General features: G+C 42.1%; 2 protein-coding genes across 3 annotated transcripts; one reads left to right on the plus strand and one right to left on the minus strand.

Moving 5' to 3' along the window:
• Positions 1–3,366: 3,366 nt before the first annotated feature.
• LOC134204639 (ER membrane protein complex subunit 1) lies at positions 3,367–28,335 on the minus strand. Of its 2 annotated transcripts, XM_062679429.1 has the most exons (7): positions 28,120–28,335; positions 26,928–28,042; positions 26,807–26,824; positions 25,660–26,469; positions 4,516–4,668; positions 4,270–4,440; positions 3,367–4,211 (listed from the first exon to the last, which is right to left on the minus strand). In XM_062679429.1, exons 1-7 carry the CDS (start codon positions 28,233–28,235, stop codon positions 3,817–3,819), a joined length of 2,778 nt encoding a protein of 925 aa, XP_062535413.1. In that variant the 5' UTR covers positions 28,236–28,335; the 3' UTR covers positions 3,367–3,816. The 2 variants fall into 2 exon arrangements, with proteins under 2 accessions (XP_062535413.1, XP_062535416.1); XM_062679432.1 differs by lacking the exon at positions 26,807–26,824 and having other exon boundaries at positions 28,120–28,334.
• Positions 28,336–46,904: 18,569 nt separating this feature from the next.
• Positions 46,905–50,212, plus strand: LOC134205149 (zinc finger protein 37-like). Its single transcript, XM_062680117.1, has 5 exons — positions 46,905–48,225; positions 48,292–48,342; positions 48,988–49,125; positions 49,180–49,383; positions 49,451–50,212. Exons 1-5 carry the CDS (start codon positions 47,036–47,038, stop codon positions 50,184–50,186), a joined length of 2,319 nt encoding a protein of 772 aa, XP_062536101.1. The 5' UTR covers positions 46,905–47,035; the 3' UTR covers positions 50,187–50,212.
• The last annotated feature ends 2,500 nt before the right edge of the window (positions 50,213–52,712 follow it).

Here is a 52,712-nt window from a genome sequence, read left to right on the forward strand (position 1 = left end):
AAGACAAATACTCGGAGGACATAATTGGGTTGATACCGTGGCTGGGGAATTCATGGAAGCCTCGGTTGATTCGGCAGACCTTTTGAGTTCAATCAAAGGTACATAATTGCCTATTTCCGGGGATTAAACCACCCGACTTGGACGTTAATTTACAATGATATGAAAACTCATATATGAATATGTACGTTATGTGGAAGATATTGATTTGGAAAATGTATTGGAGGTAACCACTTTCCCTTCGATGGGACTCGAAAAAATATTGTTAGAAAAGCTTACAAAATTGTTAGATTCTTATACAATACTTGTATAAGAATCTAACATTTTCGCATATGCCCAGTTCTTATACAGGTTTTGGTAGATTCTTATACAGAATTGTTAGAAAATCTAACATCCGCCTGTTGGGTGTATCGAAGAACAAATAGTAACGAAATGTGCGTAATACTTTAGTGTTCTAATCAACATAAATAATCTATTACTTGACAGTGACAAAACAATTGTTTTTGAATTTTGCTTCAAATATATAAGTACTCATATGATACGAGTAGGTATCGATACTTTTATTTCGATTTTTAGTGGTATCGATACTTTCATACGATACTACTTTAAAGTAAAAGTATCGATACCTCAGTGGTATCGTTTCATTCCTATCTATGATGCAATTTTCCGGTATAGAAAATTCATACAAGCATACTTTGGCTCTTCATGCATCAGTCCATGAGGTTTCAGGACAATATTTCTTGACCAGGGTTTCGACTTTTCGTTTCAATGAGACCAAAGCAAGCGTTTTTCGGGCCAAGGGAAAATCTTGTTTCGTTGTTTATGTTGAAGATCATCTTTCACCCATCAATCTTTTCTCTAGAATTAGCATTGGAAGATGAACGAAAATCTTGCCTATTAGATGAAAATCCTTTTTTGTTTCATTACTTTTACCTCTCACTCAATTTTCGCGAGAATTATCGCAGAACAATTACAAAATTGTATGGCCGCGCCGGGATTTGAACCCAGAATAGTAACAATAATAGCTGTGAGGATGCGCTTACTTTAGCCACACCACCACGCTATCTGTATGAAAGCGTTAAGTTATTTGTTCCACATAAGCTACTACCATTTGCATTGATGATGCCACGAAAAGACTCGAATATGAAAGAAAAAGAGCAAACCAACGTTTAGCGGCAATCGAAGTGAGCGAAAAATGATCACTCTCCAGGCTATTTTTCCTTCCCGAAAAGCGATTTCTCCCCGAAAACTTCCGTGAGGGAAAATCATGTGCTCCTGAGATTGAGTGAGCATTACGAACCCTGTTCTTGACAGATTTTGATTTATGATAGAAACGCGAACAGTCCATCTTCCAGCCCAACCAGCTGGAACAATTTTAGATTATGTTACAACATAATTGAAAATGTTTAACAACATTCATTTTGATATTTGTGTATGAAATTCATGTTTAGGGGTCACTCATAAGCGATGATTGAACTAAATTTTATATACACTCAACCCTCTTTTTACGGCAGTTTTTTTTACGTCACTTTATTTCACGGCACCCTTTTTACGTGACGTAAAAAGAATTTGAAACATTATTGACATCCAAAAGTAAGCCTATAAGAAGGCACTCTTAGAAACCCAAAGAACAAAGTAGATGCTTTGTATACACATCATTTGCCTTCAACAATTGTTCCGTTCCAGGTCATCCAAGAATTTCCTGGAGTCTACACGCGTAACCGAGGACCTAAGGTCTACAAGCGTAGCGAAAGAGCTGTTATCTCTTGTAAAAAATGGTTTATGCCCAATTTGATATATTGAACCAAATTCCGTTCCAGGTCATACAAGAATTACCTGGAGTATAGGTCTTGAGGTGTACCCTCGTAACCGAAGGGCTGTTATCTCTTTTATTAAATGGTTCATGCTCTATATGATCTATTAAACCAAACTCAATATGCCTTAAGCAGCCGTTCCTTTCCTGGTCATCCAAGAATTCCCTAGACTCCTCAGCCACGGATTCATCCCAAATATGTCCTCCGAGTATTTGTCTTTAACTTGCATCTCAAATGTAGGCATATGAGTTATTCTAAGATCTCCAAATTGCCCTTGAGTTTGAATCAAATGGTCTGCCAAATCAACCGAGGCTTTCATGATGTCCCAAGCCGCGGTATCAACCCAATTATGTCCTCCGAGTATTTGTCTTTCACTTGGGTCTCAAATCCAGACATATGAGATATAGTAAGATCTCCAAATCCTCCTGGAGTTTGAATCAAATGGTCTGAAGAATCAACCAAGGCTTCCATGATGTCCATAGCTGCGGTAATGACCCAATTATGTCCTCCGAGTATTTACTTTCACTTGCGTCTCAAATCCTATATATGAGATGTAGTAAGATCTCCAAATCGTCCTGGAGTTTGGATCAAATGGTCTGCCGAATCAACCGAGGCTTCCATGATGTCCTCTGCCGCGGTATCAACCCAATTATGTCCTCCGAGTATTTGTCTTTCACTTGGGTCTCAAATCCAGACATATAAGATGTAGTAAGATCTCCAAATCGTCCTGGAGTTTGAATCAAAAGGTCTTACAATGTTATGAAAACTCATATGTGAATATGTACGTTATGTGGAAGATATTGATTTGGAAAATGTATTGGAGGTAACCACTTTCCCTTCGATGGGACTCGAACCCATGACCCTACAGTACGCTAGACTGGTGCTTTAACCAACTAAGCTACGAAGGACCTCCGTCGGCCTTCGCAACCTAGCGGCTACTGAACGAGCTCGAGATTCCCATATTGTCAACAATATGGGAATCTCGAGCTCGTTCAGTAGCCGCTTGTCAACAATATCGTGGATCAACAATATCGTGGAGGACCAACGCGCACTGGGAGTTTTCGAAAGGAAAGTGCTGCGTACCATCTATGGTGGAGTGCAGATGGCAGACGGTACATGGAGGAGGCGAATAAACCACGAGTTGCATCAGCTGTTGGGAGAAACATCGTTCACACCGCGAAAATCGGAAGACTGCTGTGGGCCGGGTACGTAGAAAATGGTTCTCGACAACGATCCGACGGCAACAAGAAGGCGAGGTGCACAGCGGGCAAGGTAGATCGATCAGGTGGAGAACGATTTGCGGACCCTCCACAGATTGCGTGGTTGGCGAAGTGCAGCCATGGACCGAGCTAAATGGAGAAGACTTTTATGTATTGCACAGGCCACTCCGGCCTTAGTCTGGTAATAAATAAACTTCTCATTTACATTTCGATTTAAATTTTCTAGAGACTGTTACATATAACAAAGTGCTTAAGTGTACGGATTTCGATGCCCTACGGTACAATCTTTTCAGCAGATCACATTAGGAACTTTCGGATTACACTGAAACGATGCATTCTATTTTACCCGAATGTATATTTTTGGTCAAATTACAAATTTACAGCCGTCTCTGAATTGAACCTTCCAGTGAACTATCAGTGGCGCCATCTGAATTTGTTTGGGTACAAATCGTTGCTCTTGGCTTTGTACGCATGGAATTCAGATAAAAGATCATGAAATGGATAAAATCGCAAACTAATAGTAGATGGATTCGTAATATACGATAAGGGTGGGACGAGAGATTATTCTACACATCTTTCTTGAGTTACTGAAACACATTATTCCCTACTCATCCAATCGCGAGTGCTCTCAACAACCAAAAACTTAAATAGTCCAGTACAACGCAAACAGAAAAAAAAAATGCTTCTACCTCAATAGGTGTTGTAATAGTTAGAACGTTTAGAAATGCAAGAATTCGTCACTGTCGAAGCAGACAGTCTACTTGCAGCCTACTTACGGGCCGCACCTACTTCCACGCTTGCTTGATGGCTTTCTTGGAGGCAAAGACTTTCACCACGTAGGATGTGGTGGTCAGCAGGATCAACACCACCGAGATCAGGAAGTAATCAAAGTCCTCCTTGAGTAGATCGAACGTTTTCGAGGGTGCCACACGGGTGACGAAGATGTCCAAGCCGTGCACAAATACCAGACAGGTGCTCTCCAGACCGGACGGGGCCGTGACGATGCCCTTGATGTTCGCGATCGTCTGATTGTAGTTGATGATGATTTCGTGCGGCATCGGTAGCTCGGGCATGTAAGGGATGATGCCTTCCTCGCGGGCTTTCTCCGGCGAAGTTACCGGGCGTCGTGGATCCAACAAGGCCCAGGACATTTCCACCACGGCACCGGATGTGAGTCCGACTGTGGATTAGGCAGAATTTTGTACAAGTGTTGAGCTGTTAGAGTGAAATATACTCACAAAGAATGTGTTTGTTGGTTATTCCCTTTTCGGTGAGTGTTTCCTGCATGGTGGCCACCGCCACCGGCAAAACGTACGATTGACGTTCAACCAGTGGCATTGTTGGAGCGTCAAGGGAGCTCCATACGGTGCTATTGGTTTGTGTTTTACCCTCGTAGAGCTCAACCGAAGCTAGAAAAGGTCATCAAAAGTTAATGTATGTTGGACAACTCGTTTTCATTTTCAAATAAAAGGTACTCTACTTACTGACTTCAGTTCGTCGCACTTTATCGTTGTAGTACGAATAGACAAGCCAATTCTCCGAATGGACCATCTGCAACGGCGGCCGGATTCTCTTGTGTGACATGGAAAATACGATTGAGCCGGACACGACATCCAGGAGATGCACGTTTAGAATATCTGTGGAATGAACGAAGTTAAAAGTGAAGTATGTAGATACCATGAAGTCGCGTTTCTACTTGATATAGGCATTAGAAAGACAGTAATAAGGAAATAGCATTGAATCCAAAATAATTAACCGCTCAGCACGACGCGCACGGTCCTGGAAGGCTCATGCAGGCTCGTGCTGTACACCGTGAGCGATGTGTTTTGTTAGTGTTGTACAAAATAGAATGGCTCGAGTGTTAATTTTGTATTCTCTGTGTAGGTGTTCAAACCATAATTTTTGAACTCGCGATCGATTTTTCTTCATTAGTCGCAAGATTAGGGGAACCCGGGGCAAAAAGGACACCGGGGAAAGATGGGCATCCTTTGATTTCTCGAAAAAATATAATAGTATAAGATCATCGATGACTTCCGAACCTTCACAGTTATGCGGCCAACAAAAAAAAATACACGTGGATGGCTGACAGGGTACCCGTGTTCCCATAAATTGATATTCTCATAACTACAACAATTTTCAACCAATTTGGATAATTTTGACAGTTTTGGAAACAGAAACTCATATACTTTTTGCCAATTGTCAAGGTTTACAGCTTATGCCCATGGTTATACAAGAAATCTTTGAAGTAAGGCTTAAGAGTCTACACGCGTAACCAAAGGCCATTCAACCAGTTTCAAATATGCTACAAGCTCTTTGCGCTTCTTGGAATTGAAGGTGTTCACAGTATATGCTTCGGGTAATGCAAAAATCCCTGAAATGAGGTCTTAGTCATCCGAGAAATCTCTGGAATAATGCCTAAAGATTTACTCGCGTAACCAAAGGCCTATTATTCAAATTCAAATACGGTACATACTCTTTTTTTGGTACTTGGCATAGAATGCGTTCACAGTATATGTTCCGAGTCATCCAAGAAATCTCTGGAGTAAGGACTTAAGGTCTACACTCGTAACCATGGGTCTATGGACTTGTCTCAAAAATGGTACATGCTCTTTGCGTATCTTGAAGTCAAATGTGATCACTACATATGTTCTGGGGATTCTATAACATTCCCCAGAAAACCATACCCCAGAAAACCATTCCCCAGAAAACCGTTCCCCAGAAAACCACTCCCCAGAATGCACCATTCCCCAGAAAACCATTTCCCAGAATGAAACTTTCCCCCGAAAACCATTCCCCAGAATGCACCATATCCCAGAATTTTTTTCATACCTTCAAAAAGACTCCTGCAATGAAAAAAAAAAAGATTTTCTAACAGGTGCCAACTAAAAAACCGGAATAAAAGAATGGCTCGGGAAAAAAACACTCATTTGGCTTTTCCGAGCAAATGCGTATTTTAAAAGAAGGAATCATCCATTCTTCTTCTTCTTCTTCTTCTTCTTATTGGCATTACATCCCCACACTGGCACTTCCACAGTTATTAACTGCGAGATTTCTAAGCCAGGTTACCATTTTTGCATTCGTATATCATGAGGCTAGCACGGTGATACTTTTATGCCCAGGGAAGTCGAGACAATTTCCAATCCGAAAATTGCCTAGCCGGCACCGGGAATCGAACCCAGCTACCCTCAACATGGTCTTGCATTGTAGCCGCACGTCTTACCGCACGGCTAAGGGGGCCCCTATTCGTTAACCTTATTTCGGGCAAAGTCGTGCTTTTCAAGAAGGAATTATTTACTCATTTTTCTATTCGTGTGCCTTATTTTGGACAAACGCGTGTGTGGCACAAAAAATAGACTTATTTGCCCTATTCAGGAAAAATGCACGCTTTAAAAGAAGGAATCATCGACTTAATTGCCTTATTCCGGGCAAATGCGTGGATCCCTATTGGTTTCCTCAATCAAGGCGTGTTTTTTGTTTGTGGTGAAGCCAGAATAGATCGGACCACGTGATACGACGTGACACGACAGTGCAGTTTGACATTTGGATAAATATGTTATTCTTTTGCGTGAGCCGCGTCACGTCGCATCGCACGTCGCGTTTACTCTGGCGGACACCTTCTGGTCATTATGCCAAAAGACACATGTATTTGAAACTAATAGCTTCCAACAATTACCACAGTGGTCCTTACACATCCAACTCATCACAATAAATAATTTTTGTATGGTCTTGCGATGATGTTTGTAAGAAAACAAGAAAATTAAATCATTTTCATCTATGTATTCTGTTTTCTGGGGAACGGTACATTCTGGGGAACGGTTTTCTGGGGAACGGTACATTCTGGGGATTGGTTTTCTGGGGAATGGTACATTCTGGCGATTGGTTTTCTGGGGAATGGTACATTCTGGGGAATGGAATTCTGGGGTATGGTTTTCTGGGGAACGGTTTTCTGGGGAATAGTATAGAACCGTTCTGGGCTATCGAAGAAATCTCTCGGATAAGTCCTCTGGCGCCTTCATTGCATATGTCATCCAAGAAAAACATGAAAAAACCTTCAGATCTACACGTGTAACCAGAGATCTTTTAGATTGTTTCAAAACTGGTACATGCCCTTTGTGGTACATAGAATAGAACGCCTTTATTGCATATGTTCATGGTCATCCAAGAAAACCCTGGAAAAGGCCTTTAGATCTACATGCGTAACCAAAGATATTTCAGATTTTTTCAATGCCAATAAAACATTCCATTATACAAAAATGTGAAAGACCTTGTGGACAACAGTTTAGCGTAGTTATTAGCAACCAGAATTTTACCATAAGTATTGTACACAGCAAATGTCAAAACTGAATTACCATAGTTGATTTATGGCTAGCGTAAAAAGCTGGACCAGATTTCTTAACATCGCTGCCGGGAGTAATTGGAAAGTTTGGCATGTATCGGTACGCGCTTACCGGTGACATCAGGGAAATGTTCCATCGATTTTGAATCCGCAACGAAGATCGCCAGTTCAAGAAATTTTTATTCCGGGACCATGCACATCAAAATCCAGTAATTTTGGCAATCTTTGGAGCTTCCTGTTTAGCCAGCAGCGCTCAATTCATTGAGAATCTAAACGCCGAAGACTTCGAAGTGAAATATCCTCGAGTAGCAGCTGACATTGTCCATCGTCACTACGTGGACGATTATCTAGACAGCTTCGGAACGGTAGCTGAGGCAGTGAAGATTGGTAAGGAGGTGAAAGAAATTCACGCAGCTGGTGGATTCGAAATCACCATCATGATTGCAGCACAAGTGGGTGAAGAATCATCAGAAACAATGAAGACTATTTGTGTGGAGAAGAATGAACGGATTGAATCTGTATTGGGAATGAAATGGTCACCTGTTAGCGACATTTTCACATTCAACGTTTCTCTAAGGGACAACATGTTACGCGTTCTCGACAAGGCATACATTCCCACAAAACGAGAGGTCTTGCGCTTTGTTATGTCCTTCTTCGACCTGATGGGATTGTTTGCTTTCTTCCTCATCTGGTCAACTGGAATTGGTTGGGATGACCCTATCAGCGAAACAATCTGGGCGCAATGGATAAAATGGATCGATTTGATACCAGAGCTGAGTACTCTGAGTATTCTACTTTGTTATTTCTATGGCGTTGTAGCGAGCATGAATTCCCAGCTGCAGGTCTACGTGTTTGTCGATGCAAGTCAGAATGCCTACGCATGCGCAGCATACTTCAGAGTTGAAACACCTAGAGGACCATCGGTAAGGCTTGTAGCAGCGAAATCAAAAGTTACATCGCTGAAGATGCTGACGATACCATGGCTTGAAGTACAAGCAGCAGTTTTGGGATCCCGTATCAATACTATGATTCTCATGCATGCAATCCCAGTAACCAAGCGTGTATTATGGTCCGATTCAAATACTGTTCTCGCCTGGATTCGTTCCGACCAGCGACGGTATCATCAATACGTCGTGTTCCGGATCGGTGAAATTCTTTCGATGACGGATATCACAGAATGAAGGAAGGTTCCTGGAGAGTAGTTCCTGGAGGTTCCTGCACAGATAGAAAAATCCACTGGAATTTACGCTAAAAATCATGCACATAAATGGAACATCATTGTTAGCGTAATTGCACATGGGATATAGCCTGAATATTTACAATATTTGAAGTAAATCGTCTATATTGCATGCAAGTTGTAAGCAATCTTGTTAGGAATATGACCATTTCAGCGAAGAATAGCGTACATTTTCGCATGGCAAGTTTTACGCGCTGTTTACTTTTCATTATTTTTTTCTGTGTGGAGATGATGCGACCAAGTGGGGAAAGGGTCCACATATCAGTTTCGACAGTCGGTGGTTTCGTGGACCGGATTTCCTCAGAGAAGCAGAAGAGTTCTGGTCTGGATGGTACGATCGTATTGATCCGACGGATGAGGAGCTGATATCTTGTAATATTCATACGACTGTCCAAACCCAGCTGATAGATGTTGGCAGATTCGGTAAATGGGAGAAAATGCATCGTAGTATGGCGTACGTGTATCGATTCATCTATAATACTAAACGGTCTAGGCAAAAGGAAATGCTAGTTTCGGGGCGTTTAACACAAGAGGAGCTGCTGAACTCCGAAAGAATGATTTGCATGCAAGCGCAGGTTGATTGTTTTTCACCTGAAATTGAAAAACTGGAGCAGTCGAAGGGAATGCCAGAAGACGTCCATGGTATTCTACCAAAGTCAAGCTCACTGTACAAATTGTGGCCGTTTATGGACGAGGCTGTCGGGATGCGAAAAAGAAGTCGACTTGCGACCGCTGACTGGCTGCCATTTCATACTAAGTATTCGGTCATTCTACCTCGACGTGGACTTCTTCCACCGTCGGTTTTGTCACCAAAATCGTGAAACAATTGTTAATGAGATGCGGCAGTTCTACGAGATCCCGAGGCTTCGTTCGGTTGTGTGCAAGGTAATAGAAAATTGTATGGCTTGTCGAATCCGTCGGGCCATTCCCATCGCACCTCCAACGGCACCGTTGCCAAAGGTTCGTGTAACTCCATATGTGCGACCATTCACATTTGTCGGAGTTGACTACTTCGGCCCGGTACTGGTGAAAATAGGAAGAAGCAACGCTGAACGGTGGATAGCTTTATTCACCTGCTTAACAGTTCGAGCCATGTATTTGGAGATCGTATACAGTTTGTCCAAAGAATTATGCGTTATGGCTGTAAGGAGGTTTGTATCTCGGCGAGGAGCACCAGCTGAAATATTTAGCGATAATGGCACTAATTTTGTCGGTGCCAACAATCAGTTGAAACAAGAGATTGGAGAATTGCATCAACACCTGGCCTCAACTTTTACAAACACCAGAACCCGTTGGCCCCGGTGCTCCTCATATGGGCGGTGCATGGGAAAGGATGGTTCGTTCGGTGAAGGTAGTAATCGGTGGAATACTGGAAGCGCAGCAACGTCCGGATGATGAGGTTTTGGAGACAGTTGTGATAGAGGCGGAGGCAATGATCAACTCGCGTCCGCTGACTTACATACCGTTAGAATCAGCGGATCAGGAGTCTCTAACACCAAAACATTTCATACTAGGCACAGCTCAAATGGAGTGAAGCAGATGCCAGTATTATTGACAGATTATCAATCGTCGTTGAGAAACGGATGGAAACTTGCACAGCACTTATCGGATAGTGTATGGAGAAGATGGATCAAGGAATATTTGCCGGTGATATCCAGAAGGTCAAAATGGTTCGAGGAAGTGGCTGAAGGGGATTTAGTGTTGATCGTTGACGGTTCGATACGTAACCAGTGGATAAGATGAAAGGTAGAGAAGGTGGTACAAGGAAAGGATGGAAGAGTACGACAAGCCTGGGTACGGACGGCGAGCGGAATTCTGAGGAGACCAGCGGTGAAGTTGGCGTTACTCGACGTCGTAAAAGGAGAGAAACCAGAAGTTGGCCACGATGGTTTACGGGTGGGGGGATGTGACGGCGATTATCACCATACCCATCTCGGTATAAGAAAAGAACCATAGGGCATATACGAATAGCTACCGGCAGGCCGAGAAATGAAAGGGGCCCTCCTTAGCCGTGCGGTAAGATGCGCGGCTACAAAGCAAGACAATGCTGAGGGTGGCTGGGTTCGATTCCCGGAGCCGGTCTAAGCAATTTTCGGATTGGAAATTGTCTCGACTTCCCTGGGCATAAAAGTATAATCGTGTTAGCCTCATGATATACGAATGCAAAAATGGTAACCTGGCTTAGAAACCTCGCAGTTAATAACTGTGGAAGTGCTTAATGAACACTAGTGTGGGGATGTAATGCCAATAAGAAGAAGAAGAAGAAGGCCGAGAAATGTCATGGGAAGTTCATGTCACTGTAATGTCATGTATCGATGTCATCGAAAGTGCAAGTAATGCGGTAGCTCAATCAGTAAAAGCTAATTATCTACAATTAATCCTAAATCTAAAACTATATTGAATAAGTAAGAGAATTTGTGGAATAAAAAAAAAGCTTATAGTAAGTAGAATATTATGAACTAAAAAGATGTTGCTAATTAATGTATTTACATCTAGTTATCTACCTACTTAATCTCGAGCTTAATCTAAAGTTGATAAAACTAAGGGAAATTAGAAAGGAGAAGACTGATAAAATTGTTAGTACACTATGCGAATTGCAAAACTAAAATAACAAACGAATTGAAGTTATAATAAATTTGCAGCTAAAGCTGTTCCTATCTAACCTCGAGTTTCATGCGACGCTAAAAAAAATCATCTTCATAACACTGCCTTATAGACACGACGGGCAATTTGCTAGAGAGGATCATCCTCAACAGGCTGAACCCGTACTCAGAGGGTACGAACGGCCTGTCTAACAACCAGTTCGGTTTTCGCAAGGGTAAGTCCACGTTGAACGCTATTAACTCGGTGGTAAAGACCGCCGAGATAGCGATCCAACAGATCCAACAGGCAAGGTATTCGATACTGTGCGTTCAACAACATTCAACAGCGCAAGTTGGGATGCCATCGCGCTCTCGTTACACCGGCTTAGCCTGCCAGTGGGCCTGTACCGGATTTTGGAAAGCTATTTCCAGAACCGTAGACTATTATACGAGACCGATGCCGGTCAGACAAGCGTACCCAGCGCCGTAGCGTGTGGTTGGCCAGGTTGGCCCCCGCCAAGGGCGCCAGGTCCTAAGAGGGCGCAAAAATCAAGGATTTCGCGATTAGAGGATTTCTTCGGTAATCAACGATTCACTATCGTTTGATTGGTAACCATCGCCTTCACTGTCTTTTTTTATCATCTATTTAACAGATAAATAAGTAAGAACAACTTAAACTGGCTACACAGTCTTTAAATATTGAAACAAGATTTTCATTTGTCCAAAGAAGGAGTCTTGTATGGCTGCCATTATGCTTGGTTTGGTTTTGTTTGGTTTATTGGACTATAGGCTGTAAGCCCGTTACCCTGCCTAAATATTATACACAAAATTAACGTTACACATACAGTTGTCCTCTTAAATATAATCTTAACTTATTACGAATTACTTCTGTTGTCATAGTTGTGGAAATAACATCCTGTAGTCTGTTGAAATCATTCATGAACCTACTAGTTGGCTCATGCTGCGTGTAGTTCCTCGATCTGAATGGAGGATCAAAGACTCTCCGGCGACGAACAGTAACCAGACTAGTGTTGAAGTGAAGCCGGTTGTAAAGATACGGACTGCTGATCCGCCCTCTCAAGATGTTGCAGAAAAACACTATGTCAGCGATCTTGTGCCTGCTATTGGTGGTGTCGAAATCAACCAATGAGCAGAGATCTTCATACTCCGGTAACTGTTCTCTCCATCCAAGATTTCTCACAGCAAAATCAAAAACTTCCGCTGTACTGCTTCCAGTCGTTGAATGTGTACGTTGTATTGGGGCCGCCAAACCACACTCGCGAAGTCCAGTTTAGTCCTAACGAGGCCGGTATATATTGTTAGGATTGCGTGAGGATCGGTAAGATCACGGCCAAACCGTCGGATAAGCGCAAAAAGTTGCAGTGACTCTTTAATGACTCCTTTGATATGGTCGTTGAATGTCAGTGACTGATCCATTATTACGCCCAAATCCCGAACGTTATCTACTCATTGAAGAATTGCATGTCCCAAACTGTACGTAAATGATATCGGCTCTCCTGGTGTAAGTAATCACCGAGCATTTGCTTTCATTAACGCTTAGTCCATTTTCGCTTACAAATCTTTCGAAGTTGTGAAGATCCTTTTGCAGCAAAATGCAGTCATTAAGGACTTTCACTGGCATGAACAGTTTTACGTCGTCAGCATAGATAAGCACAATCGCGTTAGTCATGAAAGAAGGCAACTGATCCATGACCATGACGAAAAGTAGTGGGCCCAAATGACTAACCTCCTGAATTAACTTCGAAGGAAGCCGATGAATTGTTGAAAACTTTCACATACTGAATTCTGCTTAACAGATATGTTTTAATCCATTCGAACAGCATTCCTCTGATACCAAAGTCTGCTACTGCGCGCATTATGCTATCCACCCCAACAACATCGAATGCCTTGCTCATATCCGTATAGACACAATCAACTTGATAGCCTTTCGACATGTAGTCTGTAACCATGGAGCTGAACTCACACAGGTTCGTCACAACAGACTTACTTTTCAGGAAACCATGTTGTGATGTCGAGACCTGTTCGATGATGCGCTCATAGAGATGTGAGTAAACTAGTCGTTCGAATAATTTTGGCATCGCGGATTGGATTGCTACACCACGGTAGTTTTCAGCATTAGAGCGGGATCCTTTCTTGTGGATTGGAGTGACGTGCGAAATTTTCCATAGTTGCGGAAAGTAGCCAGATGACAGCGATGAATTGAAGAGAAAAGACAATGGTCCTGCAAGTTCATCCTTAAAATCCTTTAGGAGCTTAGCTGGAATTCTGTCGGGCCCCGCCGACTTGCTTACGTCTAGCTCCATCAATCCTTGCTCTACTTCATCTCGTGACAAATTCATAGAGTCCGTGGCAGCAACGTCTGGAGAATTGATTTCATTTACGGGAACACTTCGGTAAACACTCTTGAAGTAGTCAGCGAAAAGTTCTGCAGTGTCCTGGCCATTGATGGAAGATTTGTTTCCATACTTCATCTCCTCCGGAATGCCGACATTCTTCCGTCTGCTGTTTACAAATTTCCAGAAAGATTTAGGATTCTCTTTCATTTCATTTTGAACCCGTGCGATGTACACCTGATACGCTTCTCGGTGCAATACTTTGAAAGTTGCTAGAAGCTGCTTGTAGGAGGCAATATTCTCCGGAGTTGGGTTTCTCCGCTTTTTCTTCCATGCTTTCCGTTTATCCTTGAGAACTTGAATAACAGTCGGAGAGAACCATTCTGGGTACGAGTTCTTCCGAATCGGGCAATCATTTTTTACTTAAACTAAACTAAGCTTAAAAGTGATGTAGAGAATAAGAATACTAGGTAACAAATAAAATATATTTGTGATGTTTTGTTAGATGTGTACAATACTCGAATATGATCGAATTGCTTAGAACGTGTATGGATTTGCAAAATGTCAAAATGATTGTTTTCGTTTAGGCAGTCTTATAATGGATTCGTAAAAAAGTGGTGGGCAATTAATTGCGCTCGGTTCAAATGAATTCGGCTTGGACATTGTCCAAGCTGAATTCACGACAGTTACCAATAACGGTTGAGGAATTGGAGGAGTATACTGCTAAGGACAAAAACGTGAAACAGTTGATCCAAGGTCTGAGGTCAGGGCGGCCTGTTGAAGGGTCGTTTAGGTTCGGAGTTGACCAAAACCAGTTTACGATGCAAGGTTCTTGCTTGATGAGGGGAATCCGTGTGTATATTCCACCACAATTACGCGATCGGGTCCTTGCTGAACTGCATTCTGGACACTTTGGTGTTTCGCGGATGAAATCACTCGCTCGATCATACTGCTGGTGGGAGAATATCGATAAGGCAATAGAAGATTTGGCAAAGGATTGTGTTAACTGTGCACGTTCTTATGACAAGTGAAGACATTCCACTAAACAGCTTATCAGTTTATCAGACTGTTTTAAAGATGTTTTGGTTTTGGTGCTCGAATGATTTCTTGAGCCTGGCAAGCTCAACCCATGGAAGCATAAAGAAACCAGCTAGTGTGTGTAAGTTGAATTATTCAAAGATTGTTTTGAGGATTTTCTGGATTTAGTGCTCGAAGGATTTCTTGAACCTGGTCAGCTAGTGTTATTGACTGAGGGTTAGAATGTGTAAACTGATCTGTTCAAAGACTGTTTTTGAATATATGTTTTGGTTTTGGTGCTCGAATGATTTCTTGAGCCTGGTAACACAGACAACAGACATGGATGCTCGAACAAAATTTCGTTAAAAACGTGTGTAAAGATTTGAATCGCACCTCAGCGCCGCCAACGCAGACTGCCCGACATAATAACTCAATTCCACTTTACTCTAGTGCTGCCACCTAGGAGCGAGCCTAGGAGCAATTCGGAATGAACACTAGCGCTAAAAAGTAAAACACGGCAAATTTTAACCATATTTATCAGCACACTAGCACCGCGCAACGGGGGCATAACGACATACTTTAAAATGACCAGTACAAATTTTACACAAGCACGCGAATGAAGATGAACGTCTGTTCTCTGTGCTGGTAAGCTCAACCCATGGAAGCATAAAGAAACCAACTAGTGCTATTGACTGAGGGTTAGAATGTGTAAGTTGGATTATTCATAGAGTGTATTTGAGGATATTCTGGATTTAGTGCTCGAAGGATTTCTTGAACCTGGTCAGCTAGTGTTATTGACTGAGGGTTAGAATGTGTAAACTGATCTGTTCAAAGATTGTTTTTAAATATTTTTATTGGTTTTGGTGCTCGAATGATTTCTTGAGCCTGGTAAGCTCACCCCAAGGAAGCATAAAGAAACCAACTAGTGCTATTGACTGAGGGTTAGAATGTGTAAACTGATCTCTTCAAAGACTTTTTTTAAAGATGTTTTGGTTTTGGTGCTCGAATGATTTCTTGAGCCTGGCAAGCTCAACCCATGGAAGCATAAAGAAACCAGCTAGTGTGTGTAAGTTGAATTATTCAAAGATTGTTTTGAGGATTTTTTGGATTAAGTGCTTGAAGGATTTCTTGAATCTGGTCATCTGGTGTTATTGACTGAGGGTTAGAATGTGTAAACTGATCTCTTCAAAGACTGTTTTAAAGGTGTTTTGGTTTTGGTGCTCGAATGATTTCTTGAGCCCGGTAAGCTCAACCCAAGGAAGCATAAAGAAACCAACTAGTGCTATTGACTGAGGGTTAGAATGTGTAAACTGATCTGTTCAAAGATTGTTTTTAAATATTTTTATTGGTTTTGGTGCTCGAATGTTGAGCCTGGTAAGCTCACCATAGAGAAGCATAAAGAAACCAACTAGTGTTATCGACTGAGGGTTAGAATGTGTAAACTGATCTCTTCAAAGACTGTTTTAAAGATGTTTTGGTTTTGGTGCTCGAATGATTTCTTGAGCCTGGCAAGCTCAACCCATGGAAGCATAGAGAAACCAGCTTGTTTTATTGACTGCGAGTTAGAATGTGTAAGTTGAATTATTCAAAGAGTGTTTTTGAGGATATTCTGGATTTAGTGTTCGAAGGATTTCTTGAACCTGGTCAGCTAGTATTATTGGCTAAGGGTTAGAATGTGTAAACTGATCTCTTCAAAGACTGTTTTAAAGGTGTTTTGGTTTTGGTACTCGAATGATTTCTTGAGCCCGGTAAGCTCAACCCAAGGAAGCATAAATAAACCAACTAGTGCTATTGACTGAGGGTTAGAATGTGTAAGTTGAATGATTCAAAGATTGTTTTTGAGGATTTTCTGGTTTTGGTGTTCGAAGGATTTCTTGAACCTGGTCAGCTAGTATTATTGGCTAAGGGTTAGAATGTGTAAACTGATCTCTTCAAAGACTGTTTTAAAGGTGTTTTGGTTTTGGTACTCGAATGATTTCTTGAGCCTGGTAAGCTCAATCCAAGGAAGCATAAATAAACCAACTAGTGCTATTAACTGAGGGTTAGAATGTGTTAAATGATCTGTTCAAAGACGGTTTTAATAATATTTTTTTTGGTTTTGGTGCTCGAATGATTTCTTGAGCCCGGTAAGCTCACCCCAAGGGAGCAAAAAGAAACCAACTAGTGTTATCGACTGAGGGTTAGAATGTGTAAACTGATTATTGTTTTTTGGTTTTGGTGCTCGAATGATTTCTTGAGCCTGGTAAGCTCAACCCATGGAAGCATAAAGAAACCAACTAGTGCTATTGACTGAGGGTTAGAATGTGTAAGTTGGATTATTCATAGAGTGTTTTTGAGGATATTCTGTATTTAGTGCTCGAAGGATTTCTTGAACCTGGTCAGCTAGTGCTATTGACTGAGGGTTAGAATGTGTAAACTGATCTCTTCAAAGACTGTTTTAAAGGTGTTTTGGTTTTGGTGCTCGAATGATTTCTTGAGCCTGGTAAGCTCACCCCAAGGAAGCATAAAGAAACCAACTAGTGCTATTGACTGAGCGTTAGAATGTGTAAACTGATCTCTTCAAAGACTGTTTTAAAGGTGTTTTGGTTTTGGTGCTCGAATGATTTCTTGAGCCTGGTAAGCTCAACCCAAGGAAGCATAAAGAAACCAACTAGTGTTATCGACTGAGGGTTAGAATGTGTAAACTGATCTCTTCAAAGACTGTTTTAAATATTTTTTTTTTGGTTTTGGTGCTCGAATGATTTCTTGAGCCCGGTAAGCTCACCCCAAGGGAGCATAAAGAAACCAACTAGTGTTATCGACTGAGGGTTAGAATGTGTAAACTGATCTCTTCAAAGACTGTTTTAAAGGTGTTTTGGTTTTGGTGCTCGAATGATTTCTTGAGCCTGGTAAGCTCAATCCAAGGAAGCATAAATAAATCAACTAGTGCTATTGACTGAGGGTTAGAATGTGTTAAATGATCTCTTCTAAAACTGTTTTAAAGGTGTTTTGGTTTTGGTACTCGAATGATTTCTTGAGCCTGGTAAGCTCAACCCAAGGAAGCACAAAGAAACCAACTAGTGCTATTGACTGAGGGTTAGAATGTGTAAACTGATCTCTTCAAAGACTGTTTTAAAGGTGTTTTGGTTTTGGTACTCGAATGATTTCTTGAGCCCGGTAAGCTCAACCCAAGGAAGCATAAATAAACCAACTAGTGCTATTGACTGAGGGTTAGAATGTGTTAAATGATCTGTTCAAAGACTGTTTTAATAATATTTTTTTGGTTTTGGTGCTCGAATGATTTCTTGAGCCCGGTAAGCTCAACCCAAGGAAGCATAAAGAAACCAACTAGTGCTATTGACTGAGGGTTAGAATGTGTAAACTGATCTCTTCAAAGACTTTTTTTCAAGATGTTTTGGTTTTGGTGCTCGAATGATTTCTTGAGCCCGATAAGCTCACCCCAAGGGAGCATAAAGAAACCAACTAGTGTTATCGACTGAGGGTTAGAATGTGTTAAATGATCTGTTCAAAGACTGTTTTAATTATATTTTTTTTGGTTTTGGTGCTCGAATGATTTCTTGAGCCCGGTAAGCTCACCCCAAGGGAGCATAAAGAAACCAACTAGTGCTATTGACTGAGGGTTAGAATGTGTAAGTTGAATGATTCAAAGATTGTTTTTGAGGATTTTCTGGTTTTGGTGTTCGAAGGATTTCTTGAACCTGGTCAGCTAGTGTTATTGGCTGAGGGTTAGAATGTGTAAACTGATCTGTTCAAAGACTGTTTTTAAATATTTTTTTTTGGTTTTGGTGCTCGAAAGATTTCTTGAGCCTGGTTAGCTCAACCCATGGAAGCATAAAGAAACCAACTAGTGTTATTGACTAAGGGTGACCATGTGTAAACTGAATTATTCTAAGAGTGTTTTTAAGGATTTTCTGGTTTTGGTGCTCGAATGATTTTTTGAGCCTGGTAAGCTCAATTCATGAAAGCATTAGGAGATCAGCTAGTGCTATTGACTAAGTGTTATAATGTGTAAATTGAACGGCGATATTGCTTAGAAGAGTAGAGGAGAAGGTGAATGTAGAGAATAAGAATAGTAGGTAACAAATTAAATATATTTGTGATATTTTGTTAGATGTGTACAATACTCGAATATGATCGAATTGCTTAGAACGTGTATGGATTTGCAAAATGTCAAAATGATTGTTTTCGTTTAGGCAGTCTTATAATGGATTCGTAGAAAAGTGGTGGGCAATTAATTGCGCTCGGTTCAAATGAATTCGGCTTGGACATTGTCCAAGCTGAATTCACGACAAGTGATAGTTCGTGAAATTAAAAATTAATATCACCAGAATCGTTTTCAATGTGACAAATAAGACATACATCTATTCGGAAATTATTGAGCTGGCACTTTCAAATCTAATTTGAATTATTTCGTAAAATAAGACGAAGTTTTAAATAGAGAAAAGGAAATTGGACTATATCAATCATGCAAAGTTACTAATAATAACTTGAATTAGCATGTCACATCAGAAAAAAAGTCTATACAATAAACAATGAAGTTCATAGCCTTAACTCTTTCTCACTTAATAATTATTCTATTTAAATACAATTTATTTCTTTGATCAATATTCTGGATTAGACAGCTGTCGGGCAATTTTCCGTCCATCAGCTTGGACATTTCCTCATTAAAAATTTATTAAATTTGTGTGGACCATTGATTGACATTTGCCGTACCCCCCTCCCTAACTAAATATATTGGATTTCTCGAAAAAAAATCATTCAGAAATTAATTTCTTTGAAAATGTTGACCCGTTTCATTTTCGGTAGACGTAGGCTGTCTGTTTACATTATGTTAATATTGTCGGATACTTCAATGTCGAATATAATAAGCGTATTTGTAAACAGGCTTTACTGCAAACGCTTATTAGAGATGAAAATTTCTGTTTAAATTGACAGTATTGTCGCCAGGATTAGTGGATATGTAAACTGGCCATCGCATTCAATATCAAATATCAAAAGCGTTTTTGCTTCGCGGTGCTTATTCAACGCGGAACTTTCGTTATGGAACGCTTTGAGGGAGCAAAAATGCGCGCGCTTTACTCTTCTCTTTCGATTTTGTTTGTTCCGATTGCGCTCTCTTCACCGAATCGCGCATGCGCTGTTTGAAGGGGTTCTCGATAGACACCAAACCGTGCACTGCAAGCGAAGAACGCTTTGACTACCTATACATCGCCGATTGCGGTTACAGCAGATGATCCACACATAATAATTCGTGTATGATGCATGACAAAGCGTTGTCGGCTGGAAGTTCCGTGTTGAATCAACATGTGGTGTCGGTGGGTCGGTTCGGTATCGTGACGAAAAATATAACGCGCCCCCATCGCAGCATTTGGTTGCCTCACATTACATGCCGCCTATAAAAAAAGCATGCATATCTCGCTTAACTTTTCAAAAGGACCTAATAAAGTAACATTTTTTTCATGAATTAATTTGAGTACTGCAATCAAAAGCTTTCATGTTTTCCTGTTGATTGCGCTATTCAAATTAATTCTCGCTTAACTTTTCAAAAGGACCTAAGTAACATTTTTTTCATGAATTAATTTGAATAGCGCAATCAACAGAACAACATGAAAGCTATTGATTGCTGTATTCAAATTAATTCATGAAAAAAATGTTACTTAGGACCTTTTGAAAAGTTAAGCGAGAATTCATGAAAAAAATGTTACTTAGGTCCTTTTGAAAAGTTAAGCGAGATATTTTCCGCATATGTATCTAATAGTAAAATTTGCATGAAACATCTATCAAATGCACATAATTCAAATATATATTTAGATTAAAAAGACAAGAAATCTATAGAGAGTTTAAATGTTGGGGATAGAATTGCCACATGTGCAGTGCACAGGTTGCACATGCGGACGCGACGCCTCTGACTAAACAGCGTAAAATAGAACGATACAACATTGTAGTCTATGCTATTCATCACCGTCACGAGTCCGCAATTCAAAATATCAATCGAGTTCAGAAACTGCATCATCGACGCAGCCCGCTGCTTACATGTCTCCGACTCGTGCTCGAATTCAGTTTTAGAAATGAAGATGTTGCTCCACAAAACGTCCATCAAAGCAGCTTTAGCGGAAGTCACATCAATGGATCCAAAATTGATATGCTTTCTGGACACCCCTACTTGCAACTCCCGTAAAAGCATCAATAGTAATAGCGTTGTGGTAAACTTCGTGCTTTACTAACGGTTCAGTCACGACAATTTGGCAAGATTCAGTGTCAGTGGTGAATACGAGGTCCAAATATTTGTTGTTTTGATTTGGTAAATCGCACACGCTATGCTATCAATAAACAGTCGATCCTTTAATAGCACAAAACAAAATGGCAGCCATACAAGACTCCTTCTTTGGACAAATAAAAATCTTGTTTCAATATTTAAAGACTGTGCAGCCACTATAAGCTGAAATAACAATAAACAGTCGGTCCTTCAATAGTGGAAGTAAGAACAAAATGATATGAACAAGAAATGCAATTGGCAAGGACCATAGAACAGGCTTCTAGGAAGAGAGTCCTAGAAGGGAACTTTTCAATGTGCTAAAGGCAGAGGCGTCGCGTGATCAATTCTTCAACCTGTGCACCGTTTGGTTAAATTTAAATATTTCGAGAAAAACGCATATAAAAAAGACCTGAAATGACACATCCAATATAAACGATTCATCTTCAAGCGTGTTTCCCGTTCCGTCTATCTGCTTCTAAGCTACATCCCATTTATCGAATTCAACGCCTTAAATTCAAACTAAACCAAACTAAAAATTAAAAAAATGTTGGGGTTGTATTCAAGACACGACCGCTCGACGTAAACTACGTAAGGAAAACTGGGGTAATATGCATCCCCGGGGCAAAACGACCTTTTGGCATTTTTAAGTGCAATCTAGGCAGTTTTTCGAGAGTATTTACTACAGCGCAATTAGTTCGGATCTCGAACTACCAATCCAGTAGTAAACATTCTTGAAAATATTCTTGGAACACCGCTAAAAATGTCAAAAGGTCGTTTTGCCCCGGGGGTGCATATTACCCCAGATTACCCTAAAACCAAATATAGTTCACTGAACCAATTATTCCGCTCTATATAGAAGAGAAGGAACTATATAACCGACACTACTACCCAGCTTTAGTAGCATCTCCCACTCCGGAGGGAGTAGAAACCCCACTGTCTAGTAGCTGGGCTACCCCATTCATACACCACACCCCAGTTCAACAATTGCATGAAAGAACTGAATTTTTCGTTAATACTCAAAAGTTTCAATAGAACTGGCAAATTGGTGGAAAGTTTATGAATCGATTGATGTATAAATCTTTAAAATCCGTTGAAAGATAAAGGACCTAATGCTTCAAATCTTACATGATTTCGTGACGGTCCCCAATTTTGAAATTTTCATTTTACACCCTGTATTCGAGTCTTCCCCTTAGACGTAGTTTACGTCAAAAATACCATCATGAGAATCATAATACTTTTCAATAGACAGATAAGACATCTATCTATCTATTCAATGGAACGGTATCTTTTATTTTTAATTCAAGTTATTTCGTAAAATGAGACGAGTCTTTATTGTTATATGTTAACGAGAAAATTAAAATATGTTTAGAATGATTAGACGGATATTACATACATAACAGAAAAAATGGCGTCTGTACAACGAAGTATCTAACCATTCCTCAATTATTAATTATTCCATTTTTAGTTTATTCCTTTGATAAATAATTTTCTTCCGGAAGGGCTGTTCTCGAACCACGTGGACAGATGTCGAACAGTTTCAAATGTGTACCTCCCTCCATCAGCGTACACATCTGCTCATGCAATTTTAGTTCTAAGTTGTTCACATTGTATACGAATATCAGCTCCTAAATATTTTGGATATTGGATTTGACGAAAAATTATTCATAAGCTAAAATCCCAATCAGTACACCCACTTCTTTTTTTACACGGTTGAGTTCGATTAAGTCCTTTAGCGTCAATGACACTATGAGTTAACCCCACGAAAAAATTCACAAAAATCAAAGGTGTTTAAAAAGCTGTGAAAGTTCAGGTTAACCGAGGAATAAAATAATACCAAACGGTTAAAATAAATATCGGGTGAATAAAAAAGATGCTCTTGCTCCGATGTGCTTATTCAATGCCGGACTTTCGCCATGAAACGCTTTGCGAGAGCAGAAAATTTATTTGATCACCGCCTCTTTTCTCTTTCTATTTTGTTCCGATTGCGCGCTCTTATACAATCGCGCATGCGCTGTAGGCACCAAACCGATATGCTTTTGTACATCGGAACCAAACCGTGCACTGCCAGCGACGAACGCTTTGACTACCTATACATCGCTGATTGCGGTTAGAGCGGATGACCTACACATGCAAAATAATGCGTGTATGATGCATGGCAAACCGTTCTTGACTGGAAGTGCACGTGATGGACAACATGTGGCAGTACGTCGTTTCGATATCGTAGAGTAAAATATAACGCGCCCCCATCGCAGCATTTCGGTTGCCTTATATGCATATCACATGGATCACATGCCGCCTATAAAAAATTCGAGCATATTTTACGATTATTTATTTATACGTAATCGTCAAATTTGTTTTGTATAAAATAACTGCACATAATCCAAATATATATTTGGATACGAATGACAAGAAATCTTTCGAGAGTTTAACTGTTCGGGACAACATTGCTACCTGTGCAGTGCACAGGTTGCACATGCGGACGCGACGCCTCTGGCTAAAGGTTCAATACTGGGCCCGGTACTATGGAACCTTATGTATGACGGGGCACGGTGGAGGATTGGATGAGCGCTAGAGGCCTGCAGCTCGCTCAACATAAGACGGAGGTGGTTATTCACGTGGGTGAAGTCGCGATCGCATCAAAGCGGAATTTGAAGCTCATTGGGGTCGTAATAGACGACAAGCTGACCTTCGCTTCGACTGCTGTTGCGGCATTATCGAGGATGATGTCCAACAGTTCCAAGGTGTGTGCCAGTAGACGTAGGCTACTGGCAGGCGTTGCCGTATTTATTCTTAGGTACGGCGGCCCGTCCTGGGCGAGAGCTCTGGGGGTAACCAGTTATCTGCGGAAGCTGGAGAGCACGTACCGCTTGATGTGTCTCAGAGTGATATCTGCCTACCGCACGATATCACACGATGCAGCCTGCGTGATTGCGAGCATGATGCCAGTCGGACTGGTCATCCGGGAAGACGAGGAGTGTTTCGAGCTACGTGGCACCAGAGGAGCCCGCGAACGCATCACGGTGGCATCGGTTGCCAGAGTGGGATAACTCTTCTAAAGGTAGGTGGACCCACCGGCTGATACCTAACATATCGAGCTGGGTGGAGAGATCCCATGGGGAAGTTCACTTCCATCTGACGCAATTCCTGTCAGGCCATGGCTGCTTCCGACAGTACCTCCACAGGTTTGGGCACGCCGAGAGCCCCTTCTGCCCTGACTACCCAGGTGTTGACGAAACTGCAGAGCACATACTGTTCGTATGTCCTCGTTTCGACGTCGAAAGAAGAGCTATGCTAGACTATTGCGATCGGGACACAACCCCGGATACCCTTATCCAGAGGATGTGCCAAGCGGTGGAGAAGTGGAACGCAGTTTCAACTGCAACCACTTAGATTGCCTGCATCTTGCAGAGAATCTGGCGCGCTGAGCAGCAGTCGAAAAGCATGATAACTTGTGATTGGTTAGTTAGAGCGAAAACAGGCTGAGCGCGGGGAAGTGAATGAGAGGTTTGCACATGTCGAGGTAAGTGTCGCAGCGGGTGGCAACCGCAGTCGCCACCACGAGGCATGATAGAAGAGTGACCGCATAGGTGTTAGTATGGACTGCATATGCCGAGGTAGGAGGGTCGTAGCGTAGAACTATTGGTACCTATCGCTATCGACAACTCGAGCCATGGCAGAGGTGAGTAGAGTGAGCACCCAAGTCAGACTCACATGTTATGTCAAGGGCGAGCACCCAATGGCACCCAATCGCATGGCATGTCAGAAGTGAGAACCTAAGTAAGTCCCACATGGTGTGTCAGGAGTGGCAGGGTGTGCTAGAGTGAGCACCCAAATAAGTCTCAGATTTATGTACTAGAGCGTGAAGCAGGTGGTAGGGTGAGCATTCAAGTTAGTCTCACATGGTGCGTAAAGGGTGAGCACCCAAGTTAGACTCACATGGTATGTCAGCGGTGAGCATCCAAGTAAGACTCATATATATGCGTCAGAAAGAGTGTCAGAGGGTGTGTTAGAGAGAGCACCCAAGTAAGATTCATACGGGATGAGTACCTGTGTGAGTGTGAATGAGCGAGTACATTGAGTACTGCCTATCCCCCAGAAGTAATGCTGGGAGGCATTTCCTGGGGGAACCAGGGTATTAGTAGAGAGAGTAACTCAAGTAACCTTCTGTTGCTTGGGTGGGTTTAGTGAGTCCGGTTCCTCTATAAAAAAAACACGGTGAAACAAAGCAGCAACCGAAGCGTTTTCTTGGGGGCGGAGTCAATGTTGGCCCAACGTGTTTGAGCGTGTGTACTTTACATAACTTCTTGTTCTGGACACAATATATGTCAGTTTATGTCTGTTCTTTACAGTGCTTGCAGGAAGCAATCTGCCCCTTGGTAATGTGCGTCTGCTGGCCACCTATCGTGACCTAAAAAATGCACATCTTCCACGATGATGCGAAACTTATGATTCTTCCCTGCAACATTTACTTCATGCTTTTCATCCTGTTTGTTCATGATTGTGTATGCAAGCGTCAGTCTATAACCTTTACAAACGCACATTATTCACTGCTGTAATAGTCGGGTCTCTCCTCATCTTCCTTCTTCAGCCCTAGAACTGTGCGGCAAAAGCCAGGCACTTTCTCGTATTACGGTTTCACAATTAGAAGCGCCAGTAATCCTCGTCTAATCGCGAAACATTTGTAGCGCGACGCGACACGGACGGCAGAAAAACCACCGAAACACCACCAATATTTTTTCAGCAACATGCATTTTTTTTCCGTAACATAAAACCAATTCTAATTGCAAAAATCTTGATGGCATGACATTTGTGAAAAATAAATACTTAAACATGAATTTTTACTTACATTTGTGAATATTATCCGGCCCGTGGGTGGCCACGGCAATCAAGTTCGGATTGATGTACTTGTACAGAACCGATCGATCAGCCAACACTCGGCCCTGCGAGTGAACATGTTCGATCGGATTTTTACCTTCGATGGCAATGATCTGCTGGGTCCTTCCGGCGCCGCTCAGGTTCACCGTCCAGGTTGGAACGGTGTTAAGTTTCCCGTTTCGGAACTCAACATGGCTGCCCTGGATGGTGGCCGTTTCCCGATCGGCACTGAACATGTAGAAGTTGTTGGCATACTTTGCCAAACTTTCTGGCAGAACGTGCGCTTGGTTGTTGTCGTCCAGAAGCAAAATGCCTCGCAGGAAATCCGGCCCAGTTTCATGCAGTAAGGAGGCCTGCCGAATCTGGTACGGCAACTGGATGGTACCGCCATTAACGGGTTGTCCGGTAATCGGGTTGAATTGATAGAGAAGTCCGTTTTTGGTGGTGCGATGTCTACCCAGGATAAGACACTGTGCGCTCAGAGGGTAGAAACGAGACGTCCTCTGCACCAGCAGCTTCATACTCTGTCCGTTGGCAAATCCGGTCATTTCCGGCAGGTAGCGGGTCCAATGTTGCTTTCCGCTTATGTTATCGATTCCGAACACTTTGCCGCTGCTGGTTACGACCACCAGCATTTTGTGTAGACCAAAGTCGTCTCGCACCAAACCGGCCTTCTGCGCTTTGGATGGTGCGGGACCCAGACCGAGCACATGCAGTACCAGGTTCTTGACGTGACTGATTTGGCTCGTAATGCGGCGTTGCAAGGCTCCGAATACATCCCCTAGAGCAGGGAGAAAAGTTTATTAAAATGTTGAAATTGACTAAGTTATCGTTATAGAAAAAATAGACAAAAAAAATTATCACTGACGAAAATCGTTTCACTCCACATAAATAAATCAGTATTACATGCTCGAGGCTCCTCAACTGTACCTCATGTCACAAAAAAATTATGGTGACGAATTGTGTATACAATAGAAGATTCATTGTTGAACTTTGGTTACAGATTTCCTTCAATTTAGGTTTTTCGCGTCATTAAGCGAAGATGACAAATTCGGAATATTTCATGCGAAAAGTAATTAAAGCAAATCTACAAAATTTCACACACGTATGAGACTCACATTCTACATCGTTATCCTCTACATGACGCGTTTGGCATAATTGCAAGAACGAATGGAAGACAGTAATGATGGTTATTTAAACAGGTTCAGAATATTCCAAAACAAGCTAAGCCACACTCACCGTTTTTATTGTTCAGCTCCTCTTCGATAGCTCCCTCCGCATCGGACAGCGTCAAGTCCAAAAAGTCGGCCGTCTCCACATCGGCCAATGCTTCCTCGCGCGTCCACTTCAACTTACCCTGCTGGAGAAGGGTGATGGCTCCATCCTCGCTCGAAACCAGCACCCGGCAAGCCAGCTGACTACCGCGTGGCCCGCTTCCGCCGGTAGTTTTACATCGCACGGCAACCAATTCCGGTGAGCCCAGCGTCTCCGGATATTCCGCAACAAACTCGATGGCTTCGAAGGGGCTGTTATCCACCAGTTTCTTTGCCGTCACTCTGAACTCATTCCGAACCCTATCGACGGTACCAGACAAAAGCACTCGCTCACCTTCCAAAATGGCCTCATCGACCAGAACGGATCCCTCGGCGCCAAGAGCTACCTTCAAATCCGACGTTAGCGAGTACATGCGTCCGTCTTGTACAACGGCGGCCTCTCCCACAACCGCTTTGGGTGAACCCGAAGCTGCCGTTTCCAACTGCTTGGAAATGATTTGAGGGTTTTCCGCCAACAGATCGACTACTAAAATCTGCTGATCAATGGCACAGGCAAAGAACTTGTCCGCAAGAGTACATCTATCTTCCTTGATCCAGGCGGCGGAAATTCTGCTGGTACTCGGCTTAGATTGCTGACCGGTTGAAACAAAATATTCGGTTAATTCGATGTGGGATCCCCACACGGGAACCACTTGATACAAACTGCTCTGCTCCGCAAACCAAACAGCACTTTCAGCCTTTTCCGGTGAGTTGGGCAACAATGACCATTCCCACTCCAGGCTTCCGGTGTTCGGATTCCAACCGCGCACCAGTGCCGGGTTCACTCCCGTCACTGTGACCACATCGAAGGCGCGATTACTTCGCCCATCTCCAGATTGGACTCCCTGATTAGCTTGGCCTGGAATGTGAAGCAATTTTATGTCCCCTCGGGGACTTTTTTCCAGCAGCTGTCTCCAGAGGATTTCTCCACTCTTGGCACTGATTGCCGCTAGTGCATTGCTCTCCGTCGCCACAATAATCCGATCCAGCGAGCTGGAGTCGAATCCTCCGAATTTGAGCTTCCCAACATAGTGCTGCCGCCTGGGGACACATGAAGGAAAAATTAACATGCGAATCATCCGATTATCAATCTATTTTGGGAAAGAGTCGCAGCTTACCAATCAAACTTTCCGATTTGATCCTCGAACAATCCACTGGTTGAGTGCAAAATTGTGGCCAGCACTAGAAGCCAAAACTTAAAGTTATAAATTGAGGGACCTTTTGATTGACCCATTATGTGAAAATTGTGAATTTTCACGCGATTTTGCCGGACACTAATCACGATCGCGTGAATTTTTTTCCGATTTTTTCCTCTGACGATGTCCGTCAAATGACAGCTCTACAAGATAAAGACACAGAAAATGTAGGTTGGTGGACAATGAATAGGCCTTTTTTTACAGAAACACGGAGAAAAAAAATAGACGCGTTCAAATTTTTCCAAAATTTTCTTCTCAAACTGGGTGAAATGACAGCAGACCTACACTAAGAGTAAAATCAGCAGTGATTCAAATCGTTCGGGGCTGTCAGTTTGAATATGAATCTGAAACATTAATTTTCCCAGCAGCTGTTCTAGTTTCTTTTTTTATACCACTCAAATGTCTAAAAAAAAAGCTGGTATAAGACGATCCCCACCGGTGTGTAATCAAATGAGTGTCTAGTATATGAACAAATTGCGTTCATATTTTATTTACGCACTTGTTCTCGCACCGGTTGTTTCTATCAAGGTTGTTGAAGTGCAATCATGTTTCGCACCGGTGGTGAATATCCGCGGTTGCTATAACAAACACGGAATAAAAAAATCAGAAAAAATATTCATAAATATTTAGGGTCTGTCTCATTTGGAGAATTAAACTTAAAAGTGACAGTTCGAAAATTAAAAAATCACCCCGTTATAAGAATGGCTGGTGCTACCCAGCAATTCCAATAGGACATCGATGGAAAATGATTCGATATCTGTCAAAAGTAATCTTGCTCTGCGAGCAGGGTTATTGCGCATAAGCCCCAAAATTTTATTCCCACCTTTGGGTTTCCGCGCCGAGCACTCAGCGCCAAACTCTGCGACAAGGAGATAGTGGTCAAGTTGGTACTCCTGATTTTTTGACAACTGATGTCGATTGGTTGTGTGAGTGCACCGGTGTCAAAAAATAGAGCTTTTAGCTGAAAATTTAATTGTCAAATGCACATTTTGACAGCAATATAGATGTATGAGTGAAAAAAATGTGCAAATGCTCTATCGCGGAAGCAGTCGCTGAAGACAAGTGTCAATGGTTTCAGTGACGAAACGAAAAGTTTCAATGCAAAAAGCAATATTTGATAATTATTGAAATGTCGCTTTTAAGTTTAATTTCAGTTTAATTATCCAATTGAGACAGACCCTTATTATTTTCAAATCTTACAGATTTGTGATTATCAGATTAAATAGTTCGACACACATCTGCTTGGTGGCGCTAGCTTACATGCAACAATTTAATGAGGTGGATATCTCGAGATCTATAAGACTTGGAAAGAGTTGCCGTCTTCTAAAAAGTTATCTGGATGCATAAATCCAAACGATAGCCGAATCATTTTTAGAACGGTTTACGTTCCACGTTGAACCATAATGATAATGGTACTGGACCATAATCGTACTGTAGTCTGATAACGTTTTGACCATAGTGGCTACGGTTTTCGTAGATCGGACTGTATGAGCAACGGGTTGTTAAGAATGTTAACCGTAAGAAAAAACGATTTTCTTCATACATTTTTGGAGGAAAGATTTTATCAGTATTATATTGATTATGGTTCGTAGACTGTAAACCTCATTGATTAAGGTTGAGGTAATTGTTTTACCATAGATATGTATTGTTCGAAGAACTTAATGTTAATGGGTAACGATATCAACTATGTCCATGTTATATTTGTAACTGAAGAACGGTAAATGTTTATGCGGGTGGTTGGAACCATTGCGATGGACGCCAGTTAGACGCCAAGTGGTTGTATTTCAAACTAAACTTGATGACTTCGACCATCCGAATAATTTTGTAGAATAAGACAATATTCTAAAAAATTCAGAATACGAGATATCTAACCTATCAGGTTATTTCTTATACACTAGCGCCGTCAAGCGGTTATATTTCGAACTATACTTGCTTTCGTCATGATGGTTTAGACCACCCGAACAACTTTGTAGAAGACAGAAAAAATCTAAAAATGTCAGAATTCGAGATATCTAACCTATCACGTAAATAATTTCATGCACACTAGCGCCGCCAATCAGTTGAAACTAAACTGACCACCATCACAATGGTTTTGATGATAAATAACCGAACAATTTTTCAGAAGACGGCAAGTTTTCCATTTATGAGTAACTTTATTTTTCCGTGTGATGGTTTGGAAACTGTTGGAGCGGGTCATCAAATTTGCCAACTCGCTATTCACCGAAGGTTGCGTTTACATTTCCCAAACCCGTTTACCAACGACCGGTGCGAGTTCGCGTCATGATAGAGGTTGCTATTTTAGCTTTATTCAGACGATCCCCACCAGTGCGTAAATAAAGCCAAAATAGCAACCTCTATCATGACGCGAACTCGCACCGGTCGTCGGTAAACGGGTTTGGGAAATGCAAACGCAACCCTCGGTGAATAGAGAGTTGGCAAATTTGGCGACCCGCTCCAACCGTTGCCAAACCATTACACGGAAATATAGAGTAACGCATAAATAAAAAATGTGCTGTCTTCTGATAAATTGTTCGGCTATTTATCATCAAAACCATCACAAACCATCACAGAGTTCAGTTTAGTTTGGATTTCAACTGATTGGCGGCGCTAGTGCATATGAAATAAATAACCTGATCGGTTAGATATCTCGAAATCTGGAATTTTTAGAATATTGGCGTTTTCTACAAAGTTGTTCGGGTGGTCAAAACCATCATGACGAAAACAAGTTTAATTTGAAATACAACCGCTTGGCGGCGCTAGTGAATTGGAAATAACCTGATAGGTCACGTATCTCAAAATATGTAATTTTTAGAATATTGCCGCCTTCTACAAAGTTATTCGGGTGGTCAAAACCATTATGACCAACGCAGTTTAAATTAAGATATAACCGCTTGGTGGCGCTAGTGTATAAGAAATAACCTGCTAGGTTAGATATTTCAAAAACTGAATTTTTTAGAATATTGCCGTATTCCACAAAGTTGTTCGGGTGGTGCAAACCGTCATGATGCAAGCAAGTTCAGTTTTAAACACAATCGCTTAGCGGCGCTAGTGTATAAGAAATAAACTGATAGGTTAAATATCTCAAAAACTGGAATTTTCAGAATATTGCCGTATTCTACAAAGTTACTTGCCATAAGACGAGTTCGTACAATTCCATTTAATTCCACCACTTGATTGTACCTTTGACAGGTACTAATTTCGACTTTTACAGTAAGGCTATCTTCAGTGTCTCGTACTTGACTCGATTAGACTCAACTCGAGCGCCAACGAGTATTGCGGTTTCAAACTAAACTTCTGGTTTTGACTACCCTTTTAAATCTTACATAATAACCAACACCTAACAGATAATTGGGATAACTTTGTAGAAGATGGCCACTTTCTAACTCTAACCGATTTATAAATATTTAACCCAACAGGTTATTTTCTAATAGTCCTCCGGAAATTTAGGGGGTTTGGTGTCAGGCCCTGCAAGCCAGCCTTTAAAAAATCATAAGCAACGAACAATCAACAAGAGAGTACGGACCGGAACCATCGGCGAAGACCACTGCGACGAAAAGGGACTAGCGATTGGAAACTCGGTTCGTGGAACTGCAAATCTCTCAACTTCATCGGGAGCACACGCATACTCGCCGATGTGCTCAAGGACCGTGGATTCGGCATCGTAGCGCTGCAGGAGGTTTGTTGGTAGGGATCAATGGTGCGAACGTTTAGAGGTAATCATACCATCTACCAGAGCTGCGGCAACACACACGAGCTGGGAACAGCTTTCATAGTGTTGGGCGATATGCAAAGGCGCGTGATCGGGTGGTGGCCGATCAATGAAAGAATGTGCAGGTTGAGGATCAAAGGCCGGTTCTTCAACTTCAGCATAATCAACGTCCATAGCCCACACTCCGGAAGCACTGATGATGATAAGGACGCATTCTACGCGCAGCTGGAACGTGAGTACGACAGCTGCCCAAGACACGACGTCAAAATCATCATAGGAGATTTGAACGCTCAGGTTGGCCAAGAGGAGGAGTTTAGACCGACTATTGGAAAGTTCAGCGCTCACCGGCTGACGAACAAAAACGGCCTACGACTAATTGATTTCGCCGCCTCCAAGAATATGGCCATTCGTAGCACCTACTTCCAACACAGCCTCCCGTATCGGTACACCTGGAGATCACCACTGCAGACAGAATCACAAATCGACCACGTTCTGATTGATGGACGGCACTTCTCCGACATTATCGACGTCAGGACATATCGTGGCGCTAACATCGACTCTGACCACTATCTGGTGATGGTTAAACTGCGCCCAAAACTATCCGTCATCAACAATGTTCGGTACTGACGACCGCCGCGGTACGACCTAGAGCGACTGAAGCAACCTGATGTCGCCACTGCATACGCGCAGCATCTCGAGGCAGCGTTGCCGGAAGAGGGTGAGCTCGATGGGGCCCCTCTTGAGGACTGCTGGAGTACAGTTAAAGCAACCATTAACGACGCAGCGGAGAACAACGTCGGGTATGTGGGTCGAAGTCGACGGAACGATTGGTTCGACGAAGAGTGCAGACAGATTCTGGAGGAGAAGGACGCAGCGCGGGCGGTCGCGCTGCAGCAAGGTACCCGGCAGAACGTGGAACGTTATAGACGGAAGCGGAGACAGCAGACCCGCCTTTTTCAGGAAAAGAAACGCCGCCTGGAAGAAGCGGAGTGCGAGGAGATGGAACAGCTGTGCCGTTCTCAAGATACACGCAAGTTCTATCAGAAGCTCAACGCATCCCGGAAAGGCTTCGTGCCGCGAGCCGAAATGTGCCGGGATAAGGATGGGAGCATCTTGACGGACGAACGTGTGGTGATCGAAAGGTGGAAGCAGAACTACGAGGAACATCTGAATGGCGCTAAGAGTACAGGCAGTGAAAGTCAAGGCAGCGGAGGAGATGACTACGTCAGTTCAGCGGACGATGGAAGCCAACCAGCCCCCACCTTGAGGGAATTTAAGGATGCCATTTTTTTTTTTAATCTTTATTAAAGTGTTTTTTTAATTTTAAAATTAAGTTCAACACTATTTAAGGATGCCATTCAACAGCTAAAGATCAATAAAGCAGCTGGTAAGGATGGTATCGGAGCTGAGCTCATCAAGATGGGCCCGGAAAAGCTGGCCACTTGCCTGCACAAACTGATAGTCAGAATCTGGGAAACCGAACAGCTACCGGAGGAGTGGAAGAAAGGGGTTATATGCCTCATCTACAAGAAAGGCGACAAACTGGAGTGTGAGAACTTTCGAGCGATCACCATCCTTAATGCCGCCTACAAAGTGATATCCCAGATCATCTTCCGTCGTCTGTCACCATTAGTGAACGAGTTCGTGGGAAGTTATCAAGCCGGCTTCGTTGACGGCCGCTCGACAACGGACCAGATCTTTACTGTACGGCAAATCCTTCAAAATGCCGTGAATACCAGGTCCCAACGCACCATCTGTTCGTTGATTTCAAGGCGGCATACGACAGTATAGACCGCGTAGAGCTATGGAAAATTATGGACGAGAACAGCTTCCCTGGGAAGCTTACCAGACTGATCAAAGCAACGGTGGATGGTGTGCAAAACTGTGTGAAGATTTCGGGCGAACACTCCAGTTCGTTCGAATCGCGCCGGGGACTAAGACAAGGTGATGGACTTTCGTGCCTGTTGTTCAACATTGCGCTAGAAGGTGTCATGCGGAGAGCCGGGTGTAACAGCCGAGGTACGATTTTCAACAGATCCAGTCAATTTATTTGCTTCGCGGATGACATGGACATTGTCGGCCGAACATTTGCAAAGGTGGCAGAACTGTAAACCCGCCTGAAACGTGAAGCAACAAAAGTTGGACTGGTGGTGAATGCGTCAAAGACAAAGTACATGCTTGTGGGCGGAACCGAGCGCGACAGGGCCCGCCTGGGAAGCAGTGTTACGATAGACGGGGATACCTTCGAGGTGGTCGAGGAATTCGTCTACCTCGGATCCTTGCTAACGGCTGACAACAACGTTAGTCGTGAAATACGAAGGCGCATCATCTGTGGAAGTCGGGCCTACTACGAGCTCCAGAAGAAACTGCGGTCGAAAAAGATTCGCCACCGCACCAAATGTGTCATGTACAAGACGTTAATAAGACCGGTAGTTCTCTACGGACATGAAACATGGACAATGCTCGAGGAGGACTTGCAAGTACTCGGAGTATTCGAGAGACGGGTGCTTAGGACCATCTTTGGCGGTGTGCAAGAAGACGGTGTGTGGCGGCGAAGAATGAACCATGAGCTCGCCCAACTCTACGGCGAACCCAGTATCCAGAAGGTAGCTAAAGCCGGAAGGGTACGATGGGCAGGACATGTTGCAAGAATGCCGGACAGCAACCCTGCAAAGATGGTGTTCGCTTCCGATCCGGCAGGTACGAGACGGCGTGGAGCGCAGCGAGCGAGATGGGCAGACCAGGTGCAGAACGACTTGGCGAGCGTGGGGCGTATCCGAGGATGGAGAGATGCGGCCTCGAACCGTGCATTGTGGCGTCAAATTGTTGATTCAGTGTTATCTGTTTAGATGTTAACTAAATAAATGAAATGAGGTTATTTCTCATACACTAGCGCCGCTATGCGTATGAATTCCAAACTAAACTAGTCGCCATCATAAATGTTATGGCTACCCGAACAACTATGTAGAAGACAAAATCTTTCTAAGTCTTATAGATCTCGAGATATCCACCCCACTAAATTATTGCATATAAGCTAGCGCCACCTAGCAGATGTGTGTCTAGCTAATCTGATAATCACAAAATGCATTACGCACATACTTATATTACAAAAGTTGGAGCGCGTTCTGAAAGATTTGAAAATAAATAATATTTTTTTCCTAATTTTATTTATTTCCGTGTTTGCCTCAATTGACTTCTCCAAATAAACAAAAGTGTGCGTGACTTCGCTGTATTCCTGTCAATGTATGCTGCACAAAACAGATAGACATCATAGAACAAACAGCAAAAATCAAAGTGAACTCTTTGTGTATCAACAATTAACGAGCGGCCCTCCCGTGTATCCAAGGCGATAGAGAGAAACAGAAAAGCATGCGCTGCTGCTCTGTCTTATGCTCGTTGTTGGGTAAAGCTTGACTTCCACCGCTAGGTTCGCTAGCGTTTCAAAATCAGGGAAGGACCACATTCTACGGCAAACATGCCTATATGTTATGTGTATGCTGTCTTCCTCCAAAAGTGTTCGTTATATTTTTGCCGCAACGAAATTACCACCCACTTTTATTTTATATATCTTATACAGTGACGTTAGTGTGCGAGAAACAGCGCTTGGAGAACTCAATAGCAACCGGATATTCACCACCGGTGCACAGCATGATTGCACTTCAACAACCTTGATAGAAACAACCGGTGCGAGAACAAGTGCATAAGAGCATCATTATCGGTCGCGAGCATTTTAATCACCCGCGCAGCGCTTTCATTTTAGTTTCGTCACTCGTTTCCGTATCGGTCACTATTTTCGGCTCTCAATTTGGTTGCTGTATTCCGTACCGGTGACGTTTGACAGTTGACAGTTCATCAAATAGCAGCGCTCTTATCGCGCTACCAAATTTGGTCACCTGTCAGTCGCGCTACTGTTATAGCAGCGCGTTTAGTAGCGACCGGTAAAGTGTCAAGTAATGATACTGCGCTGCCAAACGGCTCAAACTCACCACCGGTAATCTTGCTCTAAATAAAATATGAACGCATTTCGTTCCTATACTAGACACTCATTTGGATACACATCGGTGGGGATCGTCTCACGCACTGGTGGGGATCGTCTAACGCTCCGTTCTATTTTCTACAGATTTGAACACGATTGAATAACGAGATTCAAATATTTTTCAATTGTTTTGGTGTATGAATGCGTCATTTTATCTACGGATCAATCCACTTTGCAATTATGGCGCCTTTCTTGGCAGCAACATAATGATTTCATTTTATTGAAAATTTGAGAAACATAAATGGAACACTGCTGGGGAAACCAGCGAGTTTGTTCTATTTTGCTCCAGATTTAAATTATAATAGTGGTCGAAAATTGGGAATGAAACTGTATCACTCCTGATTTCACTCTAAGTATAATATGTTAAGTGTGCAACACTGCTACCTACTGCTCAATTTACTAAAACGCAGTAAGCTGGTGCGCCTAAGCTGTCAATATTTCTCATTCAAACTTTGTAACCTGAAGTAATAAAACCAGTTTTTCTTTCTATTAACATTAAACAGTTTTTCTCAAGTTATTTGTCCTACACACTTATTCTCGATTCTCTTGTTCGGTAATTTTTTCTACGGTTTCGGTCGGTAAACTATGAAAACTGCTGAGAAAATCAGCTATTCCATTAGAAATTACCGATTTTCTGTAATCTTTTTTATAATTTTGCCACATTTTACTGTATACGGTAATGACTAGTACCGAGTTTTCAGTATTGCTTTTTGCATTGAAACTTTTCGTTTCGTCACTGAAACCATTGACACCTGTCTTCAGCGACTGCTTCCGCGATAGAGCATTTGCACATTTTTTTCACTCATACATCTATATCGCTGTCAAAATGTGCATTTGACGCATTTGATTAAATTTTCAGCTAAAAGCTCTATTTTTTGACACCGGTGCACTCACACAACCAATCGACATCAGTTGTCAAAAATCAGGAGTACCAACTTGACCACTATCTCCTTGTCGCAGAGTTTGGCGCTGAGTGCTCGGCGCGGAAACCCAAAGGTGGGAATAAAATTTTGGGGCTTATGCGCAATAATATGTGATGTTTACTGGGAAATGTAGAAGAAGTCAGTAAAAGCGATTACCGAGTTCTGATAGGCTCTCAGTCAATCTTGTTTACTGAGATTTCTTCAATAACTGATGACAGCTGAAACATTTTTCTCAGCGCGTGTTTTTGTTCATCGTAATGACATCATCATTTTTTAACGCTGCCGCTGCCGAAACTAACAAATTTGCCCGGTCTGGACTTAATTCTTCTTCAACAAAACCTGATAAAAATGGACTGGTGAACCTTGTGATAATTCTGTGCAAACAAATTGCTTCCTAAAGATGTATATTAGGAGGAGCTGTATTAGGTCTTCTGTTTGGGGCCAAGATTTGTCACCAAAGAATCAACGATTCAGCGATGAAAATTACAAGTGCTGAGGACAATTTTGCAAAATAAAAAATCAGTCATTCTTAAAATACAAAAGAATAGCAAAGATGTATATTCTAAATGTGTGGATAAATGAAAATGGAAATAAATATTACGTTGTTTGATATCATGTTTTGGAAGAAAAATCGAGAAAAGCAAACATTATGTTGTTACATAAGAACCCATATTCTTAACCGTACAAATATCAACTCAATTTAGAACTTTTCACCTTTCAATTGGGTTGTTTAGGGGTATATATGTTTTTACATATTCTGAATCTGCATAGAAAACTGAGCCTAACCCCAATTTTTCAGAATTTTTGGAGACCCGGAACTATTTTTAATTTGCATTTTAAATTTATATGGGACTAAAAATTTGTTCTTATGCTGCATGGGCCAAATGTCATTCCATCGATTGAAATGGCTTTTTGTAAATGTAAATAAAAGGTTTTCAACAAAATAAAAATATGTGGGAGGTCAGAAAAGCATGCTCTTTATGTTAAACTATAAAAAATCCCATATTTTTCTCTGCTAAACAACCCAATTGATTTTTAGTCTTCCAATTTTGGATCGAAATTCTGAAAGTATTTTGCATTGAAAAACTCAGTAAACAAAAAGTTTACCGAACAAGTCAGTAATAATAAGTACTGACTTGATCGGTACTTTTTGACAACTCATTAATATTTTGGTTTACCGAGTTTCAGCAGTTGAAATTTTTACCGACTTTAGTCAGCTGTTCAAAAACTCAGTAAAATTTTACCGACTTCGGGAATCGAAAGTAAGTGTGTATGGCCTTGCATAACTCTGTTAGGTTATCGGTCCAGAGTATTCCGATCATCCACAGAACGTGAAATAGTGTTTTCGCGATGGAAGACGACGGAAAACCTGAGCGTGTCTACTTGTTCGATGGAAGCAATTTTATGGCCTGGAAGTTCCGGACGCAAGTGCTGCTGGAGGAGCATGACCTTTTCGAATGTGTGGAAAGGGAGGCCATTGATAGACCGGAGTTGCAAGACCAGCCGAACGACACGCAGGTCACGAAAGCAGAGAAGAAGAAACTACGGGAAAAACTATCCAAGCAGGAGCGAAAATGCCGGTCGCTACTTATATCAAGAATAAGCGATTCCCAACTGGAATACGTTCAAGAAAAGAAGACCCCGAAGGAAATCTGGCAAGCACTCAAGCGAGTGTTCGAACGGCGGAGCATCGCCAGTCGAATGCATCTGAAGCGTCGGATGCTAAGTCTGCGTTTCGAGGGCGGATCGCTTCACGAACATTTCTTGTGTTTCGACCGACTGGTCAGAGAATATCGTGCTACTGGAGCGGATATGGAGGAGCTTGACATCATCTGTCACTTGCTTCTCACTTTGGGGCCATCGTTCTCGACCGTAGTTACGGCCATCGAAACTATGCCGGAAGATACACTTAGTATCGAATTCGTCAAATGCCGTCTGCTTGACGAAGAGGTAAAGCGGAAGGGAATTGATGTAGAATCGGTCACTTTAAAAGGTGACACGGCTGCGTGCACTCAGAATAAAGTGCATATTATTATTATTATTTTCGCACATATATTTTGACCAGTTGCTTTGGCTGTTCTAAAATATGTGCGACACTAATAATTATTGATCGGATCAGTCATTTTAAATTATATATGCAGACCACTTATAATACGATAAGACCTGCACATAGATTTCATAATTATGAAACACTTCATCATTTATTAGTGCTGCACTTAATTTTGAACACAAATCTAATGGGAGCGGAAAGCAAGGATGTTTATGTATTTAGAAATTCAATTCAAACATAGGCTAACATTATTTATCCAAGTTTCGTTTATTTCCAATAAATAGGCCCAATGCCCATGTATGAAGACGCTATAAGTTCACGCTGCGCAGGTGTGCATCCGCCCGGCTTTACCGCTTTTTCCCGGTGCACACCTGCGTACAGACCTTTAAATTTGATTCAATTCATTTTTTTCTTCATATTTCCTGATTTCCTTCAATTTTGATGAGAAATTTGGACTGTCAGTTTCCTCAAGAAAATTGATTCTTTCCGCTGGTGAAGAACTGCCGCATCTCGAGCCGCATGCTGTTCAAAAAAAGTTCCCGAAGTATGTACCTGATCCAACCTGATCCGTTTAGAAAAAAAAAATGTGAGGATCGAAGAGATAGTAAATCTCGTAGTAAATGGAGAATTCATTTTGGTTACTTACCGTTTAGTCAATTCTTAACTTCCGCTTCTGATATGGGAAAGGTGAAAGGATTCGTTGATAATCCGATTTGCAGATTTTTCCTTCTGAAGTTTTTTGTTATTATGTTTGCCTTATAACAAGCTTTTTAAATTGTATGTGCAGCATATTATTTTCTATTCAATGCACTTCAAATTCATTCAACTCAATATTGTGTTTTAAAAAGCTTAGTCATATTTTTTATTAGGCGCATATAAATCCTAAATTATGCCTTCAGTTAAGGTTTTAAGTGTTAATCCATTTAAAATATATCATTTGATTTATTTGAGTGTGGACAGTGTGAAAGCAGTCCCACCGGATGAATGTAATCGAATACAGTGGTTCATCGATTCCGGCTGCTCCGACCATCTGGCGAATGATAAGGCGTTGTTCGTTGAACTGAAACCACTTGAATCTCCAGTCGAGATTGCCGTCGCGAAAAACGGACAGAGATTTTATCGAAGCACTCGGGGACGGTAAAAGTGTTGGCTCTCGTAAACGATAAATACACTGAATGTGTTGTGAACAATGTACTGTATGTACCTGAGTTGCGGTGCAACCTATTTTCAGTGATGAGAGTCGATGAGATTGGAATGAAAGTGACTTATCAAAACGGGAAAGTGTGGATCCACCGTGGATCACAGGTCGTCGCGTGTGGCTCGCGGTATGGAAAACTATCGGCTCGATTTGTTTATGAACAAGTATGGTTCGAGTGAATCCCATTTCTCTTGTGGACGAATTTCGATGAATCTCGAACTATGACATCGTCGGTTTGGCCATCTGAATACGAAGAGCATTGAAAAACTGATTCCGGAGAAAATGGTCATCGGATTGAAACCGGCTACCGGTAACGCGAGTAAGAAAGTCGTCGTTTGCGAACCGTGCGTGATTGGGAAGCAGACTCGAAAGCCTTTCGTGGTGCGAGAGATGAAACGATCATCGCGAGTGCTGGAGTTGATACACTCCGACGTGTGCGGGCCAGTGACACCAGTTGGCATAGATGGGACAAAATACTTTATTACGTTTATTGATGATTGGACTCATTTTACAATGACGTTTTTAATTAAGTCCAAGAGTGAAGCTCTCGAATGTTTTCGTCAGTACGAGGCCCATGTAACAGCAAAATTTGGTCAGAAAGTATGCCGCCTCCGTTGTGACAATGGCGGTGAATATAGGAGCAAATCGTTCGAGCGATTCTGTGCGGAAAAGGGCATCCAGGTGGAATGGACGGTTCCCCACACACCGGAGCAGAACGGAGTAAGCGAACGAATGAACCGCACGCTAGTGGAGAAGGCAAGGTCCATGCTTGAAGATTCGCAGATAGACAAGCGGTTTTGGGGACAAGCTGTTCAAACGGCGGCGTATCTTGTTAACCGCAGTCCTTCGAGTGCATTGAGTTCCAATGTCACACCGTTCGAGTTGTGGGAAGGACGGAAACCTGACGTCAGCAAGCTTCGAGTGTTCGGTTTCCCTATGTTCGTGCACATACCGAAAGTACAACGTAAGAAGTTGGATGCAAAGGCATGGAAGGGCATTTTTGTAGGGTACATGCACAATGGCTACCGTGTGTGGAATCCCATAGCGAAGAAAATATTTCACGCGCGCGATGTAGATTGCACTGAAGGTAATATTTTTACCTTGGATGGAAGGAAATCTCGTACCATTGACCTTGTTGAGGTTCCGGAAATTCATGAAGATTCGGAAGCAAGTGATGCGGAAGAAGAGGCTGAAGGTCCATTGCTGGGTAGTTTATCGGAGTCGGAAGGCTCGGGCGATGAGTTTGGAAGTTTTGAGGAAAGCGGAACGGATGAGTCTGAAGTTGAACCGGTGGCGCAGCTCGAAATGCAATCCAGTAGCAACATAGAAGAACGACCGCAGCGACAGCGAACTGCCCCGGCGTGGCACGATGACTATGAGCTTGAGTACGCTGGATATGCTCTGAATGCGATGAATTATGTGGAAAACATGCCAACAACTGTTGCTGAAGCCAAGAAACGAGACGATTGGAATAAATGGGAAGCTACTATGAAGGATGAAATTAATTCCCTGTCGAAGAATAAAACGTGGCACTTGGAGAAGTTGCCATCAGGACGCACGGCCGTGACCAACAAGTGGGTGGATAAAGCGAGGACTAAACGGTGAACCAGATCGTTACAAAGCTCGGCTTGTGTCGAGGGGTTTTAGTCAAAAATTCGGTTTCGACTATACGGAGACTTATTCGCCCGTTGCCAAACTCGATACGCTAAGGACAGTACACAGAAAGAAAATTCGTTATTAAAATTAAAAACCCAGATTAATCCACCTAGCAGTGATGATGCCTTTCTCGTGTATTATAAAATATATTGAAAGAATCACATTAGAAAGGTCAAAAAAGCTCTTTAGGAGAATAGATAACATTTTTTCGATCATTTTGCATGTTTTTGCATTAGTTAAAATGTATTGCCACCATTTTCGGAAAAAAAAAATTTTTCGGTTTTGAATTTTTTTTCCAAGGGGGGACCCTTGGGAAAAAACAATGATTTTTTAATAATTCCGAAATGCAATGTCCGATCGGGCCAATTTTCAATAGCAAACAATGGGACCGCATTCCCCGTCGAATGCAACTTGTTGCGAGTAAATCGGATAATGCTAAGTTCCAAAAAGTGTGTCTACAAAATTTGTACACATACACACATACACACACACACACACACACATACATACATACACACATACAGACATCACCTCAATTCGTCGAGCTGAGTCGATCGGTATATGAAAATCGGCCCTCCGGGCCTCCTATCAAAATTATGTTTTTGTAGCAATATTATAGCCTTTACGTACACTTAGTGTACGAGAAAGGCAAAAAACCATTGGTAAAATCAAAAAGTTGCGTTGGTTCTTTTTCGTAGAGAGTGCGGTAAGCTCAAAATAAAAGTACGCCAACTTTTATTTTGATTATGGTTCAAAAGTTGCATAAAGCTCTAAATTTAAAAGTTTGAACATTCAAAACTAAATTGTACAACTGTCAAATGGAAATGTTCACACTATAAGAAATAGAGTGAAATATTTTCATTCAGAATAAAAATTACCTCCCTATTCTTCCCTCTCACCCTTCAATCATCTTTCCATTTTGAATTAAAAAAAGAAAATCGCAACGAATAGCTTTAAGTTTTTATTTTAAACATTTTCTTCACTAACACGGTGTAAGCTGCAGCATCTCCCATGCATAACACGGTGGGCAGTTTTGTACATATATCTAGAATGCCAGCCCCTGGCCAGGGTAAGGGTGCGCACCATTGCGGACATTGCACCATAAAATTCCTGTAGGAAAAGGAAGAAAAACCAGGTATAAATACCATAATGAGTCTGATGATGCCAACCAACTCCGGTACTTCAAGTTTAATTTTGCACCGGAGTGGGTAGCGGAGTGGGTTGATGATTAAAACTATCGAGCTCTAGCATTACCTCTTTTTATATTCATGTCTAGAAAATATGACCTACCTGCTCGATTAGTGCGCCGAATATTTTTCTGGAAATTTCAGGACCAAGAACGATAGAGACATTAGCTGCAAAATAAAAGAAAGCACATCAGAATTCTCGAATAAAAACACACCACGATCGCTTTTACTAGCACTTTCTCAGGACCGGTCATAAATATATTTATTTGTGTGACTTACCTTAAAGAGTTTTTTGGATCAACATCCCATCGATTCCTACGGGGTTCCTCTTTTCGGTTCAGGCCAGTGAATAAATAAAAAAAACTGGATTGTTGTTGTCTGCTGGGTAGTGCGGTCAGTGCGGTTAGCTTAACAGTATAATGACTATGGGCGGCTTTAATATAAGCAAGTGGCCAAAAATAGTATTTACAAATGACATGAAATACATTTTAGAAAATTATTTATTTTTCAATATTTATAATTATTAAATAGATATAGGGGCCCTCCTTAGCCGTGCGGTAAGACGCGCGGCTACAAAGCAATGCCATGCTGAGGGTGGCTGGGTTCGATTCCCGGTGCCAGTCTAGGCAATTTTCGGATTGGAAATTGTCTCGATTTCCCTGGGCATAAAAGTATCTTCATGTTAGCCTCATGATATACAAATGCAAAAATGGTAACTTGGCTTAGAAACCTCGCAGTTAATAACTGTGGAAGCGCTTAATGAACACTAAGCTGCGAGGCGGCTCTGTCCCAGTGTGTGGGGATGTAATGCCAATAAGAAGAAGAAGAAGAAATAGATATATATTATATAAAGCAGATTATTTAAAATCTTTGAGTGTGGTCAATCTTATATATACATATTTTATTTGATAATTCTTTATTTTAATTTACTATTATAGTTCAAAGTAATGTTTTTTTTCGTAAGTAGAAGTTAAGTAGAAGTAGTAGAACCCACAAGCGAAATTAACCATCACATTCCTAACCCATCTTTTATTTTTGGCACACGATATTCCATAGTGAGTATGAAACTGACGAAAAGCTATTTTTGTGGAGGAATGATTTGAGAACTTGACAGTTAAACAATTTTCATGGCGAAAATGTGAACTTTTAAATTTACAATCAGATCAAGCAGAAAATATTTTTAAATTTGCTATATTACTTTTGCAGAGAGTATTTAAACTTTTGTTTTAAAGAAATTTTTACACTTTTCAAATAGAAAGTGCAAAACATTCTGTTAAACCATATTTGTTTTTTGTGTGTACTTGCTCTAGCAAACCACAAGAGTATGGTGGTACACCAAATGGACGTAACCACAGCTTTCCTGAACGGAAAGTTAGACGAAGAAATATTCATGGTACAGCCCGAAGGTTTTGAACAGGGTGACGGTCTAGTATGTCGTTTGGACAAATCTCTATACGGTCTAAAACAAGCCTCAAAAGCATGGAATGACCGGTTTCACGGTTTCATAGTGGAACGATTAGGATTTACTTTAAAGCTAAGCTAAAGCTAAGCTAAAGCTGTTAAAGCTGTTAAAGCTAGCTAAAGCTACTAAAGCTTAAGCTAAAGCTAAGTTAAAGCTTTAAAGTTAAGCTTAAAGTTGTTGCTGTTAAAGCTAAGCTAAAGTTGTTAAAGCTAAGCTAAAGTTAAGCTTAAAGCTAAGCTTAAAGCTAAGCTAAAGTTGCTTAAAGTTGTTAAAGCTAAGCTAAAGTTAAGCTTAAAGCTTGTTAAAGCTAAGCTAAAGTTGCTTAAAGTTGTTAAGCTAAGCTAAAGCTTAAAGCTAAGCTAACAGCTAAGCCCAAAGCTAAGTTGTTTAAAGTTGTTAAAGCTCCAGTTGTTAAAGTTGTTTAAAGCCCCAAGCTAAAGCTAAGCTAAAAGGCTAATGTTAAAGTTAAGCTTAAAGCCCCCCAAGCTAAAGCCTGCAGGTCCAGCCTAAAGCCTGTTTAAGCTAAGCCCCAAAGCTCAGCCCAGCCCCAGCCCCGTCAGCCTGCTCCAGCCCGGCTCAGCTCCTGCTCCTGCCCTGGCCCCAGCCCGCCTGCCCCGCCCCAGCCCCGCCCAGCCTGGCCCAGCCCCACTGCTCCGCTCAGCCCCAGCTCCAGCCCCAGCCCACCAGTCTGCTCAGCCCCGCTCAGCCCGCCAGCCCTGGCCCAGCTCCTGGCCTCAGCCCCGGGCTCAGCCTGGCCCCAGCTCCTGGGCCTCAGCCCAAATGCCCGCTCAGCCCCAGCCCCAGCTCCGTGCCCTCAGCCACCAGCCTCCCACCAGCCTGGCCCCAGCCTGGGCTCCAGCCTGCTCCGCCTGCTCCCAGGCTGCCCAGCCCTGCCGCCTCAGCCTGGCTCAGCCCTGGGCCTGCCGGTGCCTGGGCTCAGCCTGCCCAGCTCCGCCTCCAGCCTGGCTCAGCTCGGGCTCAGCTCCCGTCAGCCTCACCAGCCTGGCTCAGCTCCGCTCAGCCTGCCAGCCTGCCCTGCCCCTCCGCTTCAGCCTTTCTCAGTCTGGGGCCCCACGTCAGCCTGGCCCCAGCCCTGCCACCAGCCTGCCTGCCTGCCGGCCTGCCCTGGCCCGGTTCTCCCAGCCTGGCTCAGCCTGCCCCAGCCCCACCAGCCCTGCTCCAGCCTGCGCCCGCCAGCTCCCAGCCTGGCTCAGCCTGCCTCAGCCTGGGCTCAGCTCAGCTCAGCCTGCCTCAGCCAGCCTGCCTCAGCCCGGCTCAGCCTGCTCAGCCTGCCTGCCTGGCTCAGCCCCAGCCCAGCCTGCCTCAGCCTGGCCCCAGCTCGCTCAGCCTGGGCTCAGCCTGCCTCAGCCTGCTCAGCTCAGCCTGCCCAGCCAGCCCCCAGCTCAAAGCTCCGGCTCAGCCTCAAAGCCTGCCTGTGCCCGCCTGCCTCAGCTCAGTGCCTGGCTCAGCCTGCTCAGCCTCGCTCAGCTCCAGCCTGCTCAGCCTGCTCAGCCCGCTCAGCCTGCTCAGCTCAGCCTGGGCTCAGCCTGCCTGTGCTCAGCTGCCTCAGTGCTCTCAGTGCTCAGCCTGCTCAGCTGCTCAGCCTGCCTGCTGCTCAGCTTAAGCTGTTTAAAGCTGCTCAGCTCAGCTGCTCAAAGCTCAAAGCCTGTGCTTAAAGCCTGGGCTCAGCCTTGTTAAAGCTAAGCTAAAGCTAAGCTAAAGCTGCTTTAAAGTTGCTAAAGCTGTTGCTGTTAAAGCTAAGCTTGCTTAAAGCTTGCTTAAAGCTAAGCTAAAGTGTTTAAAGCTGTTTAAAGCTAAGCCAGTTAAAGTTGTTAAAGTTGTTTAAAGCTAAGCTAAGCTAAAGCTAAGCTAAAGCTAAGCTAAAGCTACGACGAAAATAATGAAGAATCTGAAAAGAGTGCAGAGTCGGGTTGATAACACCCGTAAGTTAGGCAATTATTGTTCAACCAGCAATGTTTGATATTCCTCTTGGCTTGAACATCTCTAATTTTTCATAGAAAACTTGCGTCTTGGATTTCAAAGCCGCGTTCCATTTTTTCTAAAGTTTTTTCACCAGGGTTCACTAGAGACCCCAAACCTCAGTTAATTTTTGGTTTCATCTTGAAGCGCAATCCAGTGTAATTCGAATAACATGTTATTCAGGCCGTATCGCGAATATAGTATTGGGGAACATTCATAAATTACGTAACGCTCTAAGGGGGGAGGGGGGTCGACCGAAGTGTGACAATCCATACAAAAAAATCAATTACTCATACAAAAAATGTGACATAGGGGAGAGGGGGGATTGAAAATGACCAATTTTTGTGTTACGTAATTAATAGATCTTCCCTTAGTAAATAAATAGTGCACAGTTCAAACGTCATTGTGCTTATTCCGTGCACGAGTTTCTCCTTGTTGGTATTTATTATGCGGACGATGCGGACTGTCGTCTGACACTGACAGTCAAATGACATTTGTCATTATTTGTTGTCATACCAACCATCATTATAATGTTAAATTGAGAAATTCACGCACATACCAAGCACCGAATGCGATTTTAAATTTGTTATTGTTTCATGTCCGTAATTTTCAGTAGTAACGTTTGAATGTTAGAAAAATGGATAGTGTTTGTTGTCGTTTATGTGGCTACAATTCGCCTGACCTCATCGACATCTTCGATGAGCAAGGCACCAACGCAGAATATGCTCGGAAAATCGGTCGCTATCTTTACCTCCTGGTGACGCTACACGATGATCTCTCGAAATCGATCTGCTGGATGTGTTCGCAACAGCTGGATTCGTTTCACCGGTTCCACGAAAAGATCAATGAAATCCAGCAGCGGCTTCTGCAGGATCGCTACCTCGAGTATGTGATCGAAGCGCATCATGTGGAGGGCGAGATTGAAATCGTTGAAACGATAGAAGACGTGGAAATGGAAAAGGAAGACTTCCCGTTGGAATCGGATACGTCCGTTAGACATCAGGAAGAAACCGTTGAAGTTCAGGTAATCGAATCTCAATCTCAACTGGAGAATGAAAAGCATGAAGTCGACAATGAGCTAACAGTGCATTTGATACCGGATGTTGATCAAGAAGATTCTTTCTTGGTGGTTAAATCCGAAGCGGAAACAAATGTACCGAAGCAGGCAGTATTGGAACAACCACCACTATTCAGTGTGGATAGTTCTATCTCAGATGTGCAGATATATGAAATACGTAGGAAACTTGATGTTTCGGAAGACGAAATCAGGACAGAGGAAGAAGATGATATTGTACTGGAAGAAAAGATGCCTCTGAGAAGAAGTCGTAGGGCTCGAGATGAGAAATCGCAATCTAAAAAGAATGCACATTCTGATATTGAGCTAACGATAGAAGAAGAAAATATAAACAGACAGAATGAAAGTCCAATAAGAAAGTCACAGTCTGATGTGATATTGGTCCATTTGGATAGAGAAGACGAGGACCTAATGCCGAAACGAAAGACACCTCTGAGAAAAAGCCGCAGAGTAAAAGAATCGAATCTCAAAAAGGATGTGAATCCAAATACTGATCTATCGTTAGAAAAGGCCAATGTGCGCCAGAAAAAACTAAGACCAATAAAAAAGTCACAGTCTGGTGTAATATCTAACCACTTGGATCGAGAATGCGAAGAGCACAGCGAAGGTGAAAGTGGGGATGATTTCCCCGCTCGGGATTCAGATAATGAAGAATGGCCTGCCGCAGATTCCATGGAAAAGTTTCCAACCACGTTGCTCAGAGATGGACTTTTGCTGGTGAAGGGTAGATTACTGATGAGCATGATCAACCAGTAAGGATTCGGATTATAGACAGGGAGAGAATTCAACGAAAATTCATCTATTTATTTTCTTCGCAGGTTTTACAATTTACAATGTGACATGTGCAATGAAAAGCCGGTTAGGTTCAAGTAAGTGATGGTTCCTTTAACGAGGTAACTAACGCATTTTTATTTTTTATATATTTTAAATAGAGTAGATACGTTTATTTATTTGTTTATTTATTCTTCATCTTACACTAAACAGTCTTAATGATTAACTTGAATATTGTCTTAAATAAGGAAAGCAGATTCAACCGATGGAAACTATCGAATTGTGGTGCAAATGAGATAGCTGTTATACCCAATATAGTGCGATCCAATATGCAAAAACAGTCTGCTGCCTCAACCGTTCTTGGTACACGAAAACTGATCAACAAAAGATGGTGGTGTGTCATTAAACGAATAACGGCAAAAAAGGGAGTGATAGCTGTCAACATCTTTTATGTGGTCCACTCTCTTGAGGCGGCAGTTATGGATGTTGCAATCAAATATTATCGGCACCTTAGAACAGTGGAAAACACTGATCACAAATGTTGCGTGGGTCTTAACTGTTCGCGTTGTTACGTTGGATGTTCAGTCTTCATAAACATTCGAAGTTTATTCTTGTCTAACATTAGAGAACCAACAAGCCAATATTGAACAAAACATGAACATGCTGATGAAAAGAATTTAGATTTAAATTTACAAATACATGTTTGTTAGAAAAAGTGAAACAAATTTAAAACTATTTTACAGAACGCTTTCCGAGATGTTTTCGCATTACGAATTGAGCCATGGTCAAGCAGGATACATCACCTGTTGTCAAACAAAGATTCATCGTTATCCTGGAATAATTATGCATATGGCACGACATATTCAACCTGAAGCATTCAAGTAATTATTAGAATTTTTTTGTGTAGTTTTTTCACTAAGATTGTTTGCTTTCAGATGTGACATCTGCGGATATATGGTTACCCGGCCTAGGTTTTTATCATCTCACCGACAGACCCATCTGCCTGATGATGAAAAACCATTTGCTTGTGAACAATGTCCGAAGAGGTTCTGTTGGAAACGGGCACTGCAAATTCATGAGAATTCTCACAAATCTCCAGACGAGAGAGTCGTATATGTTTGCCCAGTGTGTGAAAAACCGTAAGTAATGTTACCCAGCCTAACATTTTTTTTTTTAGGAAATACTTCCCTTAAAAAATCGTTACAGATACGACACTCCAGGAGGACTTTCGTCTCATAAACGGAAAGCGCATCTAACGCCTTCTGTCGCCAAGGTCCCACACGTATGCGAAATTTGTGCGAACAATTTTGCCACTGCTTCCGGATTGAAGGAACATATGAACACTATTCATCAACCGCGAGAAAAGGGACTCCTCCAATGTACGGAGTGTTCCAAATGGCTGATGAACCAACGTTGTTTGAAAATCCACATGCAACTGCATCGAAAGGAAGATTTCACTTGCGACTCGTGCGATTACAGAACGAAAAAAGCTTCGCTTCTGAAGCGCCACAATATCACACGTCATCAGAAAGAGCGACCGTTTGCGTGCGATCAGTGTGATAAGACGTTCAAGCATAAACGCCTTCTAACCGTCCACAAGAGCACCAAGCACACGGAAAATACACCTGGTTTCAAATGCCCTTTCTGCGATCGAAGTTTCAAAAGTTCGACAAACTTTTACACCCACCGAAAGAACCGCCATCCGAACGAACTGGCAGCCATGAAAGAACAGGCGGAAGCGGAGAAGAAACTGCAACGCATCAAAGCCGGCATCGAACCGGACGATATTCCGCTGGCGGAGGAATCCACGATAACAACCGCTCCCGATGGAACGCGAATCATCACCATTAACAGTCGGAATAGCAATTTGCATGATTCCATGAATGGCATGATTGTGTTGGATATTACCGAAGGAGTGATTGGGGTTCAGAGTAATAAATAAAGATAGTGTCGTCCAGTTCAAAAGAAAACATTTAGGCGCTCTATTTTCATATCACCACTCTTTTCAACAAAAGGACTTTGTTTCTTTATTTCGATTATAGTGACTTAACTCTTATTAGAATATGCTCCTATTGGAAGTATCTAGATAGCTCTGATAAATGCACGAGAAATGTATATGAAAATTATTTCAAAAATACAAAATGCTACAGTCCAAAGAAAAGGGTAAAGGAATTCTGTTTGCGATTTACTAGTTCAGCAACATTTTATTCGATTTTTCGCAAATATAATGTGAAAAAAGTGTGTTTGCTTTGTGAAAGCAACTTACAAAAGCCAATAATCATGCGGCAGCTTGAACTTTCTCAAAGGTTGCCAAAATCTAACAAGATTTTTTTCTGATTAGAAAATCTAACCGTTTTCACTCCCCCAGACTTTATATCTACAGTTAAACCTCCATGATTCGATATTGAAGGGACTATCGACTCATGGAAACATCGAGGGGGAACAGGGAACTGCACACAGTGTTGACGGAGAAGGTAATGTGATCGATGTGAAGCTGGAGAAAGTGCTCTATGTTCCGTCACTAACGAGTGGCTTAGTCTTCGCTGATTGTTTAACCTCCATAATTCACGGTCGTTTTCCGAGTGGATGGATGTGTTGTCCAGAACGGTGTCAGGCCATTTGGCCGAATGCCGTTTGCCGAACGGGTCGTTTGGCCGAATGCCGTTTGGCCGAATCGTAAAAAAAGTTGACCTCAGTTTACGAGTGGTCCTTCTTCCTACTTCCTTCTTCTTTCTTACTTCTTCCTTCTTCCTTCCTCCTTATTCCTGTTTTCTTCTTTCTTCTTTTTTTTCCATCTTCTATCCTCTTTCTTCCTTTCTCCTCCTTCCTTCTTACTTTTTTCCTTCTTCCTTCTTACTTAGTTTCTTCTTCTTCCTTCCTTCCTCTTTCTTTCTTCTTCCTTCTTCTTTCTTTCTTCTTCCTTCTTCCTTCGTCTTTCTTTCTTCGTCTTTCTTCCTTCTTCTTTCTTCTACCTTCTTCATTCTTCCTTCTACCTTCATCATTCTTCCTTCTTACTTCTTCCTTTTTCCTTATTCCTTCTTCCTTCTTGCTTCTTCCTTCTTCCTTCTTCCTTCTTCCTTTTTTCTTCTACCTTTTTCCTTCTTTCTTCTTCCTTCTTCTTTCTTCCTTCTTTCTTCTTTCTTCTTCCTTCTTTCTTCTTCCTTCTTCCTTCTTCATTCTTCCTTCTTCCTCCTTCCTCCTTCCTTCTTCCTTCTTCCTTCTTCTTTCGTTCTTTCTTTTTCCTTCTTCCTTCTTTATTCCTTCTTTCTTCTTCCTTCTTTATTCCTTCTTCCTGCTTCCTTCTCACTTCTACCTTCTTCCTTCTTCTTTCTCCCTTCTTCCTTCTTCCATAATCCTTTTTCCTTCTTCCTTCTTCCTTCTCACTTCATCGTTCTTCCTTATTCCTTCTTCCTTTTTCTTTCTTCCTTATCCCTTCTTCTTTCTTTCTTCTTCCTTCGTTTTTGTTCCTTCTTCCTTTTTTCTTTTTCCTTCTTCCCTCTTCCCTCTTCCTTAACCCTTCATCCTCCTCCCTTCACCCTTGTTCTTTCCTCCTACTTCCTTCTTTCTTCTTCCTTCTTCCTTCTTCTATCTTCTTTCTTCCTTATTTCTTCTTTCTTCTTCTTTCTTCCTTCTTCCTTCTTCTTTCTTCCTTCTTCCTTCTTCCTTCCTTCCTTTTTTCCTTCCTTCCTTCCTTCCTTTTTTCCTTTTTTCCTTCCTTCCTTCCTTCTCACTACTCTACTTCTTACTTTGTAAGGAAACGTATTTCTTCCTTCTTCATTCTTCCTTATTCCTTCTTCCTTCTTCTTTCTTTCTTCTTCTTCTTTCTTCCTTCTCCCTTCTTCCTTCTTTATTCCTTCTTCCTGCTTCCTTCTCACTTCTACCTTCTTCCTTCTACCTTCATCCTTCTTCCTTCTATTTTCTCCCTTCTTCCTTCTTCTTTCTTCCTTCTTCCTTCATCCTTTTTCCTTCTTCCTTCTTCCTTCATCCTTTTTCCTTCTTCCTTCATCCTTTTTCCTTCTTCCTTCTTCCTTTTTCCTTCTTTCTTATTCCTTCTTCCTTTTTCTTTTTTCTTTCATTCTTCTTCCTTCTTTCTTCTTCCATATTCCTTCTTCCTTCTTCCTTCTCACTTCTTCCCTCTTCCCTCTTCCTTAACCCTTGTTTTTCCTTCTACTTTCTTCTTTCTTCTTCCTTCTTCCTTTTTCTTTCTTCTTTCTTCCTTCTTTCTTCTTTCTTCTTCTTTATTCCTTCTTCCTTCTTCCTTCTTGTTTCTCACTACTCACTTCTTACTTCGTAAGGAAACGTATTTCTTCCTTCTTCATTCTTCCTTATTCCTTCTTCCTTCTTCTTTCTTTCTTCTTCTTCTTTCTTCCTTCGTCCTTCTTCCTTCTTCCTTATTCCTTCTCCCTTCTTCCTTCTTTATTCCTTCTTCCTGCTTCCTTCTCACTTCTACCTTTTTCCTTCTACCTTC

This window comes from Armigeres subalbatus, chromosome 1 (genome assembly GCF_024139115.2).
Source record: "Armigeres subalbatus isolate Guangzhou_Male chromosome 1, GZ_Asu_2, whole genome shotgun sequence".
Lineage (NCBI taxonomy): Eukaryota > Metazoa > Arthropoda > Insecta > Diptera > Culicidae > Armigeres > Armigeres subalbatus.

What these genes read in the sequence shown, in the direction of transcription:
- LOC134204639 (XM_062679429.1), bottom strand. Translation starts at nt 28,235, where the DNA reads ATGGGTCAATCAAAAGGTCCCTCAATTTATAACTTTAAGTTTTGGCTT. An exon ending in GCCGGATAATATTCACAAAT is followed by an intron (nt 4,669 to 25,659) that starts GTAAGTAAAAAT and finishes TTCATTCCACAG; the next exon opens with ATATTCTAAACGTGCATCTC. An exon ending in AGTGCGACGAACTGAAGTCA is followed by an intron (nt 4,441 to 4,515) that starts GTAAGTAGAGTA and finishes GACCTTTTCTAG; the next exon opens with CTTCGGTTGAGCTCTACGAG.
- LOC134205149 (XM_062680117.1), top strand. Translation starts at nt 47,036, where the DNA reads ATGGATAGTGTTTGTTGTCGTTTATGTGGCTACAATTCGCCTGACCTC. An exon ending in ATTCAACCTGAAGCATTCAA is followed by an intron (nt 49,126 to 49,179) that starts GTAATTATTAGA and finishes GTTTGCTTTCAG; the next exon opens with ATGTGACATCTGCGGATATA. An exon ending in TGCCCAGTGTGTGAAAAACC is followed by an intron (nt 49,384 to 49,450) that starts GTAAGTAATGTT and finishes AAATCGTTACAG; the next exon opens with ATACGACACTCCAGGAGGAC.